The sequence below is a fragment of the Triturus cristatus genome, chromosome 10 (assembly GCF_964204655.1).
Source record: "Triturus cristatus chromosome 10, aTriCri1.1, whole genome shotgun sequence".
Classification (NCBI taxonomy): Eukaryota; Metazoa; Chordata; class Amphibia; order Caudata; family Salamandridae; genus Triturus; species Triturus cristatus.
Window position 1 is genome coordinate 1199316451 of NC_140593.1, and position 72089 is coordinate 1199388539.

Sequence of the window (72089 nt, forward strand, 5' to 3'; positions counted from 1 at the left end):
GACAGACAGGTCCTCTCTCTGCAACTGCCAGCTCTCCTCTTCCAGTCAACTCAGAACAAAGCATCCTGATTGCTGTAGAAGGAATGTTGTCATGTTGCCTGGCTACATATTAAGACACAACAGTATACAGGTGTATAATGAGCAGACATCCAACGTGACGAATGAAAAGTCACTGGTCCACTCCACATCCTCCTATTTGCTTAAGAGATCACTCATGTCCCTTATATAAGAGGGAAGATTATGTACTAGAGGCTGTAAGAAAACGTCTATGTATTCGGAGATGTGCTCTGTAGGGGAGCCAATGCCAGAGACTATAGGCCTACCTTGCGGGAAAATGCTTGGTTTGTGTATCTTAGGTAAGATATACAAACATGGTGACCTAGGAGTTGGGTTATAGAGATACTTGAACTCAATGTCTGTAATGTGACCCTGTTTTTTTCACATTGTGAGTTTAGTGTATATCAATCATGTGATATCCTTTAAAGGATTGCCATTTAATCTTATGTAGGCCTGTCCTTCCATTAGTTGTCTCTCGATTTCTCTAACGTAGTCAGAATTTCGCATAATGACTATATTTCCCACATGGTGGTGGTATCGTCCGTGAACACCTGCGCTAACTTCCCCTTGACAGAGGGAAGTATTGCTTTCAATGCTAGTCAGATCGCCCGGAGCTCCAACAAGCTGATGTGGAACCCTAATTCTGCGGAAGACCAGAGTCATCTGATCTCCACCTCTCCCAAATAACCACATCATCTCAGCAGTGACGCATCTGTCATTACTGTGAGACCTGGTTAGGGGAGGAAGAGGGGTCTGCGTCTGATCCAATCACAGTTCGTAAGCCACCACAGCTGGTCTTTTGCAGTTCCTTCTGAGATTTGGACCACATCAGAGAGATTCCATGATGCTTCGCCCACTGGAACTTCAGGCCCCACTGCAGAGCCGACATCCACCATCTGGCATGACTTACCAATAGGATGCAGGAGGCCATGAGTCCCAGCAGCCTCAGAGTCATTCTCTCCGAAATCCCGGATAGAGGCTGAAAATCAGTATCATAACCTGAATATTCAGGACTACCTGCTCAGGAGGATAACTGCGAAACTGGATTATGTCCAGAACAGCTTCGATAAAAGGCAGAGTCTAAGAAGGAGTCAAGTGTGACTTCGGCACACTTTTAGTGACTGAAGGAGGTCCGCCGTAGTCTGGAGCTGGGAAGTAACAATCTGGGGCGAGGACGCCTTTAACATCCAGTCGTCGAGGTACAGGAAACTGAAACCCTTAAACTTCGCAGATGAGCTGCAACCACCACCATGTGATGTTATTAGGTTTTTATAGAGAGCAGACAGATACCCAAAATGGGCTTCCGGCACTAACAGATGAAATAATTAGCAAATCTCTACAAAATAGGGTATCTAAAAACAGGACCTAATGATTTATCTAAAAAGATGTGTTTTTAGTTGTTTCCTAAAACTTAACAGATTGTTATTTGAGTTCCATAACTGGGCAGCGAGGAAAACAATTGATCTACCTCCTCCTCTCGTTTTTTTTTATCTTGGAACTGTTAGGAGGGAAAATTGGTGTGATCTTAGTGCTCTTGTGGCTGTATATGAAGTAATAAGATGTTGTAGTGCAGGCAGCCTGGATGTGTATTTCAGCTTGTGGGCCATGCATAGGGTCTTGAATTCTATACGTCTCTTGATGGGTAGCCAATGCAGTTGCACACTCTTGGGCATGCCCAGAATTACTCGGGCTGATGCATTTTGTATTACCTGTAATTTCTTTATGACATAAATTGGGCTTCCCAAGTATAGGGAGTTGCCGTAGTAAAGGCATGAGAGTAATAGGCCTTGAACCACTGTCCTATGACAGGCCATATAAGCGTCTTCCTAAGGGATCTGAGCAGGCCAAAGCAAGTACCCGCAATCTTCTTGGCTCGGGTGTTCATTGTCAAATCCTTGGCTAGGATGACACCCAGGTTCTTTACCTCATATTTGGAACTAGAGGATCCACCCAGACATGGGGCCATGTAAGTTGTTCCGAAAGCAATGGGTTATTGCCCACCACCACCACTTCCGATTTGTCCCCATTCAACTTGAGGCAACTTGCCGCCATGCAGTTAGCCACCTTTTCTAAACATGAGTTGAATCTTGTATAGGTAAAATTAATATCTGGAGACACAGAGAAGACTATTTGGATGTCGTCGGCATGTGACACCATGGTAAAACCATGCGCGTCAATTATGTCAGAGAGTGGTTTGAGATAAATATTAACGAGCGTAGGGCTCAACGTAGAGCCCTGTTGCACTCCACATTCCAATTTCATTATTTCTGACATGAAAGGACCTTCAATGACTTGAAAGCTTCTATTGGCTAAAAAAGCAGCTAACCACTTTAAAGCAGACCTTGTAATTCCCATTCCTTTCACCCTTTCTCTCAGGACTGAATGGGAAGCAGTGTTCACTGCTGAGCTCAAATCTAGAAGGATGAGCGCAGCCAACCCTCCTTGATCTAGGGTCACTCTCATGTCTTCAGTAGCCAAAAAAAGTGCTGTCTCCATCCTACATGCGATGCGGACGCCCGTTTGCGTTGATGCAGCAAGTTATTAGTATCCTTGAACTTCGAGAGAGAACCATTCAGCCATATCTCCAAGATCTTCCAATTTATCTGGGTCCAAAGAGCCCTTTTTTAGGAGAGGCCTAATAATCGCTTACTTCCATTATTCGAAACATAACCCTCCTCCAAGGAGGTGTTGTATATGATCTTGAAGGCAGATAGTATGACATCTCCTCCTTTTAACAAGATGTAAACAGGGGCTGGGTCTAGCAGGGATCCTGATTTGATAGTGCTTTCTACCCCTAAAATGTCACTAGTACACAGCCTTGGGAAAGATGAAAAATCTACTGATTGGCTAGCTGTTATTGCGGTTTTTGGGGTGTCTAAGAAGTCTGGCAGCATCACTAGGGGGTCATAGCTCTTCTTAACTTTCTCAAGAAAGAAGTGGGCAAGCTTTTCACATCACTCTCTCAAGAGAGAGGAATCAGAACCTGGCGCATTGGGTTTTAGGAATGACTTCATGATGTTATATTTTTCTCCTGAGGGATGTGCTTGATCTTATCCACAAAATCCTTCAGTTTGACACTGCGTATTGCCTGATGGTACTTTTTATAATTAGTTCATAGGCATGTTTGCTTTGCTTATCATATTGGCGCTTACATTTTCTTTCTCATCTCTGACATTCTTTCTTTAAACATTTTAGCTCTGATGAGAACCAGCCTACACTTACTCTTGCACGGGGGGATCTACAGGTATGTCTAAATACCATCTCTACTAATGTGGATTCTACCCATTCACTTAAAGCTAGATAAGAGACGCACACCTCTCCATCCAGTCTGGGGGGAGGCCTTGCTCAGAACTGTTTGTCAACCAGAAATGTCGAGTTTTGACCATTGCTTAGATTGATGAACAGGGGTTCTGTTCTGTTTGGTCAGACCATTTTGGGGATAGTGAATTGAATTAACAAGTGATTGGACAGCAATATTGGTATTGGGGCACATATTTTCATAGACAGAATGTTTGAAAAAAAATAGGGTCCAATATATGGCCCTTTACATGGGTAGGCTGCTCTACTCGTTGTGTCAGCTGTATTGCTGCTAGGTCATGCTTAAATTTGTTAGCCTGTGTGACCACCCAAGGGGTGCTGATAAGGCCAAAGGGTAGCACAGTGAACTGAAAGTGCTTGTGGCCTACCTTGAACAGCAGGTAACGCCTGTGGGCAGGCAGGATGAGGATGTGAAAATACGCATCCTGCATGTCCAACACTACCAGCCAGTTTCCTTGGTTTAGGGCAGACAAGACCTGAGCCAGCGTGAGCATCTTGAATTTCTCCATTTTGAGGAAGAGATTTATGGTTCGAAGGTCTAGAATAGGACAAAGGCCTTTGTTCTTTTTGGGTACCAGTAGGTAGCGGTAATAATAACCACTGCCTACTTCTGATATCGGAAACCTTTCTGTAGCCATCTTGGCCAAGATACCTGTCACTTCCTCTTGGAGCAAAATAAGATGATCCTCCGCCAGTCATTCTTGAGATGGCGGTAGAGGGGGAGGGAAGGACTGGAAAGGGAGGCAGTAACCTCTTTGAATGATCGGCAAGACCCATTCATCCGATGTTAGGGATTATGGACTGTCAAGGGTGGAGATGATGTTGGTTTCTCCCTCCAACTGGACACCCATGATCTTGCAGAACCAAACTAGGAGGACTTACAGCCTGCAGCTTTCGGGGGGTGGGGGGTGAGAGTGGTCAAAGACATACGGCTACTTTTCCCGCAAGGTTGTAATGCACTGCATTCACTTCCTCGCACAACTTGGGAAGTCTGTGCAGGACGGTGGCTAGGGTATGGCTAGTGCAGTTAAAAGCCCCTTCCATTGCCACAAAAAGGGCAAGAAGCAGACTGGGGGCGAGGTGTCACTGACATGCCCAAGGACCGGGCTGTAGCCCGCGAGTCTTTGAAGCTATCCAGCCCTGAGTCTGTCTTCTCTCTGAAAAGATGAGTCCCATCAAAGGGTATGTCTAGTAGGTTGGCCTGGATATCACACGAAAAGTTAGTTGTTCTCAGCCAGGCTTGGCACCGCAAGGCCACTGTCGACGAAACCGTTCTGCTCAACGAGTCAGTCCTATCCAGACCACACTTAATGGTGAATTTGGCTGCATCCCTCCCATCTCTCACTGCTTGGAAGAGCACAGCCCGGGCCTCCTCCTGGACTTGAGGCAGCACTTGTGCAGCCGTTTACCATAAGCAATGTTAAAAACGGCCCAATAGGGATGCACTGTTCACTGACCGCAATGCTAGTCTGGCAGAATAAAACATCTCCTTCCCAAGTGCATCCAGTCTCTTGAATTTCCTGTCTGGGGGAGCAGAAGGGAACGCGATATGGTATGTTGAGGTTTGAACTACCAAGCTCTCCAGGGTAGAATATTTGGCTGAGGAAACTTGGATCACCGGGGGCAGGGCGATGGCAGCGTGCTATTTTCCTGTTCACAGGGGCCCCTGTGCTAGGCTTGGACCAAGTGCCTACATGAACATCCGTCAGTGTTTTACTGAAGGCAAAAGGGGTTTTGATGAGAAAGCCCCAGGCTGAAGCATTTCTGTCAAGAGGTTAGTCTTGACCTGCACCAAGGGCGGCTCCAGGTCAAGGACCTCTGGTGCCCACTTCACCACCATAGTATAAGACGCTCCCTCCTCCATAGCCACAGTAGGTGGAGAGAGCATAGCAGCATCTGGAGAGGTGTCCAGTCCACTGGCTTCCACAAGCTCCTCATACCAGTCCAACTTCTCAGCATGAGTGCCTAACTGGTGTTCTATAGGGTTCAGTGACCCCTTCCACTCTTCTCCCATGCCTGTAACTTCCCCCAAAACGTTCAGGCAACAACCTGGAGCCCTTGGGCTCCATCGGCATTGTTATTGGTGTTGCAAGATGCCGTTCTGACTCCGAGTCATCGGGAATCAGAATGAGGCTGGCGCCAGGGAAGGTCACGTTGGTATGACCGGCCTTCATCTATGTGGAACATGGTGGGGCGTCTTACGACCCCGCAGGGCACGAAGGTGCACCAGAGGGGTTGGCCCGCTCATATACTTGGTGCATGGCCTCGTAAAACTCTTTTATTTAAGCTGGGGTCGCTCTGGATCCCCGGAAATGGGGGAGGCGCAGAGTTGGACCAGGCAACAGCTCTGAAAAACCATGCCACGAACTTCGATGTTCCTCACTCATCTCGTCAGTTCTCGACGGACAAGGTGAAGTTGAAGTCCGTCTAGACTTCTTTTACTACTTGTGCTACTTCCCTGATTGTCCCGAGGACCTCAACTGCACTGAAGACGACTAGGGGCTCCTGAAGCAGTCCTGCAGACCTGTGACGCAGGCGTAAGGATTTGACACTGTGATCTCGTATAAGTGGTGCAGTGAAATCTCATAGATTTCACTGCACCACTTCTATGAGCCCTTTTTATGGGGGAACGCCCACACTGCATACATTATACATGATGCAGGTATAAAGTAGAGCAGGGGTTTACAAAGTGATGCCTCTGCCTCGATGTGTCACTTTGTAAATATGGCGCAGTGTGGTGCATTGTTTGTGCCACCACAGTGTCATAAAAAAGTGATGCAATGCCGGCGTAAGGCCACATAAATAAGGCACAAAGTTCTAAGCTGTACTATCAGTAGCTCTTTAATGGCAGTTTATAGGTTAGCGTGCTATATTAGGATTGTAACTTATGAACTGAAAGTAAAAATAAAATCTCCATGACAAAAGCCATGAATCGCTGAGCTATCCACATAAAAAAAAGGTTTGGGATCTGCATGGTACATATTCTTTGCAGCAGATATATTAACCCTTTGCACTACTTTATGGTGAGCCAAAATTGCCACAAGACAAAACTCCCGACCTCTCTCCCTTAGAGGTATCTTGACATTTTTGCTGTTCACTGACAACTGCTAGACACACAAGGAACTCTGCAGTAGGTGATTTTAAACCCATAAGTTTTGATCCCAATCAGGGGGAAAAGAACTGATGAAAGGCCTGGTAGGACGATCGAGAAGAAGTGATGGGGAAGGCTACGATGAGAACATACGAGGGGTCCTAGAGAAAGGCTTTCCAGCTGCCCCACAGTCACCCTGACCGAAGATTCAGACAGAGGAAAGCTTGTAGTGTCCTGCGAGACACGTTCTAGTGTCCCGCAGGAAGTTGCACTTCCAGCCACTCCCTTGAGGGCTGGACACACTGCACCCGACACCCATCCATCACGGGTGTCACGAGTGACGTGCCCCGCTAATAAAAAAGGCCCGGGTGCACGTGCTCGTGGCCAGTTACGATACTGCAGATCCTGGTGTCCGTCTCTGTCATTGTCACAATGCGGGCCTGAGGCCCGACTTTACATTGGCGACGAGGTGGGTGGCTGACCCCGCATGCCCGCTGTTTCCTCGCCCCATGAGGAGATAATGAGCCGCCGCCGTGACGGTGGTATTTGTCGAGTCTGGCATCGCGACGCGGCCCTGCATTGGAGGAAGATGACACAGAGACTGGCTGTCTCCCTCTGACATCGCCCGGCGGATGGAGAAGTGGACGAGCACCCCACAGCGGCAGCATGAACGCAAAGGACAGCAAAAGTCTCCCCATCGCGCCGTGGTGTGGCCGCCGCCACACTCAAGCAGTCGCCGCCACAAGTAAAGCACTCTGCGATCCATACTGCACAGCGCCCGAGAGCGGACCTGCCACCCCCGAGCCGATTGCGCTCCCTGCTTCCACAGCTGGAAAGTAAGAAAGAGGAGGCGCCGCAGCGACAATAGTGTGCGTACCCCCATGTTACTGCCCACAGCCACGGACAGCACGACAGCACCGTCACAGGGCACGATGAGGCCCGGCCTGCTAAGGTGACGCACGCGGCCGGCACCTGCCCCACGGCACGCTACGGCGCAATCTTTTACACAGCTAGCACCGAAAAGAGAGTGGCGAGTGCCCCCAGGCCCCTCCGTGTATGAAGCTCAAGCAACCGCACTGGCGCGGAGCTGAATCCAATACACGGGTGCGCGGAAGCACGAAGGTCGTCACCCGCCAGCTTTGCCATTGAGAAAGAAAACTGTGGCTGTTTCTCACCCCGGGTGAAACCTGCACCGAGGTGAGCCGGGACAGTGAAGCACACGCCCGCGGGACCCGTACTGGAGGCACCTCCGTCGCGGCCAGCAAGCCGTCCAGCCCAGATGCACCGCTCCCAGCAATCAGGTGAGCCCGGGGAGAGCGCCAACCCCCTCAATGCCCTCAATGTGCCTGCCGCTGTACCCATAGGCCGCCCCCACGAGCGCAAGGTCATGCGACCTCTATGGGCAGGAAATAAGTCGGATGCCCCCACCCGCTCCTTCTTACCGCCGAAGCACCAGGAAGCTCCTGCACGCGGACAGCTGCCCAGCATAGACGCGCCACAGAGGGAAGGGGCATTGGCGCGGCGAGAAGCCCGAGGCTGGACGCTGGCGACGCGCTCCACCGCCTGCACACAAGAAGGAGGCCGCAGCAGCCAGAACAAAACCAGCACACAGCGCCATCTAGCGGCCGGCTGTCGCGGAATGGAATTACTTGCTCAAAGGTGAAGGCACGGCCACGACGACGCTCCAAGGCACCAAGCAGTAAAACGGAGAGATGCTACCCCCGGTAGAAACACGCCCAGCGCCCGAGTCGCCCGCGGTGGGCTGAGCTGAAGCACAGGCGGCAATTCGCAGACACACCAGCGCGGGAGGGCACTCAACAGGACGGCGTCTCAGGTAGAGGTGAGCCTATGATTAAAGGAGTGACAGCGCCCCCACAGCCGGCCCCACGCCAAGGCTCGGGTGACACAGTCCCCTACATCTCCAGAACTGCTGACGCCAAAACCATCCCTGCATTGCACGGCCAATTGCCCGCAGACGAAAGGAAGCACAGAGCACCGCGCAGAGAGAGCGGTGCGTGCAACAGTAGTGCCCTAGCACAACACAGCATCGGAGGTCAGCAGCAGGCCATGCCTCACACAGCGGGACTCCCATAAGACACTGCCGCCATCTGAGCCAGTGGGTTTTCCTCTTCATTGTGCTGGTCCCAAAGAGCCCTGTTTGTCGCCAGGCTGTCTGCTAGTACAGTGGCCTGAATGGCAAGCTACCGCAGCCAGCATCCGGCCGATGAGGGGCTACTTCACACCGGGTAAGGGAACCAAACGAGGACAGTTGAGAGCACCGAGACTACGCTACAACCCCACACTGGCATCTACCGGAGGCTGCAGTGTTGGCAACCACAGCGCCACCTGGTGGCCCCTACCACAGTGCCTCCCACGAGCTTCAGCAGGAACTGTGTAACAACGTCGGCTAAAAGAGCCCAGTGGCTACAAGGAGCACCGAGGAGAAACTACTAACCCTGCAAAGGAGGGCAGCGCATGCTCAACTACAAGCAAGGCACGCGCCTGAGCCCTGCTCCCAGTGCCACTGCGGAGATCAGCGGAAGGGTGGCCTCAGCTGGTCAAGGAAGAAGAGCACCAACCCGCACCCAGCAAAGGAAAACCAGGAGGCCAAGACCACCCCAGCACAGGAACCTGTTGGTTAGCAAAAGACAGCAAGCCCCAAGAGGAACACACAAAGGCGGGGTGAGGTGCACGCCACCCCAATAAGTCACTTTGACCTTCTAAGGGACAAGACTGCTGCATAGAACTGAGCGCTCCCAGAAAAGCCTGACAATTCTCCAGCCCTAGCAACACCGACCAAGCTCAAGCACCGACACCAAGGGGCCTGCAACACACGCCCCATCACCACAAGTGGAAGGCCAGCCGCACCCAAAGCCACCACCAGTGAAGAGGCCGCATCACCCGCCCTTTCTGGTGAACGGGCACAACCGCCAACCACACTGCAGACACACCAGTTGCCGGAGGAGAACGCCAACGGCAAAGACGGATCACCCGTGGTCCGAAGCACGCAGAAGACCACGCCAGTGAATCCGACTGCACGGGCAGGCGCCTGGGAGATAGAGACATCCCTACAAAGAAACACAGCTGAATGCAGCACAGAGAGCGACCACGTCCCCACTGCACCAGCGAAGCCCCGCAGTGGGCTGAAAGCAACACAGGGTCCTCCTCAACACAGCCTCAAGATGGAGTCGGCGGTGACCCACGACAGGCAAGAGAGGAGTCGCACCCGCAGCGGCCCGAAAACGTCACAGTGTCCGTGACACAGTGTCCTCCTCAACACAGCCTCAAGATGGAGTCGGCGGTGACCCACAACAGGCAAGGAAGGAGTCGCACACTCCACGTGGCCGGCCGCCACAGCAACAGGCGCTCCAACGCCAGCGACACGCGACTGGACGTCGCGTCGCCCAGCAAGCAAGGAGCGCGCCGGAGCGAAGGCAGAAGCCGGCGCCATGACAGCGCCGCCTCGAGGTCCAAGCGCAACGCCCTCAAAGAAAGAAGAGTGACAGCCCTGTCACCCTGAAAAAGCGGAAAACACAGGTAGACTGAACAGACCGAAAAAAGGAGAAGACCAGGGACTCACAGCAAGCCAAGAGCTCACCCTGACACATCTGGCAGCCACCAAGGCGGACAACCGTCCCTGGACACAGCCTCACAAGAGAACCGAACGTAAGCCGCAGCAGTCGCAAACCGCGTCCCTCCACAACGCGTCTTCAGGTGAACGGTCACTCCCCAAGCGTCGGCTGTCCAAGTCAAGTGGCATCCCTGCTCCTGTCCGCAGGTGCCATCGGTGAAGATCTGCCCTGAGTGTCCGTCCTCACACCGCCTCAAGATGGAGTCGGCAGTGGCCCCCAAGCCAGGCAAGAGAGGATCAACACACTCTACGTGTTAAGCCGCCATGGACACTCAACATCAGCAAGGCGGAGGCACGTGGCTGCCCATGTCCATCCTAACATCCGAACCCTCCCAGCAAGCCACCAACACCTGTCATTCCGATCACCACATAGCTGGTAGCCATCACCACGCCAGTCATCAGCACATGCGTCAAACACCACCTCCCGAGTACCGATGGACTGGAGTCTGAAACCGTTGCCACACAAGCCGACTAAAGGGAACCAGCAACCACCTGTGAACTGGGCCTACACCGGAACCGCGGCAGCGAGTGCAAGTCTTGACCAACAATCATCCACCTGTGAGGGTTGTGCGTGCGACCAAGCAACGGCTCCTCGGCGGTCCTGCAGCTGCCACCAGATGGCACCCAAGCAGCGGCTCCAGTGCAGCCTTCCTATAGTCCCGCAGCAACCCCGATGACGGGCCTCCCCAGGCGGGAGAGCGAGAAGAGACATTGCCCCACCAACAGGGTACCGGTCACAGCCACGTGGTTCCACAGGGACAGTCGGTCCAGCAACACCTCTGTGAACTCTCACGTTAGACTCCATCCATTGTCATGACGCAGCCCACCAAAAGAACTGTTAGATCTCACCACAGACCATCACCGACGTCAGCCAAGAGGAAGCCATGCAAGACACTTCATTGTCAGCGAACGGACGGTATGCAGCGGACATCTCCAAGCCAGCGGTCGTGCCCTGAGTCCCTCAGGTTAAATTACGAGTGCCCGCGGAGAAGGTTCTGCTGCAAGCCAAGGTCACCAGCCCTCGTCTGATGTCATCCTGCCACCTGACTCGAGGAAGCTGATGGACCCTGTGGTATTTCATCAACTGTGTTTTTCCCCACAGGTTGGACTTGACTTCTTGTTTTGTCCTTCAATAAAGTTGGGGAGGAATGTAGTGTCCTGCGAGACACGTTCTAGTGTCCCGCAGGAAGTTGCACTTCCAGCCACTCCCTTGAGGGCTGGACACACTGCACCCGACACCCATCCATCACGGGTGTCACGAGTGACGTGCCCCGCTAATAAAAAAGGCCCGGGTGCACGTGCTCGTGGCCAGTTACGATACTGCAGATCCTGGTGTCCGTCTCTGTCATTGTCACAATGCGGGCCTGAGGCCCGACTTTACAAAGCTGTGCTTCTGGTTAAGGAGTTTGGCTTTCGACATGAAGAAATCAAAACCTTATAAAAGAGGTTATTTAATATTGCTTGGATGGATTTGTTTCCCTCAGTGCTTAATTTGATCCAGTGGTTTCCGGTGCTCGGCACCAGCACTTAATTGTTGGCACAGACACTAAACTGTAGACACCAGCACTTATGACAGCTGCCTCATGGTGCCCCTGTTTGTATAATTCAGAGATGGGAGGAACAGCAATTGTTTATTTATTCAGTATGCTTTGGGGCCTGAAATAGGCTGAATTGTCACACTCGTAGCATTGTGCTGGTTAGTAGTTGTGCAGGTAATGCCACTAGCAACGCTAGCAGTGACGATGGGTAGTGGAAGCTGCAGTGGCCTCCTGATTAGAGCCCTGGCACTTTACAAATGAAGCCCTGGTTTCCCTCCAGCGTACAGCAGCGGTCCTGGGTGGCCGCCTCCTCCATCAGTGGTAGGCTGCATTACGAGGGATGCTGTAGACGCCTCAGATTCCTGGCATAGGCAGGCGCCGGAGCCCCATACGTGCACACATAGCTCCGGCATCACTAATGTTCTATCTATATTATAGCCGCCGCCACTTGGCATCCACGATCATGTTTAATTGCCGCAGTTATTTATAGGTTTAAGTGTAGATTTTGTCGCATTCGGTTTCTGATTTCCACCAGTAGAAGGTCACCCGTGCTGAATCAGCAGATGGGCCTGTATATAAGAAGGGATGGCGTCCCACTGCTGCAGCTTCAGACTTTCCGGTAAGTGCAGCAGCTCTGGGCGTAGATTTAAGTCGTTTTACAGCTCGTTTGAGGATGTGCAGGAAAGGTACCTCTCAAGAACTCCCACAGTTAAGGCTCCCTTCATACCCTCAGGCACCCTTTTCCCCTCACACCGAGTCCTGACAAAACTAAGCATTGTGACAAAAATGAAGCATTCCTAATTTAAAGTGGAAAAGCATGCACGTAGCTCAAGTTGCAAACAAGCAAACTGTGATGTGATGTTTGATCTGAATGACTTATGTGCTGTGCTTTCTTACAGGGGCTCCGTGAAGGTTTTGGTTTCTGAAGCTAAAGGCATTGGGAGGTAAGACTCGAGTCCACTGAGGAGGACATGAAAGCAAGAATCAACAGGGTGTCATCGCCGGCTTCTGCACCTTTGGTTGCACACCCCTGTGGTCCTTGCACGGGTACTCAGTGCTGAGCTGGATTAGTCCGAGTCCAACGGGAACTCCTACAAGTGAGCGAGGTGGTGGGCAGAGAAGCCTCCCTAGAGCCAGTGTGCGGGTGCACTCCCCCCAGGAGGTTGCACTCCCCCCCCCCCCCCCGATGCTGCACCCTAAATAAACAGGGGAACACCGACACGGGCTCCAGACTCAGGTGAGGCCTCCCATCCACAGGCACTGCCTGGGACCGGCAAGGTTCTGGTGAGAGGAGGCGCAACAGATAACTTAGCAGTGTTCCCACCAAGAAAAGATCTTTGTAGCTTCGCCGTCGTTCATTTGAAGGAAGCACCCACAATGTCAAAGGCACAGTAAAGTCCAAGATCTAACTTTACGACTTTTGGTATTCAGAAAGGGCATTTACCAGTAGTACATGCAAAGGGCATTTACGAATAGTAAATGCCCTTTGTGAATACCGAAAGTCGTAAAGTTAGACTTTCGTCTTATTTTTCCTTTGTGAATCGGGCCCCAGGCTTGCTGCGCTTCTGGCCAAGAGGCCATTCCCGTGAGTCTGGGATGTAGTCACTCCCGCAAAACTCCACTATTTCCAAACCTCTGACGTTCAGACTTTAATAGCAGAAGGTAAATGGGGGTTGCAAAGAAGTTTAATTCAGAAAAACTGGGCAGCACATGTCACCCTTATAATGCACTCTTGGACAAAATAGAACACCCCCACGACTAGCTCTGAGATCCGTGGATACCTTTTCTTCGCTTTCTGAACTGGTGGAAGAGCTGCAAAGTGTAGAATATACTCTACCATTACATTAGAGTAAGGATGGCTTTAGACTGCTGTGCATGTACCAAATCATATCCAGGAAACGCAAATAACTCATATTAAGAGGCCAACTTCTGAGACCGACCTGGAACACCTTATTTATTTATTTATGCAATTTATATAGCGCACAAATACCCTGGGGTGTCTCGGCGCTGAATTTCAAAAATTCAACAAGTCTCTGTATGGCACGAATAACAAAATCCGTGTTTATTTTAATTGAAAAAAAACTTCCGTATGAAGGTAAGGGTTATTCCTTGTTTCCTCCCACTGGAATGGCACATTTCTCAAGAGCTGTAGATGAAGTAAAACTAACACGGTCAAACCAGGGAGGGGCACATAGTCCCATCTAACAAGCTACTGTAGTGCACCTTCCAGCAGTCTGGCCTGGGGTTACCCCCTTCCTGGCACCTGTTCAGTGTGAGACAAATTGTCATTTGCTTCCCAGTTGGGTCTCTGAGGCTGGATCGCCAGTCAGCCCTCCAGGGGACTGAAGTCGACTCTCACTTTATGAAGAGGGTTTTATTACAGCGCTTAGATGCCACTGCTAGTTAAATAGCTGCTTGTGGGTCGTTAACTATGTATTTATGGAGCCTGACTGACTTTCATGGGGCCATAACTTTGAGCCTTTAATGGCCTCAGTTGGGATTCCCTACATTGTGAGGCAGATTGGTGTAACTCTTAGGCGGTGGTCAGTCATTGCTTGGTGCCGCTGTCCCATATTTAACAGAATGCGCTTAAAGAAACTCTTCCTTCGAACAGATGCACCGTTAAGAGAGCCTTCTCTGCAGCTTTTAGACAGCCCCCCCACCCGAGCAGTGAAACACAGAATTGGAACACTGCACTGGGGATTCAGCCCCATCCAGGTGGAGGCTGCACTGACACTCGCCTGTAGTGAGAGATCATTTCCCCAGGCACTCAGTACTCCAGCCTGGACCTCAGGCAGGGCGAGTGACTGCCAACAACAGCACGCTCGGCCCTGCTTCATCACCTGGGAGATCAAAATGCAATATCTCCCATTCCATAATGCGTGAACTTCTAGGACCATCTGGTCCCAGATGATGAACACCTTCTGTGAGGGGCTGCCAAGGCCACCCAGCCAAACCCTTCATGGAACTCCTCAGCACGGTGGGCATCACCCTCTGTAGTCCATGGGGGAACCGGGCACCTCCTGGGGCATAAACCCAGCTTCAATGGCACATTCTGCAAAGCTGCATTTGACTTGAAACTGTGAAAGTTATCAATAAAGGGGATGGAAATTGTAGACAGGTGCATTTTATGTATAGTCTACAAAATCACATGGTGTTTTTGGGGTCGCGAGCAGCCCTTCTCTGCCTAGAGGCACTTACCATAAAAGATATGGCACACACCAACTTGTTGTAGGACACTACTGAACAGTCAATCACCAGGGACAGTACATTACCCTACAAAATGCATGCATAAGTGAAGGAATGACGTGAACACATGTTTAATGTGCAACATTCAACTGAGGGATAGGTCTGCTTTCTAAAGCTAAGATTCTGACACCTGTGTCATTTTTTCATTGAGCCCCTTTCAATGTATAGAATGTATGATAATCCACCTGGTAGGAGCGGGGTGAGAGAAGGAAATGAGTTAGATATGTGTGGCTGAAATGGCCGAAGAGGGTATTTATGTTTCGCAATATTACAGGAGTTTCTTTGAGAGAGCACATCCAAATGAATTAAACTCCCTCTACAATCTATAGTTTTTCGTCCATTTATGTAAAGATTCTTGCACCTAATGCACATTTCAGTCTGTTTTCCTTGGAAGATTAGTTTGCTTAGTGTGCTGGCTAGTGACAATAAGGCCAACCTTTCCCAAAGTTCACCAGCCGCCACTGAGTCAACACACAGTGAGGACTGAACCCTTTCTGCGACAGTGTGAGCTGGCAGTGTGCTGAAGGCGCAGGCTGGAGAGCGCTGGAAACGCATCAGGTCTTTCAAGCACAGCAGGCTTCACGCATGATGCAGCACAGCAAAGGGGATGATTGCTCTGCAGAGCCCCAGTCAGGCTCCAGCTACATAAATGCTGGCCTCTCTGCACCGACTACCATAGGGCTCCAATCCGAGGGAATTGTGCGGTGGCTTTGGTGACTTGGACTCCTATCCACAGAAGAGTGGACAGAGACCATGAGCTCATCCCACGCAGGCCTCTGAACAGACTGGAAATGACGACAAGCGTTTATCTTTACCTGATCAGAGTCAACCACCGACCCAGAAGTGCAACTCTGCACTGAGCTGCCCGACTGAACTGGTGTGGTTATGGGTGATATTTCGAGCTCCATCCAATATACATAATTAGCAACGGCTGAAAGGCCATTCGTATTTCCCACTCACCACATTTAAAGATACGCAGAGGTATGTTTGCAGGAGTAACATGTATTCTTTATAACTGACTTGTTTTTTTAACCCTAGTGACTGTCGGCAGTCATGTCGTCGGACTCGGAAATGGCGGTGTTTGGGGCGGCTGCGCAGTACTTGCGTAAGTCTGAAAAGGAAAGGTTGGAAGCCCAAAACAGGCCATTTGATGCCAAGAACACCTGCTTCGTAGATGACGAAAAAGAGCTCTTCGTCAAAGGAACCATCACGGCCCGAGAGAGTGGCAAAGTCACCGTGAAGACCGACGATGGAAGGGTAAAAATAATCTTATACCAAGAATGGCGTAAACAAGCCTAGCATCAGAATGCAGCCAGACATCTCTGCTCAACTCCAACTTTATCTTTGCCTGTCTTTCCTTCTTTCTAGACTGTAACAGTCAAAGACACTCAAGTCTACCCCCAGAATCCTCCCAAGTACGACAAGATTGAAGACATGGTCATAATGACCCATCTGAATGAAGCCTCCGTGCTGTTTAACCTCGCCGAGCGCTACGCAGCCTGGATGATCTACGTGAGTACGAATGGGGAAGTTCGAAAGGTCACTAGACATATCTCAGACACCCCCAAAGAATGTCCAGCCAATGAGCGCAGCCTGTGCTTTGCCGCCCGAAAAGCAAACCTATGTACACCTTTGAGACTTATCACACTGACTTGAGGAGTGCCGAGGGGCCCCTCTTAATTCAGTCCATTTAGCTCCACAAACTAAATGAAGCAGCCATTTGCTCGTCACAGGTTAAGGTTATGTTTACCCAGAGGGGGTTTACACCCATAAAACAGTTTACATAAATTAGCCTACTGAATATTAGCAACACACACAATAGCTTCAAATTGCAGAGAACGTTGTTAGTATTTACATAAGACATATAGGCAAACGAAGCTTTATGTAAAAGAGTATCTCCCATACATTCCATGAAGCCAAGCAGAGAATATCACACTCTTACTTATGTACATGACTTCTCTGGAGGGAAGAGACCCACCATTAGTACCAGAAGCAGACGCTAAATACAGAGAGTGGACCTCTGCCACCAATCCCAACCACCAACCACTGACTCCCCAGTAGGTATGATGCCTGCCCCAAGCAGAGGCTAAATACAGAGAGTAGACCGCTGACCAATCTCAACCATCAACCACTGAGTCCCCAGTAGGTATGATGCCTGCCCCAAGCAGAGGCTAAATACAGAGAGTCGACCTCTGCGACCAATCTCAACCACCAACCACTGAGTCCCCAGTAGGTATGATGCCTGCCTCAAGCAGAGGCTAAATACAGAGAGTGGACCTCTGACCAATCCCAACCACCAACCACTGAGTCCCCAGTAGGCACGATGCCTTCCCCAAGCAGAAGCTAAATTCAGAGAGTGGACCTCTGCGACCAATCCCAACCACTGAGTCCCCAGTAGGTATGATGCCTGCCCCAAGCAGATGCTAAATACAGAGAGTGGACCTCTACGACCAATCCCAACTACTGAGTCCCCAGTAGGTATGATGCCTGCCCCAAGCAGAGGCTAAATACAGAGAGTGGACCTCTGCGACCAATCCCAACCACTGATTCCCCAGTAGGTATGATGCCTGCCCCAAGCAGAGGCTAAATACAGAGAGCGGAACTCTGACCAATCCCAACCACCAACCACTGAGTCCCCAGTAGGTATGATGCCTGCCACAAGCAGAGGCTAAATACAGAGAGTGGACCTCTGTGACCAATCCCAACCACTGATTCCCCAGTAGGTATGATGCCTGCCCCAAGCAGGAGCCTGTGCAAAACAATGGTTCTGGTAAAGATAAAAGGTCAGCAGATGGCAAAAATAAGCATTGATAAACTCAACAGACCTGGCACTGGTCTAGTGCATACACACAGTCACGCACGCACACACACACAAACACATACACATGCGCACACAAACACATACACACACACACACTCATGCACATCAAGTTGAAGTGCAAATGCATAGCAAAGACATGCAGGTATCCACAAATTCCAACAAATTCTGCATTCATATAGGCACAAATCCATTTATAACTACACACATAACGACGCACATGTATACCTAACAGCACTCATGCAGGTTTAGTATCAAGTATTTATCTATGCACTGTTTTAACAATGCATGGCAGAGCAGATCTGGGCATGGGCTGTGAGGAAGAGATTAGCCTAATAATAGCTTTTCATTGGTGCCTGACTTTAACAGGGCCGCCATCAGTAAAGCGGCTGCACTCACAAGTCTTTAACTTGTGCAACGCGTCACAGAGATAAATGAAGGACTTGGAATGCATTATATGTCCTAGTAGGTGCTGGAAATTCTGCACCTGTAGTTTGTGATATTTATTCAACACTATCCCACAGCTTTATGAAGGCTGGGCCAGGGGCGTGGCGATGTCGTGAAATGTCCTATTCTTTGTCTGGGTGTGTTAGAGCTGGGGAGGGGGAGACGAGATGTCTTCAGAGAAGGTAATTCTTCCCCTATTGATACTTACCCCAGGCCCATTGAAAAATGTAAACAGACATTATACCTTAACTCACACTGTCTCACAAGCCAATCACAGAATGGCTTTTCGTTGCACTCATACAAAATGTGACTGGCATTGCCTAGTAGATGAAGGGTTCAGGACCAGTCTCCAACTCTACACATACTGTCGTTTGGAATGAAGCAAAGTGAGAATGACAAATGGCTGAAGCAGACATACCAAAAGCCACTTTCTATAGTTAGTATCACTAAGACTATGATGCGTTCATCTTTGAGTTTATAACAGACTGGAGAACCAGCCAAAGCTGTCCCTAGTCCACACTCAAAGAGTAACTCAGTGCACTCCTTTACACTAAGCAACAAACATACAAATATTGACTATCTGGGAACTATATACTGATTGATACTATACAATAGCTTGTGCAAAGCTACAGTTTAACAAACCTACGAGAATGCAGCAAACATGGTAGGAGACAAGAAAGCACTGAGAGGGCAAGCAGGTTAGTGGGAGCTTAAGAAGGCCAGACACAGCGGCGGCTCCTCCATTAAGGCGGAGGAGCGCAACCCCACTGCTTTCTGAGCAGTGAATTAAGGAATCATAAAATGATAATAAAGCATGTTAGTATCATTTAAGTTAACCACCACCCCTGTGCTCCCCTCCCGTGCTCCACCCACGCTTCCTCCACCCACCCTACCACTTTTTACTTGTATCGGCCACCACTGCTAGACATCCCTTTGTGCATCACCACCCTGTTCCACCAATTCAAGAGACTAAACCTGTGCTCCCAAAGCACACCAGCAAACTCAGCCCAAAATGGAAAGATCCACATATCTGGGCAGTAGATGCATGCCACGTTTAGGGTCTATCACAATACAAAAGATAACTTATCTCCACAATGCAGAGAAGCACCCAAAATGATTTACGTAGATTAAAACCTGTGGTCATAACAGCGTGGCAGTCACCACTTTGTAGTTATGGTTCAGGACAGTCTGCCTTTGAAAAGGCATTTTTTGAGATGCTGATAGCTTTTAACCCCATAAACATATATGCATCGAATTTGGCCATTGCATGCGTAGTCTAGTGAGTCCCGGCATGACAATTTTCATGCAGATCCTTGCAGGGGAAACATTCTGCTTGCACGTAGTCAATAGTGCTTAACAGATTTACATCAAACTTCACCTGGACCTAGAACCCTACTCAGAAAGTGCTTCCTTTGGTGTAGTATCATTCCCTTTAGTATTTTTGGAGATATAAGCCTGTAGAAATGGTGCAGAGCAGTCTCGAAAGTTTAGCACTTTTTTATTCTGTGCTCTTTTAAGTCATGATTCAGTCATTTGAGCCTCCTGTCAATCACATTTGGAGTTTTTGACAAATGTCATTGGCTGGTGAAGGCCTCTGGAAATAATTTTTTTGCCATCTTGAATACATAAGTCAAGTTTGATTCAGGACGTCTGAGCTGTGGGGGGGGGGGAATGCACAATAATGGGCAGACCTCAGTTCCACCCCAGGGGAGTGCTAAGGGGCACCCAGTGACGTGCAAAAACTCAAGTACCACAAGAATAAAACGCGAACAGAGTAAGTCGCCATTTCAAGTAGTGGATTTGATTTTCATTTTGGGAATAAATTGCGAACTGGATTCGGTTTATAATTTTTAAGACGGTAAAAAAAGACAGAAAGCGCATGGCTCAGGGAGACGAAGAGAGATAGAGAGGGAGCAAACAAAGAAAGAGGTGGCAGGTGAGGTGGAGACCTTGGGTGTGGGCCAACCCCGCTGCGCACTATCAAAGACCATGCACAGTGGGAGCTGGTGTTGGTAAAGTGTATTATGAAAAAAAAACTTACAATTCACTGACAAAGTTGAAAATAGATTTATTCCTTAAATTATTTTGCTTTGGCCGGCCATTAATTTTTACATTTAATAAAAATCCCTTTCTTTAATTTCAGACTTACTCTGGTCTTTTCTGTGCCACTGTGAACCCCTACAAGTGGTTGCCAGTGTACAACCCCGAGGTAGTGGCTGCTTACAGAGGCAAGAAGCGCCAGGAAGCCCCACCTCACATCTTCTCCATCTCTGATAACGCCTATCAGTTCATGTTGACAGGTAATGGTTTACTTGATTTAACAGTTATGATTTCTACTGAAATATAGCATTGCTTAACGCAATCTTTTCTGACATTCCTTGAACAGATCGTGAAAATCAGTCTGTCCTGATCACGTAAGTAATACATCATTAGTAGAAAATTGATGAGCTTAATTTACATCACCAGCTTTATGTGGCTGAGGCACTTAAATGAATTGTTCTGAATTTCCTATTTCTCTACAGAGGAGAATCTGGTGCAGGAAAGACTGTGAACACCAAGCGCGTCATCCAGTACTTTGCAACAATTGCTGTTGGTGGTGGCGACAAGAAAAAAGAGGCCGCCGGCACAGGCAACAAGATGCAGGTTTGTTTCTCTGTTCAATTCATTTTAACACCACACACTATATGTATGTCAGACAACGTAATTGATGATGAAACCTTGGTTCTCTAATAGGGAACGCTGGAAGATCAAATCATCCAGGCTAACCCTCTGCTGGAAGCCTTTGGTAACGCCAAGACTGTGAGGAACGACAACTCATCCCGTTTTGTAAGACTTCCAATTACTTCCAATTCAGGGGTTTGAAGAACCATTTGCTGTCTCTTAATAAACACCCGAAATAATTCTACCCTCTATTTATTTTGTAGGGTAAATTTATCAGAATTCACTTTGGAACCACAGGAAAGCTGGCTTCTGCAGATATTGAAACATGTAAGACATACACACACATATATATGTATACATATATATATATATATATATATATACACACACACACACACACATATCCCAAACGAAAAAGATATATATATATTGAGCAATTTATCATAAATTATGCTTGCATTACAGACCTGCTGGAAAAGTCCAGAGTCACATTCCAGCTGTCAGCTGAGAGGAGCTACCACATCTTCTACCAGATCATGACCAATAAGAAGCCAGAGCTGGTCGGTTAGTATCTAAAATGCTTCAAATCTCCCTTTATCTGCACTCAATAGAAGTATCTGTTAAAAGATGATATTTTAGTAGCGTAAAAAAAAAAAAGAAAAAACATTGTGGTTCACTGAGTCCTGTTTGCTAGTGTAACAGTCAAAGAGAGACAAATGTGTAACTCAGTGAATGATTAATATGATTTAATCAAATAGTCTAGGAGGCAAAATATTGCAGAATTGATATTAAATTGTAGTAAATAAAACATGTGGCCAGAAATCTAAATTCTGCATTGGTGGCTTTCACTAACAAGATCAAAATGTAAACGGATTAATCAGCAATTGCAATCATTATTGACATATTTTCCATTTTTATAATGGAAATGCAGCACCCATTGATGCCTGCAAGAGTTTTTGATAAAAGTACAGCAAACAAATGGAATTCATGAAAAGGTAATTATTTACGCGCTTGCCAAGTGTTTTACTGCATTATTTAATGCATTCTATTTTTTTCTCTCCAACAGAAATGCTGCTCATTACCACGAACCCATATGACTACCCAACCGTCAGCCAGGGTGAGATTGCGGTGAAGAGCATCGATGACGAAGAGGAGCTGCTGGCTACAGATGTAAGTGACAATGAACTGGGGCTTCCTCGCCTACTCACCCAAACCTGCTACAAGAAAGGGGTGTAAAAGTTACCATACATGGTCATCCCATTAAGTTGAGTCTCTCATTCATAAAATACTCCCCCTTATTTCACAACAGAGTGCCATCGATATCCTGGGATTCAACCAAGATGAGAAGATCGCCATCTACAAGCTGACAGGAGCAGTCATGCACCATGGAAACATGAAGTTCAAGCAGAAACAGCGTGAGGAGCAGGCTGAGCCCGATGGCACAGAAGGTAGGGCATGCTATAACCCTCATCTTCGATAATAGCATCAGACTTTAAATGCATTAATTTTAAGAGGATTAATCTCATTATTGAAAGTGAAACTGGCCTTACTGTAGAAAGGTCAACATTAGAGGGGTAAGGAGAAACAACTGCATAACTTCTGATCAGTGTGAGTTGCAGGAATACACTCCCCTAGGCTGAAAGGGTATCCTGCTAAAACATTACGCGTTCTGGGCCCGATGTACAAATCAATTTTACTGTTGTAAAAATCCCAATTCAGGGTTTGCAACCGTAAACATACTTTTTAGGTCTATCCAGACAGGGAGTGAGCTTACAGTGGGCTAACAGCGTGCCCATTTCCTACCATTTATTGGTTTTATTGTCACTCTCATCTGCTTGTTTCTTCCTCAATTGTTTTCCTTCTTCTTGTGTTTTCCTCCCGGTGGAGCATGGCCTCTTTGTGATCCTTTGGACTGGGTGACGTGTATCCTGTAACTTCTCACATATAACGAGCTACCTTTTCCTTTTTCTTTCAACACCCCATGAAAGGGCATGTGTTTACTAGCTCTCTCAGTCTTGTGCTGCTTCATTCTTCCCAACCTCCTGCACTGTGATTCTCCTCACCCCTCCCAGATTGTCTGCAAAGGCACAAAAAGAAGAGTATTTTTGCTGGGGTATAGCTGAATAGCAGACTTTAAGGATTATTTGTATTTAACCTCCTGCATTCTACATATTGCATGAAAGCACTGAAGGACAGGCTCTTTGTAGCACCCAGTGAGCAGGTGTCTGAAGCAGAAGGTGTACTTAGCATGACACTTCTCCTGGAGGCCCCTAAATCTGCTCCCAGGGCCACTGCAGAGGAGAAAATGGCTGAATCTTGTGATTAGTAAAGTCGGCCTTGACAAGCGTTTCCCTTTACATTCTCAAGGGGCCAGATGTATGACCCATTTTTGCATGCGCAAATGGGTTAGCGACCCGTTTGCGCATGCAAAAACTAATAGGGCCATCTACAAACCCTATTTAGCGAGTCGCAATTTATTTGCGACTCGCTAAATAAGGATTTGCGACTCGCAATTAGGAAGGGGCGTTCCAAGGGCGTCCCTTCCTAATTGCGACTCTCTACCCTATGTAAGAATGTTTTGCGATCGCAATTACCGTCGCAAAACCATCACAATTTACCGCCCTCTTCAAGAAGGTGGTAATGCACTTGCAAATGGGAAGGCGTCCCCAGGGGACCCCTTCCCCTTTGCAAATGCAACGCAAAATATTTTTTAGGGGCAGACAGTGGTCCCAGGGACCACAACCTGTACTTAAAAAAATGAAACAAAAACGTTTCATTTTTTTTTTTTTAAATGCATCTCGTTTTCCCTTAAGGAAAACGGGCTGTATTTAAAAAAAAATCAATCCTGCTTTATTGAAAAGCAGTCCCAGACATGGAGGTCTGCTGAGCCCAGCAGGCCACCATACATGGGAGGGCCAGCCATTCCTAATGGGGTCGCAAATTGCTAGTGCCTCATGAATATTGATGAGGCATGCAATTTGCGACCCCATTGGGAATCGCAAACAGTGTCTCCGACTCTATTGTACATGGCATTTAGCGACTCACAATTGAGCGCAATTTGCGAGTCGCTAAATGCCCCAGTCGTTCATCTGGCCCATAATTCCTTACTCTTTTTAAATTCTGTTCAAAGTTTCCGAGCGAAAAGTATTTGAAACAAGCCATGCCATTTAAAAAATGTAAAACATTAAATTCAATGTACAGTTTTGAGATACCATAAGACAATTATTTGCCTTTCTTTCAGAATTTGGAAATGTTTCTTTGCTTTTACTGTTTTTAAACAATACTTTATAGACAAATGTTGGCAAAGCCAACAGTTTGGCACACACATTTTAAAGGCGAGATTTATTGCCTTTGCCAGTGCTTGTTTAAATGTACTAATCCCATTTTAATAATCTGTAAACTTTTACTGATTCTTAAAATGGGATTGCAAACCCATACTCATTTGGTATATGAAAGGCGCTTGTTGTAGGAAGTTTCTTCCAAGTATCAAATCGTTGTGCGACGTATCAATGTTTTGTGTTTGTAGTAACATCGAAGAACTGTTGGCTACCAAATTGGGGTGGTAATATATTTGCTGATGGGAATTAAAAATATAATTTGTTGGGCAGCGGTCCTGTGGACCTCTGCCAACTCTCAAGCAAACGTTTCAAAAAACGAAATCTTTTCTTTTTAAATGCAGCAGTTTCCTTTGATGAAAACAGGTTGCATTAAAAAAAACTGTACCTCATTGAAATGCAATCACAGACATGATGGTCTTCTGACCCTACTAGACTACCATACTTATGATGGCCACCAATTGGAGTGAGTCGCCTAGCTTAATAAAACATCCGGTCCACTCTGATTTGGAATGTAGCAAGCGGGCCTATTAGTACATAGATCGATACATTAAATTATTCCCCGGTTGCAAAAATACTGGTTGCAGATTCTGACTAGATTTTTGCGACCAGCAATTATTACATCTGGTCTACTGTGCCCTTAGTATGCACAATATTAACATACTCACCCGCCCCTAAATAGTATGATTCTAAATGTATGAGAGCATATAGTCAATTGAGCCTTAATGGCGTTTGCCACGGTTCCTGCTGAGGTAGCGCATGCGCATAGATTTTATAAGGTAATATTGGATAATAGGAGGCAAGAGGTTAATGTAGCAAAAGGAGAATGATTGGTAGCAGTGGCTGAACTAAGGGATTCACAGGAATTTTAGACTATTGTCAAGATGAGTAAGCTAGGCTTTTGTCAAGAAATCCTAATTAGCTGTCACATAAACACTGCAACGTGGGTTAACCATTTCTCAGATGTTTATAGTACGATGGAGCGTGGATCATCAGCTATCCTGTCTGAGCCTAGAACATCTCATCCATTTAAGTTGGACTTAAAATTAGAGGAGGTTAAGGAAGCCATCAAACTTAGACCAGGCCATAAGGTTCCCGGACCAGATGGACTGCCGATAGATTTAAAGAAGTGTTAATGTGGAATTATGGGCACCCTTATTGACTAACGCTTACAATAACCTGGTTAGCAATAACCCCCCCAAGCTGTTGTTCTTTCTCGATAATAGTACCAGATTTTGAAAAAGGTAATCAAATCAGGAAATCCCAAGTGCTACTGCCTGCTATCACTCATTGGTACCACAGTCAAGGTAATCAATTTTCAATTGGGTGTGTGCCTTGGCTCGTAGTAATAAGATTTTACATCCCGCTCAATACGGATTTAGAAAGTGACTTTATACAGTCGAGCAGTGCCTTAAACTCCACCTTATTTTGAGCCAATACACCATCGACAAGAGCTGTCCACTGTACCGAGCTTTTATGGATTTGTTGACAGCCTTTGATTCAGTTAAGCACTCTAAACTGTGTCAGATCTCACTGAAACGGGGCTATGACCATACATTGGTTCATTTTTTGCACTTGGTCCATGCAAACCTCATAGCAACGTTTAGATATGGGGCCGGAGGGGAGCTCATAGAGCCTTTTTCATTGGGTAGAGGGGGATACTAGGGCTGTGTGCTTTCCTCATTGATATTTATTTTATATATTAACAATGTAACCCTGTCCTTGGCAAATTCCTTGTGTGATTTCTCCATTGCCAATAACATACCACCACCGCCTCTGCTGTATGCAGATGAGGCTGTGTTTATAGCATTAACACCTAATGCTTTACATTTGTTAGTTGACGCATTTGTGGAATTCATGTCCAGTTTAGATCTCTTGATGAATTTTGGGAAGTCACACATTTTGGTCTGCGGCCACAAACGAAAAAGTATTTCAGCCATCATTCATGGTTCCAGCCATTGAAATTTTGTTAATAATTTTTCATATTTAGGCATTTGTTCTGATTCATCAGAGTCATGGGCTAGTCACGTCACCCTTACCTGGCTAAAGTCCACCAGAAACATATGCAAGTAATTAAGGGCCTGATTACGAGTTTGGCAGTCTTGGAGTGGACCGACACCCCAGCGCCCCGCTCCAAGACTCCAAACCTCTAGTTAGTCCGCCTGCCGGATTACGAGTTGTAATCCTGGCATGCGGTCCTGCAGCGGTGCCTTTCTATGGCTCATAGGAGAGCCTTAGTAATTCACCGCCATAGGAGCGCCACAGCCCGTTCCTGCCCAGATAGAAATGCACAATGTTGTGCATTTTTGTCCTTGCAAGAACAGGGGGTGCAAAAATACATGGAGACCCAACATGTTCACCCCTGCATGCCCCCCACATGCACAGAGAAAATAGGGGGCCCTGTAGGGCCCCAATAGATTCCTCACCCCAGCAGGATTAGGATTCCCAGACGGTTGCAGTGGTCCTGTGGTGGTCCCAAAGCCTTAGTTGTAATGTGACGGTTGGCCGCCAATCTGGCAGTCCAGGGACGGCCACCACAGGTTCAGCAGTCCGATGGACCGCCAAACTCGTAATTCGGCCCTAAATCTACCACGCCTTTCTAAGCATATGGGACTTATCCCACATTTTGAGATCGATAAATGACAGAGAGTTCCAACTGTAGCCTATGGCAATGGGGTGTGGAGATTTGCAAACTGTACACATTTATTGATCGAGGAGAACCATTTTTGTAAGAGGATGTTAGATATCCTCTTCAGATATTTCCCATGAGGAATTAGGTCTCAGCTACATGGAAGATCACATTAAATTGGCACCTTTGGCTTTGTGGTTTCAGTATAGAGTAATCCAGAGCAAACCCGTAATCATATCATCCAAAAGAACTGCCTAAGCCTAGATAAAGCTTCTAGTATTCTCTGGTTGGTTGATGCATCAGACCTTAAGTAGAATAGACTTTTCCCATCTATTTGACAATCCATCTTTAATACTTGCACAAGATAAGAAGGCAGTGGAAGCATGGTATATAGTGAGGAATCACCCCAGGAGGAAAAAGGCTGAAATCATGAAACCAGCATTGAAAGAATGAATTTCCCTGAAGCTGGACATGGAAATGGCTTTTTAACAGTGTTTGGTGCTTGGTAGACGGGATAGGTCATTACTGGGTTTTTTTCAGGTAATGGACGATTGTTTATCCACTTTGTTTTCCTTTTGGCTATCAACATTCTCTGTCTACTCAAATGTGCCAATGTGATGTGGTCGGTACTGAATTCCTCCTACATTTAATGTTTTTCTCAACTCTATGTAGTCTTTAATACGTTTTTATATTTCATATTTAAAACAATGTAATTATGTACAATGTAGAGCAACCTATCAGCATCTTCAATTATTAAATAATGCAGAGATTTGTTTTAGAGGTAATATATATGTTAAACCTGCAGTTTTTTCTTGGAAAAGTGTGCTATGGTAATTTTATAGCTTTTATATTTTTAATCTTTATTTCATTACATTCTCTAAATTTCAATGAATCGACTTTTAATTCTATATTTTCTTTTATGTGTGTGTTTAACATGCAAATATAGTTTGTTTGCCTGACCCACTAAACATACCCATCCAATGAAAATGTCATATTAACAGTGAGAAAACACTCATATAGATGATCAAATTAGACAAATATGCACTTAACCAGCCTAATAACACCGATGCAACTACTACACAGACAGAGCCACAGACACATTAATGTCACAGAATCTTATTCACTATGAGGGAGCAGGAATGTAACAGAAGTGAAGAACCAAATTAAAAAAACAAATTTAAGTGGGGCTGGAAATAATATGTGTAGCTGAAAATCATATCAATTATTATGTGAAACACTTTAAAAGGTCAACCAAAAAAATGTAGCAGAAGTGACATAGAAAATTTGAAATATACAGAGCAGAAAAATAATACCCATCTGTTCTACCTTTAGTTGCTGACAAAATTGCTTACCTGATGGGTTTGAATTCAGCGGATTTGCTCAAAGCACTGTGCTACCCAAGAGTCAAGGTCGGCAATGAATTTGTCACCAAGGGGCAGACGGTTAATCAGGTAAATATGTTTTTTTTGCATGTGTTTATCAAGAATACTGATTGCTTTTTATGAAGAAAAATATCAGCAAATATTTTATTGAGTACATTGTTTCAAGGTCAAATCTTTCCTTTATCAGGTCTATAACTCCATTGGTGCACTCTCTAAGTCTGTCTATGAGAAACTCTTCTTGTGGATGGTGATCCGTATCAACCAGCAGCTGGACACCAAGCAAGCAAGGCAGTACTTCATTGGAGTCCTGGATATTGCAGGGTTTGAGATTTTTGATGTGAGTTTAACATATTTAGCTGTAGAATCATTTTGATACTATAATCGTAATGAATATCTACTCACTGAATGACTGTTCTGGTTTAGTTCAACACCTTGGAACAGCTGTGTATCAACTTCACCAATGAGAAACTGCAACAGTTCTTCAACCACCACATGTTCGTCTTGGAACAAGAGGAATACAAGAAGGAAGGCATTGACTGGGAGTTCATTGACTTTGGTATGGATCTCGCTGCCTGCATAGAACTTATTGAGAAGGTGGGTAATTTTATGAATAATGTTTTAGTAATACTGGTTACAAATATGTAAGTGCTCACCCATAAATTCTATTCCTTTCAGCCCATGGGAATTTTCTCCATCCTTGAAGAGGAGTGCATGTTCCCCAAGTCTACAGACACCTCCTTCAAGAACAAGCTATACGACCAGCATCTCGGCAAGTGCAAGAACTTTGAGAAACCCAAGCCAGGCAAAGGAAAGGCTGAAGCTCACTTCTCCCTGGTACATTATGCTGGTACTGTGGATTACAACATCACTGGCTGGCTGGAGAAGAACAAGGATCCATTGAATGAATCTGTTATCCAGCTGTACCAAAAGTCATCCCTTAAAGTTCTGTCCATGCTTTACAGCGCTACTGCAGCAGAAATCGGTAAATATCATGCTACATTGTATGAAAATAGTAAAAAATGCAACAACAATAAAACTAAGTCATCTTGACAGAATGCCTGATGCATGTAATATTTTGTTACTTTCAAATCTTAGAAGCTGCAGCTGCTGCTGGTGGAAAAGGAGGAAAGAAGAAGAAGGGCGGGTCCTTCCAGACCGTGTCTGCTTTGTTCAGAGTAAGTGTAACAGAAAACCTACGTCACTGAGGTACAATTAGTCCTGTGACACAATATATCCGACAATACTGCTTGAGAGGTGTTTGTTTCACCCGATATTTCAACAGTGGGCTTTTATGTTTTTAGTGTGTTAAACACTTGTATTTCCCCTATTACAGGAAAACTTGGGCAAGCTGATGACTAACCTGAGGAGCACTCATCCCCACTTTGTGCGTTGCCTGATTCCCAATGAGACAAAAACTCCAGGTAGAGTGTCATTTTGATGATTACCCATTCATATAGTATTGGAGTATCACTGTTATGTGAACTGATATGGTCTCTACTCTCTGTCTGTAGGTGTAATGGACAATCATCTGCTGATCCATCAGTTGAGATGTAATGGAGTCTTAGAAGGCATCAGAATTTGTAGAAAGGGATTTCCAAGCAGGATCCTCTATGGTGACTTTAAGCAGAGGTAAAACGATTGCAAGTAACACCTGCGTGAAATATAGTTGAATATATCCTGTCGTATAGATAAAACATGATCTTATGCTAAAGCTGCAAAAAAAGCAAGGTATCACTGGTTCTGAATTTCTTACTATTCATAATATTCTTTTGATTGTAAATCATGTATTAACATTATCCTATAGATCAGTTACATACAATTGTATTATAACAGTAACATTAATCCCAGAACTATGTTAAGTAAAACAATGTAGCAACACATTTTTCATTTGTGAACTGACTGTAAAACTAAGTTTAATCCTAATTTATTTAAGGTACAAAGTGCTAAATGCAAGTGCTATCCCTGACGGTGCCTTCATTGACAGCAAGAAGGCTAGTGAGAAACTGTTAGGTTCAATTGATGTTGACCATACTCAGTACAAGTTTGGCCACACAAAGGTAGGAAATTATACATATATATATATATCTATTTGATTATTAAAATAAGGAACATTAAGAATGCTAGTAAGTGCTCATCATCCACTTCTTCATTGAAGGTGTTCTTCAAAGCCGGCCTCCTGGGTACCCTAGAAGAGATGAGAGATGAAAAGCTGGCAGAGCTCATCACCCGAACCCAGGCTGCCTGCAGGGGATTCCTCATGAGAGTAGAATTCAGGAAGATGATGGAAAGAAGGTATTTATTACAATTCACAGTTCACTGAAATCTATAATAATGACTCAAACTGAACCTTTCATAATATATTTGTTGTTTTTACCCTGAACAGAGAATCCATAATGACCATCCAATACAACATCAGGTCATTCATGAATGTCAAAACCTGGCCGTGGATGAAGCTTTACTTTAAGATAAAGCCTCTTCTGCAGAGCGCGGAGACAGAAAAGGAAATGGCAAACATGAAAGAAGAGTTTGAAAAGACAAAAGAAGCTCTGGTAAAATCTGAAGCAAGAAAGAAGGAACTGGAGGAGAAAATGGTTGTCCTTCTTCAGGAGAAAAATGATCTTGCATTACAGGTTCAAGCGGTAGGTGACAGTTCATAAGTCAAAGGCAACTAATTATACTTTTACAAAATAAATATTAAACATATTTTGTATTCAATATTTCATTAGGAAAGTGAAAACATGGCAGATGCAGAAGAAAGATGCGAAGGACTCATTAAAAATAAGATCCAAATGGAAGCTAAAGTGAAAGAGCTGACAGAAAGACTTGAAGATGAGGAGGAAAGTAATGCAGAGTTGACAGCAAAGAAGAGGAAACTGGAGGATGAATGCTCTGAGCTCAAGAAAGATATTGATGACCTTGAGCTCACTCTTGCCAAAGTAGAGAAGGAAAAGCATGCCACAGAAAATAAGGTAACTGTACACAGATTGTTTACATTAACAAAAATATAAAAAGTAACTGCATCCTAAATTATTTGTATTCATCTGAATGTTTTAGGTGAAGAATCTCACAGAGGAAATGGCAGTACTTGATGAAAACATTGCAAAAGTTTCAAAAGAGAAGAAATCTCTCCAGGAGGCCCATCAGCAAACCCTGGATGACCTACAGGCAGAGGAAGATAAAGTCAGCACTCTGACCAAAGCCAAAACCAAGCTGGAACAGCAAGTGGATGATGTAAGTATACATTTAAAAGGAAAGTGTTTCAAAGAGCATGAAAGGAAACCTTAGGTTGAAGTTTCACATTATTTAATGGCATACGGTCCTTTACAAAGACTTTCTTTAATACTATTTACCACTATTTGCAATAAGATTCTGTCACATTGTTACATGTACTACTTTAAGTTACATAAAAGACACATAATTCTACAAATGCTTTTCATACCACTTGTGCAACATTGAGAGAGTCTATTTGTGCAGCAGCCCACATATTATTTCAGGGAGAAATAGCTAAGCGCAAAACAATTAATTTAGGTCATTGTGTGTTAGAGTAAAATATAGTTAAAACTCCTACATATGGATTCCAATTACAGGCAGCCAGAAGAAGCAGCTGTAGGTTTTCCGTGTTGTCCTTTGTTACTCCTGCTACTGTCCTTGCTACTCCTAGTCTCCATGAAAGGAGCAGCATGAAATTAAGGCAAACAAGGCTCTAGGAGACTTCTATTCTATGATCTTTCCACACCGACTCAATAGGAGGCGCTGAGGAGCTTTGTTTCGGAAAGTGGGTCAATTCTTGATGGCAGAGAGGACCAAATAGTGTGTGAAACCTGTACATATTGCTTAAAATTTGGTGAACAGAAGATCATGCGCTCACACAACGTTGAATTTGTTCTAAAAATTGTACGGTACTAAAAGAAAGATTTCTCCCACAGTGGGCACCTCTTTCGAGGTTGAAAGAGCATCTGACTTAGTACTAACTGATAAGAAAAAATCGTCTATTAGTATGGTATATAGCAGGACCCATACAAATCTGTACACTTGAAGGTTCTGCTGTGTTGTCAAACAGATTTAGTGAGAAGTGTTCAATTATTTAATTGGTCATGAGAATGAATCAAAAGTAATCCTTTACAAGCTTCATAAATAATTTATTTATTGAACAGACTCTACATTAATGAATGAAATATAATGAAAATAAAACACCTTTCTCCTCAGTTAGGTAAAAATATCTTTAAGTTGTACAATACCTCTGGGTAACTTATTACCACCTAATGAGCAAAGTATTATTGAATCCACGACAGGCAGAGTAAGTCCGACACCCGGGTAACCTGAAGCCATTATTTCAATTTACTATTACATATGAGACAGTCTAATTTTGGCCTCTACTATGCTCAAAACTTCAACAATGGATATTTGAGAAAAATTTAACATTTTTACAGCGATTGAGCTAAATCATTTGTGCTCATGCTTACACACATGTACACACCCACCCACATAGAAACAAACCTCTACCACCTTCCACAAATCTAACAGATAGTTTCTCTCATTTTGGGTGATTTAGCAATGCCTTTATAATCTCCTGGTTGAAACATTTTAGCCAAAAATAGTCTATTTCTGACAGGGTTCATTAGATTATGGATCCTGACATCACATAAAAGAGCTAAACCTATCACATTCACACAATATTAAGCCTGCTCAATCAGTGTACATGGGATTACTGCATTCCAGATAAGCCTGATATCACAGATGTTAATAAGCAGATGTTAAAAATAGAGCGCAAAACATTGGATTAAGCAAACTCTTTCTGTGAGCACCGATGAAGATGAAAACAACTAAATTTTTCAAAAGCACGTCTGCCAAAATAGTACACAATGTACTTTTGGCCAATATAGCAGTATGCCATCACTTTGTAATGTTCATGAAAAACTGAACCCTATTCATCATCATGGCATTTAAGATATGAATTTAAATACTCAGCTTGAAGGATCTTTGGAACAAGAGAAGAAACTTCGCATGGACCTTGAGAGGGCCAAGAGGAAGCTTGAAGGTGACCTGAAGCTATCCCAGGAAACTGTGATGGATCTTGAGAATGATAAACAGCAAAGCGATGAAAAACTGAAGAAGTAAGTACATGTAAGGGGGATATAAATCTATATAATTTCAATGTGTCAATAGCTTTCTAATAACATTTTTGGAAAATTCCTTTACTGCAAAATGCTTAATTCAAAGATAGACATCACTGTCAAAGGATAGTAACATTGTGAAGGTTGATATTGACAATGATTTCTGTTTTTCCTCTTCTCTGTCTTCAACCTTTTCTCGCATAAAATGTTTTTTTAATAGAATTTGTTATTTTATAAAGAAAATCAGTCACATTTAATTTATGTATGAATTTGTCTATTGTAACCTTTTATTGTGTGATTCGTATTAAAGTTTTAATATCGCTAAACTAGCAACTCTGAAGCAGGTCAGCATAACATGCAGACTAGAGCCTTAAATATACTAACATGCATTTATTTGTGAAATTCAGGAAAGACTTTGAATTAAGCCAAGTTCAGAGCAAGATTGAGGATGAACAATCACTGGCAGCCCAGCTTCAGAAAAAAATCAAAGAACTCCAGGTACTGACTTTAATATATAAATTGTCAGATTAGTTAGCGTAGTGAGTATAGCAGAAGTGGGGAATGTTATCATTAGAATGTCATTCTTAGAATGTGATATTTCATTCATCAGGCACGCATTGAAGAGCTTGAGGAGGAAATTGAAGCTGAGCGTGCAGCTCGAGCAAAGGTTGAGAAACAAAGGGCTGATCTCTCCAGGGAACTTGAAGAAATCAGTGAAAGACTGGAAGAAGCTGGTGGAGCCACTTCAGCACAGATTGAAATGAACAAGAAACGTGAAGCAGAGTTCCAGAAACTAAGGCGAGACCTGGAAGAGTCCACTCTTCAGCATGAAGCTACTGCTGCTGCCCTTCGTAAGAAGCATGCAGACAGTGTTGCAGAACTTGGGGAACAGATCGACAATCTGCAGCGTGTCAAGCAAAAGCTGGAGAAAGAAAAGAGTGAATACAAAATGGAAATAGATGACCTTGCCAGCAACATGGAGAATGTATCCAAATCCAAGGTAAGCCAATGACAAGCAATCTTCTGATCAGTAAATATTGTTCTCTAAAGACTTCTAATTCAATTCCTCTTATTCTAAAGGCAAACCTGGAGAAGGTGAGCCGTGTACTTGAAGATCAGCTCAGCGAGATTAAGGCCAAAAATGATGAGCATCAACGTCTTATTAATGACCTCACTACACAGAAGGCACGCTTTCAGACAGAAAACGGTAGGAATTTCAGTTATAACTTGTGTAGGAGATTCCAGTTGGTTCAAGTACAGCACACACATGTTCATATTTACACCAAGACTGTACTTACTAAGAACAATTCAGAGCTGTGTAGAGTCACTCTGTTTAGAGGAAAACCCCTGTCTGTAACCACAAGTGACACTAAAGACTAGCCACTGGACCACAGTCAAGTAATGCATTGTCTCACTAGCATTCAACAAGGGACACATGCCCAACCTTTGTAACAGATTCCATATATAAACCAAGATGTGCCACTCTACTATCAGTCACCATCAGACTCATCAGAAAATGGCCACAAGTGCATGTACACTCTATAGGTGCAGTTTTGGAATTAATCTAAAATCCTGAAAGGTCCCAATAGGTTAATAATATTCTATGCACAAGACATGCAAGGTCGGCACCCCCCAAGTACCTCACAATGCCAGGAGTTGATTTGGTCCACGGAATGCACAGTGTAAATACCTTAACTAATTAATCAACAGATAAGTAGCATGCACCTACAACAGGTTTACATATGAGTATGTCATACATATTAATGAGTATGGTATCAGAATATCAAGGGATAACTAATGTCTTAGAAAAATAGTGCATTCTAAATATTATCTGTAAAAATATCTCCACATTGGACGTAATAATAGTAAATCAACATTCAACAGAGCAATACTAATAAAAATGTTTTTTATAAGCCAGACAATATTTTTGCTTTTAGTAGTCTGATCTACAAGCTATTACTGTTCTATTTCAAGAATGAGAGTATGCAATGGGATAAGGGGTGAAGTTCAGGTATATGTAACAGTACTGAAGCTAATTGGGCAAAAGTTGATTTTCTGTCACACCACAGAGTTCCTATCTAAAGGTCTCTCAAAAATATTAAACACAGCATTCAAGAGGCCATTTTATTACTAAGGATATACATTAATTTACAGCTTATACTCTGAAGTGATTAAAAAAATAAAGAATTGCGCACAAATCAGTCAAATATTCAAATGCACTATAAAGTTACTTACATGGTTAACTATTTTTGATAAAAGGTGAACTCTCTCGCCAAGTGGAAGAAAAAGAATCTTTGGTCTCTCAGCTCACAAGAGGCAAGCAAGCCTTTACTCAGCAGACAGAAGAACTGAAGAGGCAGCTGGAAGAAGAGACAAAGGTATCTTACTTTCCAACTTTATTATTAACTGTGTTCCATGAAAATATTACTGCTATAGTTAACATCTTACATGTCACAAAAACATCCACTTGGGCACAATTGGGCATAACTGTCAAAAACAGCACAGCACATCCATACAAATCTTCCCTTCTGGCAGGGTGCTTCTATAGGAAGCCTAAAAACAGAGAGCAGCAGACACTCTTAGATTCATCTTAAACCTACATCCATTGGAGCATTCCAGAAGTGTAAAAGAAAAGATTTGACCTTGAACTGCTGTCTATAGGTCTGAGATAGGATATACGTACAAGATGCTAATGTCATCATTAAACCTGGGTTCCAGGTTAGAGTTGGTTCATCAATTTCCAAGCTCCCAGAATGAATGGTGCGTTATTCAAAACAGCTGGAAACATATGCAGCACACAATTGTAATTTTTTCATTTTCACAATAACAATCCATGAAGAATATTTAATGTTCGAATAGTGAAATCCCTTTTCTTCAGATGTGCCAGAAGAAGGGGAGCCCAAATTGAACGCTAGGGATAGATAACTACTTCTTGTGGAGTAGCTTTGCTTAGTTGGGTGTCTGTGGTCTTGTCAGAAAGAGAGCAGTGTTACCCAGGAAGTCTTAAAGGATGCCATAGATTACAAAATCACATGTGTACAACAGAATCAATGCTTAAGTCCAGGATCAAAACAGAGCTAAGCGTGGTATTAAGGGTCATTTGCAGTTTAGTGTGGGTAAGCTTTCTGATATCCTGGTACATGGAAACAGGATAGGGACCATTCCTACACAAGCAAGGATTCCCTAGGAATTTTCATGAAACACCTCACTGTGGATTACTATTTGATTTTCTGCACAATCACAAGTGTAGGCGGCCTGCCGTAAAACAGCAGATCTCCTGCACTGCAAAACATGCAGTTTCCCCACCTCATTTAGAGGATTGAGAAGCTCCAGGTTTACACCGGCAGAGCCCCAGCAGTTTTGATTAGCATGAACCTCTGACTTGGCAGCACATCTAACCTCGGACCGCAAGTTCATAGTGACAGGTACCCTGCCCAATTTAGGGTGGGGCAATCATCTTTAGACTTCCCTGTCTACGACAGCCGTGCATGACAGGGCTGTTAAATCAAAAAATGACCCCAACACACTTTGTTTTTGGCAAAGTTCAGTGGCTTTAGTAGAGCTGCAACTCTAGTGGCTTCACTGAATAACAGAGATCAGTGCCTCTCTGGGAGGGATCTTCAAATTATGTGAGCGGTCCTCCTCCAGTGGAGCGTAAACTACAGCTTGAGCTGTACTGATGGAACAAATGCCCCTGACAACCATTTAAAAATGATGTCTGGGGAACATATCTTTGGCTAGTATCTTACTTATCCAGACTCCCTATTACAAAATAAAGGGTAGCACTTGTGTTGATGATAACGTAAAGAACCTCAAGATGACTTGATTTCTAGATAGAACCAGCATAATGTACCCCCTAAGAAGAAATAGAATATGGACACATTGCTTCCCCAGTCTGGCTTTGCAGGCTAGATCTGTGGATGTACTGAAGAGTTTTGTGTGGGCAAACCCTGTGGTTTGCAAAGGCAGATTTGCAGGCAAGAACCATTCTCAAAGCATTCATGTTACCTTCTTGAAGACCACTAGGTAAAATTGGGAGGCTCTTTGACAGTGTCGACTGAACCGCGGTATGTGTGAATGAGTGTTTACCTTTTTTATCTTATTAAAGGCAAAGAACGCTCTGGCACACGCCTTGCAATCTGCTCGACATGACTGTGATCTGCTCCGTGAACAATATGAGGAGGAACAAGAAGCCAAGGCTGAGCTCCAGCGCGCTCTGTCCAAAGCCAATGGGGAAGTTGCCCAATGGAGGACCAAGTATGAAACCGATGCCATTCAGCGCACAGAAGAACTGGAAGAGGCCAAGTATGTTCATTTCGGTGAGAGGGTGCATGAATGTGATTCGCTGTTTTTTTTTATGATCCATAATATTCTTGTTTTCTTCCAAAACTACAGAAAGAAGCTTGCTCAGAGACTACAGGATGCAGAGGAGCAGGTTGAGGCTGTGAACTCCAAGTGTGCCTCTCTAGAAAAGACCAAGCAGAGACTGCAGTCTGAAGTGGAGGACCTCATGGTTGATGTTGAGAGAGCCAACGGTGCTGCCGCAGCCCTTGACAAGAAACAGAGGAACTTTGATAAGGTAACATCTGACACAAACCTTCAGAGAAAGCCTTAAGGGTCCCCTGCAATTCAGATTTGTAATATGCACTATAAAACTTCTTTTACCAGGTCCTAGCAGACTGGAAACAGAAGTATGAGGAAGGTCAGGCTGAATTAGAAGCGGCGCTAAAGGATACCCGATCCTTGAGCACTGAGGTGTTTAAAATGAAGAACGCCTATGAAGAGTCTCTGGATCACCTTGAAACCCTAAAACGTGAAAACAAGAACCTGCAACGTAAGATTCGCCATTTTGTATAATGGCAGCTTAAATAACACTATTCTTGATGATTATAAAGATAAGACAATGCAATGAAGTCGTACTGAAAGTAAGGACCTGTTAATCAGGCCCATTATTTCAATAAATGTTTCTATGTCTCTTAGGCATGAAGACAGAAACCATAAACCTTTCCAACCAGTAATGTTTTCTCAGATTGTACATACAATTCTGTCATTTATAGGTTGCATAAAAAACATTCTCGCTGCATTAGCACTCTATGATTGTTAAATCTATTTCTCTTGTAGAGGAGATCTCAGATCTTACTGAACAAATTGGGGAAACCGGAAAGTGCATCCATGAATTGGAAAAATCCAAGAAGCAAGTTGAACAAGAAAAGAGTGAATTCCAGGCTGCCCTAGAAGAAGCGGAAGTGAGTGAAGGCTATCTTTTTGGCAGTAACTAGACAACTCTAGTGACCTATTGTTTAATACAAATATAAAAATATAAATGTTCTTTGCTTCACTCATTTTTATTTTCATGTTCTAAAAGGGATCATTGGAGCACGAAGAGGCCAAGATCCTGCGAATTCAGCTTGAGCTGAACCAGATAAAGGGTGAGGTCGACAGGAAGGTGGCAGAGAAAGATGAGGAGATTGAACAGCTGAAGAGGAACAACCAGAGAGCTGTAGATTCTCTGCAGGGTACATTAGACTCTGAGATCAGAAGCAGGAATGATGCTCTGAGGCTAAAGAAGAAGATGGAAGGAGATCTGAATGAAATAGAAATTCAGCTCAGCCATGCCAACCGCCAAGCTGCTGAATCGCAGAAGCAACTTAGGAATGTACAGGGTCAACTCAAGGTGAACTAGCTCACGTTGTATTTCTGCATCTTTAGCTTTCCATTATTGTACTGTACACATTTTCAGCAAAATACATATATTACTAATCAGGCTTTCAACTACAGATTGGTCTTCAATATTAATCACATTATATTTTATTAAAGGGGGGCTCGACTTGCCAAGTGTTTTTGTGAATAGATGTGGTTTACTCCTTACATATGTCACTTACTCCCTAATTTCTGTTAAGTTAAACATACTGATAAAAAATAGTTGTGTGAGCCGGGCCATATGTTTTTACTAACATCTTACTCCTACTGTTATTTAATGTACTATTTCATATAAACTCTGTGCGCATGTTTGCTGCAGTCAGCCATGAACTGTACATCAAACATAAGGAATACATATCATGCAGGCAGAGGGATAAATACAGCCCGAAAATGTCCATTACGCAAGAACTTGCTATTGCATCACTTAGAAGTGTACATTTGTAACATGCACAGGATAATTAATATCCCCAGACTATAATATTAAAATATTGCTACTCACTCAAAAGTTATTTCACTATATAAAGATGCACGACCTCTGGGCAAATTCAGTTTGAGTCCAAGATGTCTTGCAATATTCTTTGTAGGTATTTTAGAGTATATTATATTTCTTACAAGAAAGAGTGAACCTCGGACAAGCAACGAGACACTTCATAAATTCATTCACTCATTCAACATTTATTGCTATCATTGATACAAGAATATTTTGCCAGTAGGCAGATAGAAGGACTATTGAAATCCATTCTGTGGAAATTATATTAACAAACACACAGCCCCCAGTTTTTGACAATTGTTTAAAGAACTTGATGGTTCCACGCATGCCACCTACAAAGATGGCTAGCTTTCTGAGTTAACATTTATAGTCACTGGTTGATAAATGTATTCTCTTCTGCACTGACTTTCAACAATACACTTTAATCAACAAAGGATCATACATGTTTTGGTATCTGCTAATGGGTGTGGACTTAGAGACAGACTTTTTACAGTAAGGAGTATTATAAAGAAGGCTATCAGAATGAAGTTTCTGGGTGGTGGTCTAGCAAAAGGTATTGTGAAGTTAAAACTTAACTTTTATAAGTTCATTCGAAAAAGATATGCCATTTATTTTACTAGGTGTGGTCAGTGATGTCAGAACTGGAGTAATTGGGAAATGATGTACATTTTATGTAGATTGTTCTATAGGTTACGAGATATTTCATGCCACAGAGGTGAATCCAGTATTTTCCACACTATTGAAGTTACATTTTGAAAGTGCTTCAGTGTAAAATCCTTTCTATTACCACACAGTTGTTCACTTCACGAAGCCAATATATTCATTGCTACCTTTGCTTTGAGTTCCATATACTTCCAATTATTATTTGCCATATCAATCTTTCACTCAAGAATACTTGTAATTTATTTGAAGTGTGTTTATTTTCTGGAAGGATGCCCAACTTCATCTTGATGATGCTGTTAGAGGACAGGAGGACCTGAAGGAACAGGTGGCTGTCATTGAACGCAGAAACAACCTGCAGCAGGCGGAAATCGAAGAGATGAGGGCTGCTCTGGAACAGACAGAACGATCTCGCAAAGTCGCTGAACAAGAACTTCTTGATGCAAGTGAACGTTTGCAGCTCCTCCATTCTCAGGTACAACCTATATTTTACATTAGCTACATGATATACCAACATAAGGTGTTACTTGTAATAGTAACAGTAAATTAATGGATGAATTTGTTTTTAGAACACAAGTCTCATCAACAGCAAGAAAAAGCTTGAGAGTGACAGTTCTCAGCTCCAAAGTGAAGTAGAGGAAGCCATCCAGGAAGCCAGGAATGCTGAGGAAAAAGCCAAGAAGGCCATCACTGATGTAGGTTTCTTCTTAAAGCTCTTGATAAATAAAGCCTTGAGTATGTTTTATTAGGGGTTTCAAATATCATAAAAACAATAGGGTTCTGATTACGAGCGTAGGTGGCATTTATCGTATATGATAAATAACGATACCACAGGGCATATTAGTGATTGATTTTAATAAATAATACCTATTACAAGTTGGTGGGGAATAACGTGGATTCTGGTGTTTAACACAACATAATGTGCATGATACAGCAAATTCCACATACTTTTCCCCAATTACATTTCAGCAGGTTTGACGTGCTGAAAATTAATGAAGGTTGAGGTATTTAATGCATTTAATAATTATTTGGTATGTTAAATAACTTTCAACTCTCAATTCCAACCCCTGCTTAAACATGGGTTTATCTACAGTTCGGAATACACTCATAATCAGGGCATAGATGTCTAATATGTTGGTGATTTAAAACACAAATACTAGCATTATTGGGACAGTACAATCAAGCTTTATTACCACAGCACCTTTATTATATTTCACAACCCAATGTAGCTGGCATGATTCGTCACTCACCATAGAGAATCAAAACCCTTATACTTGATTTTAGTTAGAATGATAAACTTGAAAGCACACCAGACTATGGACTTCATTGGGAAAAGGTTGGTAAGAGAGAATATGTGTGAAAATGTCAGATTAAAGGTCTGAGTCTCCTGTAACAAGTCTACTCTATTTAATATCAGGCGCATGGTAGATGCATCATTAGTAGAAATTTCCTCGGCTCTGCCATCTTCTCTGCTAATATGCAGCACAACCTCTGCCAGAAATGGTTCTGGGTCAACCTTATGAACTAAACTTGGTGCTCTACCAATATATTTGTTGAACTTGTCTCTGTGAAAGACAAACATTGAGAGAGCGGTAGAACTTGCCATGCTATAATCCCTCGCCTCTCCCCAAAGACTGTTATATAAAATTGATATGTTGGCACTGACAACAGATGCACCACATTGAGGGTGTATTTTGAGAACTCACATTTGGTGTAAGAAATTCCACTAAATGACATGGAAGATGGCACATATTCCATAGAGGTTGCGCGTAAACTGCAGCGTTCCCTGGAGGATATAGCTATGTGAAAATACTCTTTCAACCTGGTAAAGAACTAAATGTGATAGGTTTTTCTCCATTTCCTTGAGGGATGTGGAAACTTTGCCTCAATAGTGAATGGAATGTCAGCCTTCTAAATTACATATCAAGCCCTATATCTCTATTCTGAATGATCACGTTCCCCAACCTTAACACCATTATATAAGGCCACAGCTTGTAACACAGTGGTGGTTTGTGAGTAATTTCCCTTGAGTGTTTGAAGTTATAGATCATTGATGTTCTACATTTTCTGGTCACTAACTCATGCTTGCGGGTAATGCGGGTGAATGTCACTTGCAGTTAACATAGTTTTATTATGAGATATTTTAATTACTGATTGAACCAAATATCACTTCCAATACTATTGCCTTTTTGAGTTACACAATAGATTGTTTTAATTGCGATCAATTTCCACACCCACTAACTAAGCTGGCCATAGCCTATATCAGGCCTTTCCTTGTGTTCAGGAAAATACATTCCACCTACTCCCATGTCAAAACTTGGACATTCACTCTGTCATCCGGTTTCACTCTTCACTGATATTCTGCAAAAAACCTACCAAGATCACCCAATCCAGAAAGAAAGATGAGATCATCCCCTCCTTTTGGCACTCTGTAAATTTCACAAAAGCATTTATATTGGTTGATGTTCTAGCTGACTAGTGTCAATAGGGAGGTTTGTCACATGAAAACTCTGGAGGTTAGTCTATGCTCAACCATCTGAACCAACTTTCATGTGCAATTTCACACTGTTTAAAAACCTATTTTAACAAATGTTGTATACTTATGGCCCAAAAAGTATATTGGAAATTTTCGTATCCTGCCTAATGTAGTAGTAATGCCACTTTTTCTGATGTCTTGTGTTTCGAGTCACCCAACCTGTTTTCCTTCAGTGTACAAAACTCCACAGCAATAATGAAGTAGAGGGTGTCCCTCATTCGTCTGATATCCAGAATCTCAGACACCATTTCTTATCATTCCCATTTTTCAGACTTTAACATCTACCAAATGTTATTTTTATGAATCTGCTGTCTTCTATTTATCAAGCGAGATCATCAGGAAAGAAAACTTATAGGATTAACACTATTGCTGAAAAAGGCCTTTCTTTATCCAACTTTTTAAATTCAGTCCAGTTTTCCAGTTGCTATTTCTGTTTAAGTCTTCTAAGCATGCTGCTACAGCTTTAAGCAGATTCCTGTAATATCCTGGACCCATTATAAGTGTGTTTGGATCCAGGCAGGAATATGAAAGTAATGGTGGTGTAGGTAGCAGATGAACGACTCAAGTAGGCAAGTAATTATGGAGATTTCTAGTAGTTGTGCAGCTGACTGCCTCTTGTGTCACCATTGAGACAATCTATACCAAGATCTGTTGGAGTGAAAGTACACACTTGCAATTCATTCAGGAAAGCTCTCAAGACCTGGTTTTATCTTCAGTAGTTTGATAAATACATAATCCTGCCACAATAGTTTGGGTGTTAATGGACTAAAAAGTGTTTTAACTAAAAACAAAACTGTGCTTGGAAGAAACACATGTCCACTTCAATACTAAGCACAACCTTATGCTTCTATGTAGGCTGCTTTGATGGCAGAGGAGCTCAAGAAGGAGCAGGACACAAGCGCCCATCTTGAGAGAATGAAGAAGAACCTGGAGCAGACCGTGAAGGACCTGCAGCATCGCCTGGATGAGGCCGAGCAGCTCGCAATGAAGGGTGGGAAGAAGCAGCTCCAGAAACTGGAGAGCAGAGTGAGTTGTACAGCAAAGATTAAAAATTGAATGTGGAGCTCAATGACAGAAGACTATAATCATATCAAATCCCTTATCAGGTCCATGAACTGGAGAACGAGCTGGAAGCTGAACAGAAACGTGGAGTGGAAGCCATCAAAGGTGTCCGCAAGTACGAGAGGAGAGTTAAAGAACTGACATACCAGGTATGTAAAATTAATCACGATGGAGTTAAACCGTATTCATGGGTAAACAGAACTCCAAATAATGTATTTCTCTTTTATCATAACAGAATCAACATCATTTAGAAGTATTTTATTATGAAAAATAAAATGACTTACAAATGTAAAGCGTTTTCCATTTCACCAATGCGACTATGATAAGAATGGATCCTACTAATGAATCCAACACATTTTGTGATTATAGTCTGAGGAAGATAAGAAGAATGTCCTGAGACTGCAGGACCTGGCAGACAAGCTGCAGTTAAAGGTTAAAGCCTACAAGAGACAGGCTGAGGAAACGGTAAGTTTTGCAGTATTTGATTCTTACTCTTTTATACAGATATTTTCCAATCATACATTTCAATTCTTTGGAGAATGGCGCCATAGCCAGAAATGTACTCGGCTTTTATTATTCTACACATTAGTCATTATGCTGACAATCTAATGCACCTGACAAATAATGAACAAGAGATACGAGTGTCACTGGTTTCCAATAACAACATGTTAGCATTAAAAGATTTACCTTTCCTAACCCACTACTGCCTGGATATTGGTGCAGTCTCAAGGCCCTCTACGACAATTTCAGCAAACCAGCACCACCCCCCTACCCACCGCCACCGATAAGCCGACCATCACGTACTGGGAGTGCGCTACCATAAAACTCATCACAGCGGCCATGAAGAAAACCCACTCAGGAGCCCCAACGGACTCCTGCCCACCGCACATATTCCACAGAGCCATCATCGCACCCGAACTAGGACGCACCATCAACGCCTCCCTCACATCAGGCATCTGCCCAGATGGCTGGAAACGGGCGGAGGTAAAACCCCTCCTCAAGAAACCATCGGCCGACCCAACGGCCCTGAAAAACTACCGGCCCATCTCTCTCCTCCCCTTCGCAGCCAAAGTCACAGAGAGACTCATAAACACCCAGCTGACTGCCTTCTTAGAAGAGAACTCCATCCTGGACGCCTCTCAGTCTGGATTCCGTAGCAACCACAGCACCGAGACCGCCCTCCTCGCTGCCACTGACGACATCCGCATGCTACTCGACCAGGGACACACCACGGCCCTCATCCTTCTGGACCACTCCGCAGCATTCGACACCGTCTCACATCGCATGCTCGCAGCCAGACTTCATGACGCGGGAATACGAGGAGCGGCCCTCAACTGGATCCAATCCTTCCTCTCCGGCAGAACCCAGAGGATTCAACTCCCTCCCTTCCTTTCCAAGCCCATGGAAATGAACTGCGGAGTACCCCAGGGATCCTCACTCAGCCCCACGCTCTTCAACATCTACATGGCCCCCCTCGCCGCCATCGTCAGACAACATGGGCTCAAGCATCGTATCCTATGACGACGACACCCAGCTCCTCCTCTCGCTCACTAAGAATCCCGATAACACCAGACTATGTTTCCAGGAAGGTATGAAGGATGTGTCAGGCTGGATGTAGGACAGCTGTGTGAAGCTAAACTCAGAGAAGAAAACAAGTTACTTACCTGTAACTACAGTTATCCAGTATTGGTATCTTTCATAGATTCACATGCCTGAATCATTCCCCGTCGCCGAGGCGGGAGTTCCCGCCTCGGCGACGGGGAATGATTCAGGCATGTGAATCTATGAAAGATACCCCAATACTGGATAAGAAAACAAGTTACTTACCTGTAACTACAGTTATCCAGTATTGGTATCTTTCATAGATTCACATGCCTGAATCATTCCCCGTCGCCGAGGCGGGAACTCCCGCCTCGGCGACGGGGAATGATTCAGGCATGTGAATCTATGAAAGATACCCCAATACTGGATAAGACCGAGGTCCTCATCCTCGGACCCTGCACCTCCGCCTGGAACAACACCTGGTGGCCCTCCGCCCTCGAGAGCCCACCCTCCGCTACGGACCATGTCCGGAACCTAGCAAAACACACAAGATGATGGACGGAATGTTGCACATTGGCAAAACTTTCACCCCCAGTCACAGATCTGGGTTTAATCCATCGTTATTTTGCTCACCACGCCACCCCAGTTCAGACATGGCCATATGCAAATCAGTCTTGACCCTGTGCCTCATGGGCACAGTCCAGCCCGAACTGCCAAGCCATGTCTTCCCTGGACCGGAATCAAGCATCCTAGGACTAGACAGTGTAACATCTTTCCTCCGATGGCCCCTACTCCTGGGCTGTTGGAGGAAGTATTCCATAGACAAGCTAATGGAGGATCGGTCAACAGAATACTTAAGGTCCTCCTGTTTCCAAATAAGGTTGGCGGCCCGAGTGTTTGCCAGGTAGGGTACCCTGTTGCATTTGCGATAGAGTAACCTGCCTGCCAAACTCTAGATCAATCAATTGGCGTCTGCTATAGTATGTCTATTCACAAATGTAGTTCCCATTTGTAGAAAAGTAGCATCTTTCTGGCTGGATACCCTCACTTTTTACTTGGTCTCAGTGTATTCTGACTGCAGTTCACTGGGATGCTGCTAACCAGTACCACAGTGTTCTCTCGCCTCTAAATTCTCTGGTAAGTACCTTGTACACCCCACAATTAGCCTACTAGGGTACAATTGTAAGTCCCTAGTATATGATACTGATGTACCCAGGGCATTGGTACACCAGGGATCTCCGATGGACTGCAGCATGTATTATGCCACCCATGGAAGCCCATACAAACTGAGCCTGCAGAGCTGTCATTGCAGTCTTCGTGAAATGGGGTTTGCACCTTTTCACTTTTGATATAAGGTTTCCCTTTAATCCCGGTCCCTGAACTTTTAACCTATAAGTCAGCCCTAAGGTAGGCCTTTCAGTCCAAGAGCAGAGTGCTTAGTTCTAAGTGTGTGGGTACCCCTACATGAGATGAGGTACCCCTACAAACGCCAGACTCGATTTTCTGGGGTTTGTAAGTGTGGGACAGCCATTACAGGGTATGTAGTGGAGGCTGTCAAGCAGAGATGTCTAACTACATAATCGCTGCCTCAAACTTGGTCATTTTTGTTATCAAACATGTTGGAATCATGCAACTACACCGATTCTATTGTTAGTTACATGATACCATGTATGGTTGCTCCTTAGAGGACCCACAGTACCTACCTGTGTAGCCTTACAGGGTTTGACAGCCAGCCCGTGCTGCTGCCGACCCTAGACAATGTTCTGCCTCCATGCTGATGAGCTTCACTTGGGCAGGGGAAGCTGAACAAAGGATGTGACCACCTCTCCTTTAGAATTAGGTAGGGTGGGGCACTTCCGAGCGCCAACAGACTGTATTGAAGGGCACATTTGGTGCCCTCTTTGCATAAACCAGTTTTGCCCAGTTCAGTAGCCTATGGCTCCTCCTCTGGTGTGAAACAACACAAAGTACAAGGGAGTGTCCACCAAGCTCCTTCCTAGGGAGGTGCCGCAGAGCTTCTCCATGTGGCCTCTTGATTCTGCCATGTTTAATCTTGGCCCTTGGGAGCATCTGACTGGCTAGGACAGCTGAATACCGTCCCTGACCCCCTCTAATAGGTGGGTCACCAGAGAAGAGATCCTTCACCTTTTTAGGGTTACTTAAGGGCCACCCTGAGGGCAGGTCCCGAGATTCATCCCAACAACAACTTCTGGAACTGACTGCCTGTCGCTGATGATCTTTTAAAGACTCTTCTGCTGGTGGACACTGGAACTCTGCTGCACTTCAGTCCAGGACCCATACTAATACTGCTCCCAGTATGAAGAATCCTGCTGCTTGATCATCCCTGTGCTTTTCTGAAGCTCTGCAATTCCGTGGCAGTGCATCCACTGAGTCACCAATGACTCAGCCTGCATCTAAGCCTGAAGCAATTTCCCTTGATGTGAAAGAGTCATTTTCCAGCATCTGCAGGCACCTCAACATCGACGACTGGTTTGCTGATCCTGTTGTCCCATGGACATCGCCCGGCTCTGGAACACAGGTGGTGGTTTGTTGGTTCTCTATAGGCCTTGCCAATCTTCCCTGCAAGTTGGGAGACTGTAATCCCTCCCTAGCCTATGTGGACCATCACTGGTGCACTGCGTCTGTTTGGCATTACCAAGGCCTGTTGGCTCTTCTCATTGAAGATCTTCAAGCTCCAAGTAGCCCCTTCCTCCAGCACTGCACAGCTCTAAGCATGTCATCCTGCCTGCACAGGTGGGGTGACTCTCCAAACTTTCTTGATCCAAGTGGTGTCTTTGGGGTGCTTTGGGAAGGGTTCTAGAACTCTAATTTTCCAACCCTGACTTATCCTGTGATGTCCTATGGACGGCTGACCTGATGTAACCACTCTGTACCTGGGGTCTTGGGGTCCCTGGCTACAGACTTTGGGCAGTTCCTTGCTTCCCCTGGGGTCCTCCAACCTTGAGTACTAGTCCCATTTTGGTACTCACGTTGCATCCAACTGTTTTATTATATGGTTTGGTCCCCCCGGTTGGGCCCTATGTGTTTTTATATCCTACTTACCTCTTTTCTAAGTATTCTTTATCTGTAATTGATATCTATGAGTAGAAGATATACCAAGTTAATGTATAGTGTGTAGTAATGAATATAAAGCATTTTTCATGCAACTGCCTTACACCCTTCAGGATAAGCCTTAGCTGCTCTCCACAGCTACACCTTGAGAGCTTTGGTTTTCAGGGACCTAAACACTTTCACTAAGGGTTGCCTGGACTCAGTGCACAGTGCCAAACCATAGGTGGACAGTATATACTGAGCCAGCCTACTACATCATTTAAGTCCAAGAAGGTTGATTTTAATGTCTATTCAGATGATTTAACAACATTTTATCAGTGATCAATGCTGCACACTGACCTGGTTTGCCTTTTTGTAATGAAGAATGTCAAACATGAGCCACCTATATTTATAGTATCGAGAAAAGGAGAATAGGCGCATAGAGAGAGTCCTAATCAAATGTTGAAACCATAGCATATGTACAAAAGTTCTTTCTTTCCCAAACCAAAGGCAGAAGGATTAGGCATGTGTCAATGTCCATCATCTCCATTTTAACAAATGTAAACATGTGGCTGTTGGGTGGCTCCATTAAATATTTAACTTTGTAATTTCTGTGAAATATTCCATACTATATGCAAGTAAATTAATGATTTTTTTCATTAGGAGGAACAAGCCAATGCTCATCTAACCAGATTCAGAAAGGTGCAGCACGAGCTTGAAGAAGCTGAGGAACGGGCTGACATTGCAGAATCCCAAGTCAATAAACTCAGGACCAAGAGTCGTGATGCTGGAAGCAAGGTAATATATATGAAGCATAAGGCATGTTGTTCTGATCTCAAACTTGTCTTTATTTCAAGGGTTATTCTATCAGTTTTACCTAAACTTAAATGTTGCCAAGACTAAGCATGATCAATCCCTAACTGCAAAGCTCCAGAATTAGCAACACTTTTTTCTGACATCAAATGTAACACTGAAAGCCTTCAGTAATAAAGGGGTGGGGGTACATAAAAGGGTTATACAAGGAGTAGTCAAATCTTGATTATTCCATGAAGGTATACGAAAGGGTTATACCATCAACAATCAAATCCCACTATAGCAAAAAAAAGCAAACCTTAATTAATATATAGGAACCCATGTGCCCTAAGTGTCGGTTTTCCTTGCTATACATGTGAGGATGTTGGTGCATTAGTGACTGAGAACATGATAATATCTATCTTTGATCATTTCTGATAAAAACACTTGAATCATAAAAGAGCACCAAACTGAATAAAGTGGGTTTTATTCATTAAAATGAAGATAAATATGCGCCACCATATTGTTTGAAGCTTCTCAATTTATTCCTACTTGAGGTGTTTGACTTGTTTCCCAGTATCAATAGGTTTAGTAATGTAATCACAAATCCTGCAGATTGCAATACTCTTTCTATGTGACTTTCACATAACTCTTTTAATAAACAATTTATCTTCCCCTAGAAAACAGAGAGTGAAGAGTGATCATGCTTCCCTCAACAAGCAAAGAAACTGAAATTTGCAAAATGTAAATTCCTCTGTTCTTTGAAGACTTCTATGTATTTTTTGTATCTTTATGTCTACCTCTGTCACAATAAAAAGCATTACCAAGCTGTCTGGCTGATTTATCTCTGCATCACCATTTTCGACATTATAATCTCATGAGCACTTCTTTTGAGAGTTTTTTTTATCATTTAGCAACAATTAAGTTTGGTCAACAAACACCTCTGACGTTCCCAAGGAAATACACTAAGGATCTAAAGTATATACACATACAAAGGCTATACATTCAAATTTAAGAGAGTGAGTGAGTGTGTGTGTGTATGAGTGATATTTGTATTACATCTGAAGGCATTTGTTTTGGAACGTTGAATACCCGGGTCCTATGCAATGAATAAAGCAAGCCATTGTTAGTCCTCAGTAGTCAATTGGGCAAAAGGGTAAGTTGCATGTGTCATGTTGGCTCAACGATTAGATGTCTATCTCTAAGTATCCAGTGTTTGTGTTTGATTACAATAGATATTTGCAGTTTACTACATTTTCAAAAGCAATCTGTTTATTTATTTGTGTAATAACCGCATGTATAAGGTACTTTTCTCTAAACGTATATTGAAAAAAATATAGGGCCTCATTTTGATGAAGGTCGGACCGCACACCAACAGGCAGTTCAACTGCCGACAGCCTATAGCTCTGACTGCCGAATTACAACCCACAGCGGTCAGGGGGAAGACCGCCGCCGCCGCCACAATCACTGATCTCAACAGGGCGGAGGTCAGTATCATATTTCCATATGGTGGCAGTGCCGAGCCAGGCACCGCCATCAGGATTACGATAACCCTTTCCGACAGCCTTTTCATGTGGGGAAGACCGCCACGAAAAGGCTGTTGGACATGGAATTTAGGGCCCCCTTAAAGGGCCCTCATCCCTCGTGGGTCACTGTAAAGTAGCCCTGTAGGCAAATGTAGTGCCCCCACTCACCTTGATGCACTGTGTGCCATGCACGACATGGTGCATGGCACACGGTGCATGGACATGCAGGAGGTGCTCCATACCAAAGCGGCTTGTCCTGCGGCCGTTTTTCTTGGCACAGCACAAGCCGCCGTGGTATGGAGCACTTTCCGACTGCCAGCACGGCGGTCATATCATCATGCGGTGGTCGGACCGCTGCATGCTTGACAAACTGCCTTTAAAACGAGGCCCAGAGTTCACTTAGGGGTCGATTACAATGGCGATGAGATCGCCATCGGCAGCCCGTCAGTGGCGGTCTCACCTCCATCAGAGGCAAGTTTCCCATCCGCCATATTACAATGGTGTGCGGTGTGTTGGCGGTCGGAAAAACCAACTGCCATGCATCCGACGGGCTCCTAGACACTGCCGGTGTGTAGGAGGCAGCCATAATACCTACAATGATGGCAGTGCCTGCCAGGCACCGCTGTAGGAATTATGATGTCCCTCCCTGTCAGCCCTTTTATGGCGGTTTACACGCCATGCAAAGGCTGGCAGAAAGGGACATTGGGGCCCGTAGCGGGCCCCCCTTCTCTCTGGCCCTTGATTTTGGGAGTTGGGGGGCACCCCTACATAGCCCTGAACCATGTGGCAGGCACTGCATGATACCTGCCGCATAGTGCAGGGATATGTTATATGTCTGTTTTGCACTGCGACGTGTGCTGCAGCAGGCAGCACCCGCCACAATAGTGACTGCCTTGGAGGCAGTCGCATTGTGATTTCATTGGCGGGCCCGCCGACATCCTATCAGGCGTTCCCACCTCTGATAGGGTGTCCGACCGCCATCCAAATCAGCCCCATAGTTACAAAGATCCAGCTGGTTATAGACTAGGTGGGTGCCAGAATGAAGCCCAACATCTTAACTTGTCAATGTACTTGAACAGGCTCAATGAACAGATGGGATGTTTGAAGAGGTAGACTAAATCACAGCCTCGGATGAGGTTGAAGAATTACCAACTCCTTTTAACATATATACAATGATACAACTGGAAATCTTCAAGGTAGAAGAAAAGTGAAATCTAGTTGTCTCAGCTGTGTATGTAAATAAATTATGTAAAATCATGTATTTCATTCATAACGAATGAAGCCAATACAAGCTAATACAACCAGCGCCGGATATGCTGCCGGTTTTATGCCAGTTATCTCCAGTCCGAACCCAAGAATACAATACAGCCAAGACGCTCTTATCCAACTACAACGGGCAGGTAAAACATGTTCCGGACCACGCATTGACCCCCACTAGCTCAAGGCAGATTTTGGTGCATAAATCGCAGCCTAAGTATGCAGCATACCCCAATAGCTACACAAACCGACACCACTATTAAGGCACACGCCAGAGGAATATCTTGCGCTCTTATTAATGTGAAGTCGCTAATCAAGAACGCTGTTGCATCCTGAGAATTCATGGAGGGTAACCAGATAGAAATAGCCTTTCTTACAGAGACTTGGGCAGACGCCTCCTCGGACCTGGAACTATTGTTGGCCTTACCTATAGGGTACAAAATTCTTAAAATAGACCGGGCGGGGAAGAAAGGCGGGGGCTTTGCCCTTATTCTCAAATCCAGATTAAAATCCTATATTAAAGTGAATACGGACAATAATGACTGTGAAGCCTTTGATTATAAAATCGAACTGTACTGCCAACACTCCTTTAATGGAATTTTAATCTATCCCCCACCTAAATCCAAGGTCACTTTTTTAGATAATCTAGGTACCTTTTTAGCTCATAAAGTTGATCACCCCAATTTCATGGTGCGAGGTAATTTTAATTTCCACATGGAAAAATTTGCTGATCCAGACACAAAAGCACTTTTAGATCAAATGGATAGAGTTGACATAAGACAACTTGTGTTGGATTCAACCCACATTGCGAGACACTGTTTAGACGGTATTTTTACAGACAATCCCCTTTTGAGCAGGACCAGAGCTCTGCCCAGGGTCTGGTCCAATCATAAGGCTGCCCTATTCTATATTCAATTGGCGCATAAAAACCTAAAGCACCCAGAGAACTTTGTGTCAGGCGTCCTTGGAAGAAAGTTGAGGCTAGTTCTTCAAACACTACTCTTCTAAAAACACTTCCTAATCTGTCCTCTGATTCCAACCAAGCGGCCGCTCAATACTACTCTTGGCTTGACTCAGCTATGATACAATTAGCGTCCCATAAACAGTGTCATCGATCCAGAAAAACACCATCAGAACCACGGTTCAATGACATCCTGAGAGCCCAGAAACAACTATGTCGCAAATTAGAGACAAAGTGGCGACTTGAAGATAACCTAATTACTCCAACGGATTATAAATCGTCCCTTCAAACCTATAAAATATATATTCTCAGGGAAAAGGCTTTACATTTTTCTAAGGAAATTACAGCACCCAATAGATGTCCTAAAGCCTTGTTTGCTACAATAAAGAAACTTGCAAAGTTGCCACCTGCGCCTGATATTAGTATTAGTCAAGAATTCTGAAACTCATTAGCAGAATCCTTCCAGCATAAAGTCAAGTCTGTCTTTGACCTGTTTGTATAGCAGGATAATCATCCGGATCAAACACTGGCAGAACTCAAAAAGTTTCTATCAACCTCCCCAGTCATAATGCAGGATACCTCGGAATCACCCCCCAGTCGAACAAACCATCAAACTTATTGCTACTACTAAATCTGGCTGTCCTTCCGACCCATGCCCTCCTAAAATTTTGCACATCTTGCCAGAAATTATAGCTATTCCATTAACGGTGATTTTTAACTCCATGTTCACCACAGGGCACTTTCCAACGGATTTGAAGAAGGCCTCTATACTTCCTTTGCTACAGAAACCCAACTTGGATGCTAAGGAGCCCCTCAACTATAGACCGATATCACAACTTCTTTTTCCTGCAATGTAATTGAAAGTGCGATAAATACTGAACTATCAATTTGGATTCCGCACTCCGCATAGCACAGAACTCTTTTAACCGCCACGGAGTAGCTCAGTCAGATCTTAGACAGTCAGGGGAAAGCAGCTCTGAACCTCCTAGACCTGTCAGCGGCCTTTGATACTGTTAATCATGGGCTGCTGCAGGACCGGCTAAGTTCCATCGGGATCGGGGGCAAGGAGCTGTCCCTACTAAAGTCTGAGCGATCTCAGGAAGTTGCTTTGGGGAACATAGTGTCATCCCCCTTCACGCTGCCCTGTGGGATTCCCCAGGGCTCTTCTTTGAGTCCAACACTTTTTAACCTCTACTTCACCCCTCTTGCCATCCTAGTAAGAAGCTATGGCTTTTCCATAGTGTCGTACATGGACTCACTTAGATCATTGTCTCGGTGAGCAGTTCTGCCAGCCAGCCCGCATCCAGGTTCCGCAGTTCTGTGAGCCATATAGCAAAATGGATGACAAACAACTATCTGAAATTGAACTCTTCCAAGACTTATGTCTTGCTGCTGGGGAACAATCCATCTTTTTGGACAGACAACTGGTGGCGGGTCTAACTTGGCTCCCTACCCAATCCAGTGTACAAAGCCAAAAACCTAGGAGTCATCTTTGACACCAAGCTGTCCTTTCAGGCACAAATCAACTTGGTCACTTCAGCTTGTTTTTTTATCATGAAAATGTTGAGGAAAATCCTTCCTGCAATACCTGTGGATCTAAGGAAGACGGTGGCGTCAGTGCTGATATCCTCAAGACTGGACTACTGCAACGCCCTCTTCTCCAGTGCTCCGAGGTGTAGCGTTAACAAACTTCATACGGGTCAGAATGCAGCAGTAAGAATACTGTTGGGCATTTCTAAATTTGATTCAGTCTCCACAGCTTTAGTCTACCTCCACTGGCTACCTGTAGCCAAGAGGATTCATTTTAAATCACTATGTATTGCTTTTAAATCTCTTAAAAACATGGGGCCTACACAGCTGAAGAAATTTCTAAAACCATACACTCCAGCCAGAGCCCTTAGATCTGCAGAACTGGGACATGTAATTGTTTCTACAGTCAACAAGGTTAGATGGGGAGGCAAGAGTTTCTCAGCTACAACTGCTAGCCTATGGAACTCTCTGCCTACCAGGCTGAAGAAAGAATCCAGTCTCCCCAAATTTAGAAAAGCACCTAAAACGTGGATGTTTACAGTGTAATTTTACTCTTCTGTTCCACTCTGTTCAGTATTTATCAAAGGCAGTGTTTAGACACCCCGTGGTCACACTTTATACATTTTTCATCATTTCATTATCATCATCATCATCAAGCTGTAGGAGGATTAACACACTCTAGAATTGGAGTACATGTTGAAGTAAGATTTTTTAAAAAGCCAAAAATGCAAAAAAAGGATAGTTTTTAATATTATCTTGGGGGTTCAATCTGGGTGCTGACTATATACAAGAAACAAATGTACTGACGCAGTGAACTAGTGCAAAAAGTTCATAAAATGAAATCTGCAAAATACATGCAATTAAAAACAATGAATCACATTTATAGAGGAGTCACAGCTGTGGATACATATCTAGAATTTAAACTTCAATCTGGTAGGCATTTCAACCCCAAAGCAAAATAGAGGGTGCCTTCCTCAGAAGAAGGATCAATTTATAGAAGTCACCAACATAATTTCAATAACTCAACGTCTTACTGAGGAAAATTAGAGGTACAATTAGTGTCTGATTTTTGTGGTTCCATTTGACCGGGTCTGCAGCATGTAGTCACCATCCCTTCCTTACTAATTTGTCCCTCAACTTATCTTGTTGAATATTCTTACCTCTGATTGGAATTAGAGCCAGAAACGACAGGGAAAACAGCAGACACAATGATCAACTGCAATTACATATAAGCAATTTATTTTTGACTCAAGGTAGGCAGATGGCAGACAGGACATCAGCAATTGGGTGAGGTACGCCAAGAGCAGATTTGGTGACGTCAATGCTCTCAAGTTTGGCTTTCTTCTCTACCCTTGCGGTCTTGCCCACAGTTCTTCTTCAACTACTGCAAGCGTCTGACTACCCTAGTGCTATGGGACAAGGATGTCAACTGTCACCTTGATACTAGACATCTAACAAATGATGGATGCAGCCGAGTCTGGTGGCTTAGTGGACTAATGCGTCCACTGTGAGGGAGTCCACTCAGCCTTTCATCCTACTGAGGTTGATAAAAAGAGTACCATTGACTTGGGTAACAATAAACATCTATTATTCAGCACCAAGATACCCTTTGTGGTCCACGTGTACTTTAGAAATACGCGTTATGCTATGTTAATAGGGTTCAGTCGCATCGTACTTGCAGGGCCGTAACTGATGACAGTAGGTCGGTCGGTTACGGTTCCTGACCAATGTCCGTTCGACATAAGAATCAGCCCCTTAGTAGTAAAAGTGAGAGGACCAGGGGCTCAGTGGTTGAAAAAACATACTTAGTACTACATGGGAGGAGTAAAATAGCATTCAGGGAGTGTTAGTGAAGGCTTTAGAGATAGATATACATCCTTCCACAACGGAGGAAGCCCATTGCTATTCACAAACTGCACTTATAAAGTCAGTACTTGTAAGAAATTGGGTTACTGAATGACTGGGGGGTGAGCCCTGATAAAGCAGCAACTAAAATCCTAGTTAGGGTAAGGCACAAGCAAACCCCAACTTAACCTGATCTCATCCCCCTGGATGCTTGGCACAGAGATATTAGGCTTAGCTTAAAGGCAAGGTGTAAAATATTTGTGCAACACTTCAAACATTAAAACAGTGGAAACTCCACACAAAAAGATCCCACACCAAGTTAGAAAATTTGATAAATAAAACAAGACCAAAATGACCAAAATCCAATCAGTAGAACCGAAGTCAAGAATTTTTAAAGAACAAAGTGTAAAGTAGTGCCTAGAAACAGAAAGCGGCTATCGCGGCTATCTAGTCGTACTAGACCGGGTCAAAGTCAAACGTTGAGGCTGACAGCAATGAAGCCCGGGTCAGACACTGAAGGTTTAGCTTCTCAAGTTTTGTGTCAAGAGTCCCATTCACATTGGAGAGGGTCGCCAGAGCAAGCAGAGGGTCATGGGACGGGCTGCAGTCAGCATGGTGCAAAGAGCAGGCCAGGTGTCACGGAAGGGTGAGCTGGAGCTTCGCATTGGCAGTCCTCTGTGGGCTGACGGTGCTCCTGTGCAAAGAGACAGGCTTGGGGCAGTTCGTGCTGATTTCTATGTGAGCAGCGCAGTTCTGGTGCAAACATGCCAGTTCGCGAAGAGCCCAACAGTTTGATTGTACGAGCGTCACTAAAGGTACAGAAACTAAGGGGCGCCTCTTGCATATCAGGAACTCACTGAAGATGGGTCCAGGAGCTGTTGGGCAGCCTGTTAAGTCCCTGAGGCTCAGATTAGGAAGCCTGCAGACTAGCCCTTTGAGTCACTCTGGGGTCTTAGGTTCAAGATAGAGTTGCAGGTCCATTCTTCTTCCTCAGGCAAGAGGGCAGCAGGCAAAAGGTCAGCACAGCAGGTCCTTGTAGAACAGCAGTTCATCAGATTGGCAGTCCTTGTAGAGGCACAGCAGTCCTTCTTCCTGGCAGAGTATCCACATGTCCAGAAATGTACTGAAGAGTTTGTGTCTGAGGTCTTTCTTTTATACACTGGTGCCCTGGTTCTGGAAGGTGGGAGAAGCTTGTAGACAGTGGCTTTGAAGTGCAGTGAATTCCTTGCCTCCCCTTGCCCGGCTCCAAGCTAGGTGAACTGACAATGCAGGGTTGTTAGTCCTCTTGTGATTAGACAGGACACAGCCTATTCAGGTGTAAGTGAGGGTGGGCCCGGATCCATCCTCCCATCCTGCCAGTGATGGCCCATCCAGTCACAGCTTAAGCTCCCATTGTGTGTGGTTGTCATGATAGAATACAAAAAGCCCAACTGCCAGCTACACACAGTCAAGTGACCAGAGACAGGCTGCAGGCACCAAATGGCTAGGGCAATAATGCCAACTTTCCAAAAGGGCGTTTTTAGAGTTATAATTTAAAAACCGACTTTACCATCAATTAGGATTTTAAATTAGGATTCCAGAGACACCAAACATGAACCAGTTATCTCTTCCCATTTGGAAATTACACTTGTAAAATGTAATAAGGCAACTCCAATGTTGCCTTTAGGTAGAGATAGGCCTTGAGTTTTTCACTACCAGGAAAAATACATGTCCTACTTTTTAAATACACTGCACCCTACCCTTGGGCTGTCCAGGGCATACCCTACGGTTAAATTATATGTATTAAAAAGGAAGGTTTGGGCCTGGCAAAATATTTATTTTTGCAGGTCGATATGGCAGGTTAAAACTGCACACACAGGCTCTGCAATGACAGGCCCGAGACATGTTTAAATGACTATTCAGTTAGGTGGCACAATCAGTGCCACAGGAACCACTAGTAGCATTTCATTTACAGGCTCTGGGTGCATGTAGTACCACTTTATTAGGGAATAATAAGGCTTGCATAACCCCCTTTGGTGAGCCTGTAGCCAGTGCAGGAAGGGCAGAGACTGTGTACTTCAAAGGCCTCTCTTTTAAGTCTCCCCCACTTCAAAGGCACAACTGGGTATAAGTAGTGGATCCCTGACACCAGCAACACAGTACAATTCTGGGCTTGTGAATACTCTGCCAGGAAGAAGGACAGCTGTGATGCTGAAAGGGCTGTCACTCAGCTGTACTGCTACTCTGAAGAAGCTGCTGCCTTGCTGTGCTGACTTGCTGCCTGCTGCCTCCTGCCTGGGGAATAACAATTGAAATTGGAACCCATCTTGAACCCAGGACACCAAAGAGGCTCAAATGGCTAATCTGCTGGCCTCCTGATCTGATCCTCAGGGATATAACAGGCTCCCCACAGCTCCTGAACCCGTATTCGACAAGCTCTTGACCCCTATGAGGTACCACTCAGGTCCTGGCCTTGGAAGTGTTTCTGGCTCCTGAAATCAAACTTTTGGGCTCTTACCGAACGGGCTTGTTTGCTCCAGAACTGCGCTACTCACACAAAGGATCAGCGCGAGCGGGCACAAGTTGTCTCTTCGAACAGCAAACATCGTTGCTCATGAGCGCAAGGCTCCATCCCGTACATCTGCGAAGCCCAATGGCTCTATGAACCCCGCGGACCACCATTAGTGACACTCTTCTTGCTCCTGGTGAACTTCTTCCCCATGAACGGGACTCTTGGCACAATTCTTAAGAAGGTACAACTTCACTGAGAGTTATCTGGGACTGTATCTGGCCCGCATTTTCATCACGGCTGGCCTAAACTTTTAGATTTGACCTAGCGCGACCAGATAGCTCTGGTTGCCGCTTTATGCTTGTAATACATTTAATCTTTACAAATTCATAACTGCTGTTGTATTTATCGGATATTTGGTCTTCTTTTGTTCATTACATTATGCTCTATTTACCTAACCAGGTGTGGTATTTTTGTGTGGTGTTTTCACTGATTTACTGTTTGGACAGAGTGCATACCTTTGCCAACCAGAAACACAATTTCTTACAATTAGTATGCCAATTGGAGATAAGCAGAGATATTACCATGTTTTAAGGAGACAGCACATGCACTTTAGTACTGGCTATCAGTGGTAACAAGCGTAGAGTTCTAATGCCAGCAAAAACAACCTCAGAAAAAATGGAGGAAGGCAAAAAGTTGGAGGGAAGAACTCCCTAAAGTTCGCAAGTCTAATAGTACTATGAAAAAGGGAGCCCAAAAAAATTAGTACATTTCTCCAGCTCAGAGCTTGAGTAAGTCTAGCACCACAAATGGGCGGACACTGATACTGCAACACACTCCCATAGAAACGAGCTGAGACAGGGAGTTAAAATAATACCCCATGTGAATAATGTTAAATTAAATTAAACTATTAAAAATATTTTAAAATAGAAATAAATATATTTTAACGTTTAAAAAAACTCCAATGAGAAAACATATTTCCTATTTAACTATAAAATATTTTAAAAACCATCTTTGAATTCATAACTTAATATCACATTAATGTTTATTAAAACAAAATTCAATTATTTTTAGTTAATTCTATCAAACACTGTTAATAATTATTAACACAAAATAAAAATAAAAATTAAAAATATATGTATTTACTTTAGGTGAGAAATTATTTTTACATTTAAACTTCAGAAAAATATTTTTATTTAACCTAATATATTTAAATTGATTAATGATTTCATTAATAGGTAACTTAATAGTGCAGTAGCATTTTCTGTTCTAAATGTGAAATAAATACATAAACTTAATTTACATTCATGTTTAACAAGAACACTTTATACTAACTGTTTTTGAGTTAAGTAAACTTTTTACTTTCCAATAGGGAGACTCCACAGTCAGAGTGGAGATCCCCCAATACTAGGGAAATATAAAAAGAATTATTAAACAATATACTAAATTAGTGAAAATATGTTTATGTTAAATAATAAGGTTTATCAATTTTATATATGTATTTCAGATACAGAATAAAAGACAAAATGCTTCAGCACAATTAACTTCACTGACAATAATTTAAATATATTAAAATAACATTAGTTTCCTGAAGTTAAGATTAACAAAAATAAATTCCTACATAACGAAAAAGAAAACTTATTTTTATTATGCATTAATATATATTAAAAGTGATGCATAGAATTAAATCAAAATAATTTAATTTGTTTAAGAAAATTAATCATTGATTTATAAATTCAAACACGGTTATAATATTTAATAATTGACTAATAAGTATGTATTACTATTATTTTAAAATATTAAATTATTTGCATTTATGATATTAATTTAAACAATTTTAAATAAATTAATTGAAAATTATTTCATACAGGTTTTCATTTTAAGTCCCTTTCTTCATAAGTTTTTATGGGAGGGTGTTGCAGTACCAGTATTTGTCCATGTGTAGTGCTTGACTTACTACTGTTGGCAGTAGTAACGTTCAGTTGGAAATGTGGCTAAAACCCCCATTTTCAGAGAGTGGCAACGTATAAGTCTACACTTTTGACCAGCATTACACTTGGTTTTGTGACTAGCTCAAAGTAGTAAAGTTACTTAAAAGTGTAGGAGTAATCACATGTAGAAAGTACTCACAAGTGTAGGTTACCTTTGTGAATAGCCCCAAGAGTCTGGCTTACATGCTGGGGCATTCTGTGTACTTATGTGGGCATATTTATTTATTTATTGTGAGATTGGTATTTCGCTACCTGTCACCTCTAGGTTACTACTGTGTTGCTGTATACATTTGGAAATTCACTTGATAGCGAAGGGACACATGTAAATAGGTATTCAGGAAAGAGGAACAGGATGACCATTGGAATCCTGTAGGGCACAAGACAAGTGAAAGATTCAAATGACATTATGACTTTTTGGATATTGACAGAAAGAAAGTCTGCTTGTGCTCCTTCGACCTCTCTGCTGAGATTGACACACTCAACCACTAGACTTAGTTAGACACCCTGAAACATCAAATGGGTATTTGATGGTGTGGGTCTTATATGGTTCACCTTATATCTAACAAACCGCTCTCAACTAGTAAAAATTGGGAACGCCATCTCAGATCCAGTCAGCCTACAACAAGGGGTCCCTCAGGATTCTATTCTCTCCCTAAATGCTTTCAACCTCTACCTTGAATCCCTCTGCACTGACGACACCCAAATTTACCTCAAGGTATTGAGCCTGAAAGACTCACCTGCTTATCCCATTCCCTGAACAGAATTAAAACTTTGATGGCAAGCAATCACCTCAAACTAAACCTAGAGCAAACAGAATTAATCAATGAATGAATGGCCACTTATGCACAGCTACCTGAGAAGAGGTGTCCCAGCGCTAGCAGACCGGTCAAACTGAGAGGTTCCAGATACTACTGTCCCTGCCTGAAATGCCAGGTTTTTAAAGCCTTTCTGAAATCCTGTTCTGTATCCAACCAACGCAGGTGCATGGGCAAGGAATTTCACAGTTTGGAAGTCCTAACTCTCAAGGACCTACCTCCTTGTTGCATTATTGCCAAACGGGGGACAGTGAGAAGGCGCCGCTGATTGGATCTCAAAGTCCGCTCCTGACAATATGGAATGAGCTTTGACCTAGATGGCCAGGTCTGTTGCCTTGGTAGGCTCAAAAAGCCAGGGTGAGTGCCTTAAACTCTATCATCCTGGTCACCAGGAGCCAGTGTCACAGTCTCAGATGTGGCGAAATGTGCTGGCGAAAAGGGACCTTACGGATTAGCCTTGGATGCATTCCGCACTGTCAGTAACCTGTGGGTCAAATAAAGTGGCAACCCAGGGTAGAGACTGTTGGCATAATCTAGTTGGAAAGGTACCAGAGCATGGACTGTGATCCTATGACAGGAAGCGTAGTAACTTCCTAATAGTTCTCATGTTTCCAAAGCACGCCGCGGAAATGTGCCTGACTTGTGCCACAAGGGTAAGCTCCATCTCCCATCTAACTCCGAGGTTTTAACTGAATCCTTGGGGGTGGGCAGGGGAACCAACTCCTCCAGCCACCAGAGGCAAGGCAGCAGAGGAGATACATGGTTAAAAGACAAGACCTCGGTTTTATCTGCATTTAACTTCAAACAATTTTTGTTCATCCAGCCAGCAATGTTCTTCAGGCAGTCCTTCAATTTATCAAAGGCTGCAGCGGAATGTTCCTTATAAGAAAACACCAGCTGAGTGTCATCCGCATAAGAGACTACTTTCACCCCTCTCGAAGAGATGATGGCCGCCAACGGGGCAAGATGAATATTAAACAGCAGTGAGCTTAAAGCTGAGCCTTGGGGGACTCCGCAGGTGAGTTGTTTGACTGGAGAAGAGAAAGGGTGCAGAAAAACCCTCTGAATGCGGTCTTCAAGATAAGACCGGATCTAGTCATGTGCCAGTCCCTTAATGCCCATCTGTTCCAATCTTTCCAGCAGGATTGAGTGGGACACCATATCGAAAGCAGCTGAAAGATCAACCAGCACTAACATGGCAGCCGAGCAGCTGTCCACGGACATTCTCACCGAATCAGCTACTTCTACCAGCGCTGTCTCTGTGCTATAGCCAGCCCGGAAGCCGGAGTGGGAGTCATGTAGAAGTCCATGCACTCTTACAAAGTAAGATAGTTGTTACTGGGCCTCTTTCTCCAGTATTTTGGCCGGAGCTGCTAGGAGAGAGATTGGTCTGAAGTTATTAAGAACTTCGGGATCAGCTTTGGGCTGTTTTAACAAAGGTAGCAAATAGGCTTGCTTCCATGCGGCTGGAAGAATTCCTGTCTCGAAAGACACATTCCAAATGTGGTTAAGTGCAAGATTAAGCTGCAAGGCCTGAAACTTGAACCATTTCTCTGGGCAGGGGTCTCCTGGAGAGCCCGATTTACATTTCATAAGTTCTGTCAGTGTATTTTCGGCTGGGACAAGGAGGATGTCCAAGAAAACCTGAGATCCGTTATAAGAGATTAGATGGTCCTTGTAACTAAGGGTATTCTACAATGGTTTGAATGACAGCAGAAAGGTACTTCTCAAATCCAAGACAGGATGGAACTCTTCCTGGACATTGACTGCTGCCCTTTCATAATTTAGAATGCCAAATCTTTTGGATTCACCCTAGACAAGTATCTTAACCTTGAGAGACATTTCTCCTCCATGCCTCAAAATGCCCGGTTCCAGCTAAGGCTGCTTTGGGGAATCAGGAACCTCATCCAAGCACAAGACCTCTGTTGTCTAGGCACTGATGCTCTCTAACACCCAAAGCCCACTTAGGTCCACTCAGAGCAGTCCTACATGCAACACTACGCTTCATGTCAGGACAGAGCCCTCCCATTCTTCGTTCCATTCAGTGGTTGCCCATAGAGGGAGGGCTCAATTTAACACTGCCTATACCACTTATAAAGTTCTTCACCCCTGCGTACTTAAGAAACTGAAAATTTCAGGCACTGGCAGAGATTCATGAAATGCTCCATTGCTCTTCCTCGAACCTTCCATCTTCAAGCATGAAGGAGCCGGATTTTCCACATTCTAAATCGGCTCTAGAACCACGAGTCGATTGTATATTTTCTCTGCATGAAAGCGTTGGGTGAGAGGATTCTTTAGCGGGTCAATCTTTTAAATTTCAATTCACTATGACTCTTAAGAATCACAGACTACCAAATGGAGTAAGTTGATTTATTACAAATCCAAAAATAACTAAACATACAGTCACCTCAAGATGAGGGTGTAGAAATATATTGTGACTAATATAAAGCCAAATCTACGAATGAAATTAAGGCGGTGCAACATGCACAAGATAATTAGTTCAAGGATCAGGATTCAAAAGACTAGTGAAAAAACTTCCAAGTTCCCCTGCATCGAGGAATTGTGGGAATAAAGCATTAATCTGTCCCTACACTAGCACTAATGTGACATCCCATATTAAGCACTCTCGGGGGTCAGGATCACTTAAGGTGTCAGCATGTGGAGTCTTCCTTAGAAGCCTCCCCACATTAGTTGGGTCAAGCAGTATAAAGCTACTAAGACAGAGCTCGTCCTAAGATGCTCTCTCTCTTGCGGCAAGGATGAAGTCCCGGGGCTCTTTCCCTAGTTACGATACATCAATAGGGCAGGTGGCGTTCCAGGATCCTTCATGAGTCACGCCATCTGGTCAGGCCGCCTCCTCATTGGTACGTTTCCATTGGGCAACGATGCTCCCTAGCTTGGTTAGATAACCTTGCTTTCCAGGGTCTTTCTGGTTAGAAAGTTCTCCATTATCAGCATCAACACTCAAAGTATCCCCGTCTCTCCTGGCCTAACTCCTAAAAAAATACATTATTCTAACTAACAAGGATGATTTTTCCACCTGCAACAGAAACATAAGAAAGAACAGATTCCAACGTGCACATGAAATTCACCTAATAGTTCTAATGTGAGAGCTTCCAAGGGAAATGCATTTCAGGCCTGTAGGATTCAGCGAACATAAGAAAGATGGAACATAGACGTTATGTGATGGCATATAAAATAAACATTCTTTCTCAGTACTACTGCGTACATCTAAGTTAACAAGTTACATAAGAATATTGAATACATGAATAATTGTCAGCAGTATACGCGAATCCTGCACGTTAAAGATTTCAGCTGGTTACATCTGAGCTCTACATTGATTTCTTCACGTTTACATTGAAATACCGTAAAATACGTCACGATTCACATAATTACAATTCACATTCTAATTTCTCATGTTAATACCACGAAAGAATATATGTGGAAGCAGACTACTCATGATTATTATGCACCCCAACAAATGAAAAACAGATTTTGCGCTACATCAAGTATTAGGGATTCATGAAACAATCCTTTTCCAAAAGCCCCACAAGGCTCTCCTCTTTGAATGGCATCTAGCCTAAACCTGCTCCTCCCCCCTCACGGTTTCATGAATAGCACGCCAGCTCAAAATACACAAACTATTGCTGATCCTCGCGTGATGCTGTACCACATGCTTTTCATAACCATGTTTTTGCTGTGAATATGTTTGAAGCCCTCTACCTCCTCGGACAGGCTAACCAGGCGATCATGCTAACTTAAATGAACATGTATATTTTTTACATTTGTTACTGATATGTTCTGGTTTTATTGTGAAGTGCTCTGATGCTTCCAGGCAATGTTTGTGCTATATCAATTACTCCCCCGTCCCCCCAAAAAATCCAGGAAGGAGCAAACCTGATATTGCTGTCCATTGTATGAACATTTTCACAGTGTGCACTCTGGATTTTCAAAATTTAACTCCAAATATAGTTACCTGCGTGGCACATATATTTTTAAGGTATGTATGTGTAGAGTTAGGAATAGTAAATGTATAATTCCCAATATGCACTTACCTTTTGATATTTTGTCCGTCAATATTCTGTATTTGAAATTCATGCAGAATATTATTGGTGTTAATATTCAGTAGTACAACCATTTTCACACATACTGCAACATTGACCGCACTGAAGGCTGCTGAGAGGCTGAGGAGTTTAACAGCTGACTTCTTCTCTTTTCCCATGGGGCAGAGGTCCTCTTTTAGGTTGGCTAATGCTAATTCATTGCCACTAACGGGTCTAAACCCAGGCTGTTGGTCAAGTAGCCAGTACTCAATAGCAAGTTCTGATGAAATTGGGAGATTGGAGTTTGGAGAATAGTTTGACAAGATGTCTGTATCGGATATCAACTTTGTCAGGAAGGGGTGATGATAGCATGCTTGAGTGGGCTGGACACAACTCATATGCTGAGTGAGATGTTTAAAAGGTAGGTGGGCTTGATGTGAGAGATGGCAGGAATTGTTTGAAGCTGATGGCTGAGCAGAGGACCAAAGGTGATGTTGAACCTTTAGTGCTGCTGTAAAGCTCCTCAACTCTGTGCTCTCTTGCATTTTGAATAAGGATATTGTACTCCCTCCTGTTAAATTAGGACCTCGATAGTGTTATTTTGTAGGGGTGGGTGAAGAATTCCTCTCTGCCGGTAAAGTCCACAGAGGTTTCGCCCATTCCGTGCAGAGTGTGGAGTTTCGGAAAACTCCAAAGTGACGCGGAGTACAGTTTTTTCCTCGAACGGCTTGCCATCGGTAAGTTAGCGAGCGCTAATGAGAAAAAAATCACGCTCTAGACCTCCTCCCGGCTTAATTTCTCATCACAGGCGGTTGTGGCAAGTCGCGACTGACCGTATTGAGGAATCTGCCATCCGCGTTGAGGAAGCTGCGGCTTGATATGTCTACTCAAGCTGGCAGAAAGCAGCAGCATCCTCTGGCGTGATGCACAGTGCTGTTCTTGCTAATTTTAAAGTGCGAGACAAACTCCCAGCACTAAAAATCAGTGCGTGCAACGCAACTTAACAGACTCCGTAGCTGGCAGAACTCCGTGGAGCGTGGATGAGTTTCTCAGGCACGTCACAAAGTTTCACAGAGTAAAACTCAGCGAACTCCAAACAGGCTGACTATTTTGCAGCTGGCCACTACTCTTACACCTACATTAAATGAAAGAAATAAGTTAGGTACCTGGAACTGTAGTTCTCCAGTAGTGGAATTTTCCATAGATTCACATTCTTGAATCCTTCCTGTCCTTGAGATGGGAGTTTGCTGGTGCCTTAATAAAGCAATGCACTGATAGGTATAGACTAGAAAAGGCTTTGGCCTCTTAGTTCAGTAACCTAGCATAGTATTTTTTTTTTAAAGAAACCAAACTTAGGTTTTAACCAATCAGGATGAATCATCTTTTAGAACACTCCTGTGAGAAGCTCTAGTCCCTCAGATTTTAGAGCACAAGTGCCAAAAATAAGACTACTGAGAAAGAAAGGTGAGCTTCCAGGGGAGGGGGCTGGGTTGCATGTGAATCTATGAAATATTCCAATACTGGAGAAGTATAGTTACAGGTAAGTAACTTAATTCTTACTCCAGTATTGGAACTTTCATAGATTCACATGCTTGAATCAGATTAAACAGCAGTTGAACAGTATATTTGTAGGAGAAACCAATGCGCAGCAAATATAAGCAAATAATATACATATAGGTAAGAGACAGTGAGAACAAGGGTATGAAGAACAGTGAGAACAAGGGTATGAAGAACAGTGAGAAGAAGGGTATGAAGAACATAGCAGTATAATAAGGAAAATACATTTGTCTTTCTTTCAATAAACATAGAAAACAATAGAACATTTGCGTAAACAAATAAGAGGATCGAGGGAAGACATGGATAGCTCACCTTCATTGGAAAAGTGTTGAAGCACTGCTTGGCCTACCGTCATGTCATTGTGAACAGCCAGGTCCAAGCAGTAATGTTGAGTGAAGGTTTGTCTGTTCTTCCATGTTGCTGCCCGGCAGATTTCAGGAACAGCATCCAGTAAACAATGCCATTGATGAAGAAATAGTCTTTGTTGAATGGGCAAAAGACTGCCAGCTTTCTGGTGACAAGATTAAATGGCGTAGGAAATCCATGTAGAATTGCTTTGCTTTGAGAGTGGAAGGCACTTCCTTGGAGCGCTGTAAGTGACAAATAGTTGAGAGGATTTGCGAAACGCTGTAGTTTTATGCATTGCTTACCGCCTAAAGAATGAAGCGCTCTTTGCACTGACGTCGCAGGATTCGGAAAGAAAGTCTTGAGAGCCACTGGTTCATTTAGGTGAAAGACTGTAGGGACCATAGGAATGAAGTTAGGGTTTGTAAGGAGAATAAGTAATAGCTTCTTACCTAGAACTCCAGTTCTCTCGTAGGGGAATTTCCATGATAAGTCATAAACACTGAATAGACCAACCCATGTGACGGGACCCAGGAGCACTTTATCCAATGTATTTTCTTGAGTGCAGATGTTCGCATTTCTTCAGGAAGGCCTATAGAGTCACCTAAGAAAGAACATTTTATGTAGCCTGTAGGAGAAGGCTACAATGGCCAAATTCTTCATTTTCTAGATAAAAAATGTGTCAGAAGAACTCTCTATGCATATAAATGCATAATGCCTTTGTAAAACAATACAAATGTCTTTCGCAACCCCTTTTTAAGTAGAATATAGTAATTAAGGATCATAGGACAGTGTAGTCTCATAGGCTGCTTAAAATAGACGTGGTGCCTTAAGGCCCCAGGGACCTCCAGTATCCTATCATGCCATGCTTGGCTACAGGAAGTTACCTCAGTTTTTTTTGAGGCAATGAATGATGATATGTATAAGGCCCATGAGTATCTCTGTCAATTCCACCGGGGAGAAGGGAGGGCTGCTTATGACTTAACATGGAATTTCCCCCAAGCCAGGTCTTCCCTGAACCGGTAACAAGCATCCTGGGACGAGATGGCTACTGTCCCCTAAGGTGACTACACCCTTTGGGTGCTCCATGCATTTAGGGAGAGGGGCACATCCCTGCTCCTATTGGGCTTAATTCTCCAATTCCAAATGAATTCCAATTCAGGATGGAGAATTTCTAAGAGAGGAGTTTCTGGAAGAGGTGTGGTGCAGCGGCCAGGGTGCCTGACTCCGGACCACGGGGTTCACAGTTCGATCTATGGCGCAGGTGGCAGGTTAGCCCAGCTACATCTGACTCTGGGCAATAGCTTGCTTAATCTTCCCAACGGCCCCCAGCGCCGGGCACCTCTCCGGAAGTAGCTGTGTGCTTTACAAATGCTGGTATTTAATTTAATTTATTGAATTAGCTCAGGTCCTTGTAAACCTAGGGGTGTGCCAGGCTCAGGTGGACACTCCTACTCCACTTGCTAATTTTCCTGTCTGTCCTGCTGCCAAAAGTGGGGCCTGGACAGGGGGATTGGCATCTCCATTGGTTGGAGCTGCCCAGATCACCAAATCACAAGGTGAGAGACTTTGAGGCTCACCGCCAAGTATTGCTGTTCTTGCAATGGGGAGGTGTAAAGCACATCCACCGAGAGCAGGCTTTGTTCCTGACCTCTGAGAACACAAAGGGTCTCACCCCATGAGGTCAAAAACATGTCTGGTGGTGGCTGTCTGGCAGGGACCAGTCAGCCAATCCACTAGAAATTGGTCGTTTTTCAGGGGGCATCTCTAAGATGCCCTCTGAATGCATTTTATAATAAATTGAACACTGACATCAGTGTGGGTTTATTACGCTGAGAAGTTTGGTAACAAACTTCTCAGTTTTTAGTTAAGCCCTTATGGAGCTGCGGAGTTCGTAATGACAAACGGCCAGCCCGTGTACTCAAACTGGCTTCACTGCACTTACAATGGGGGCCTATTGCTCATGCAGCTATTCCCTCACCTGTGGTATGGGGCACCCTACCTTACGGCTGTAAGGCCTGCTAGAGGGGTGACTTACCCCTGCCACAGGCAGTGTTGGTGAGAATGGCATATAGGGGGTGTGTGCCATGTCCACTCTTCAGTTTGTTCTGCACAAGCGTGTAATGGCAGTGAGTGGGTGTTAAGGTGTGGGGTCTCTGAGGGTGGCATAATACATAATGCAGCCCTCAAATGTCCTCTCTGTTCACAAGGCCCTTGTTACCAGGGGTACTTTTTACAATGGACTAACATGTGGCCCATGGAGTGTGCTAACTGTGGAAACAGTGGTACAGTTTTAGGGAAAGAAGACAGGTGCTGGGGCCTGGTTAGCAGGATCCTGTCATGATCCTCCATAACTGAAGATGAAATGGGGAGAAACAGCATCACCATCTAGAGCAGTGAGACATGTAGGGCTGTGTGACTGCGTTTTGATTGTGGCAAACGGGAATAACCACAAGTCCCAGAAGGCATTGGTGCTGCAGCTGTGTCTTCTCCAAGGTTTAGGACTGCCTATATAAGAGCCCATACTTGTCTATCGTTTTGAGAGCCGTTGAACAAAGGTTCGTTGTTTGAGGACCGCCTCTATTTCCTGTGGATTCTTTGTTCCAACACCAAGGCAGCTTGGCGGTGTTGGAGCTCTCTTCAGCTTTTTCCATTCAGAAAGTGGCAGCCGCTCCTCTAGTTTGGAGCTCTTTACCGCTTCCCTGTGTAATCAGCTGCAGACGCTCTGCTGAGGCAGAGCGCACCCCATTATTTTCAAGGGATTACTGCATCAGCTGCTCAGCGGTGTCGGAATCATTTCCAGCGCGTTCAGTTCCCGAACACTTGTTGCCAGAGGGAAAGTAATTTCTGTCAAACTCCCTGCCGTGCCTTGTGTGCACGCTTCCGCTCCGCGGTGTCGGAGTGCTTCATCGAGTGTGAAAACCAATGCTCTCTTTCTGGATTAGATTTTCATCTTTTTCGAGCTTTTGACAAGATTGCTCAAAACTTAGTTCCAGAAATAAAGGCACATTTCTCAAACCAGCTAGGCCAGCGCGTGCTCTCCGGATGAGAGTGGGAATCGCGCTCAGGCTTTCTTTTCATTATATTGATTATTTGCATCTTTTCCTGGAGTAGCAGTTTGCTACTTTATATACCCTTTTAGATTTTGGCAGGCAAGTTTAGCCCTTGGTGGTTACTTATTATTTGGTGAATGTAATTTGTGGTTCAACCCTTCCCAGTATGAAATGCATGTAAATGTGTCTTAGAGGTGGGGGGTCTAGGAGTATTAATATCTGTGCTTTCTCTTGCATACAGGATGCCATTGTGCTTCATTGCATATCGAGAAAGAAGGATTTCCCGTATAGAGGAGAGGACCGAAGAGGCCCTTTGGTGGTGGACCACTGCCTTTTGTTATTTGATCCCTTTCCCTTTTCCCCTGTGCTTCCGTGCAGGGTAGGGTGTTATATACTCCCTGGGGGGTAGTACTAGGGGAAATGGGAAACGTACATCGCCCCTGCTGGATCTCTTCCTGAAGGTTAGTGGCTGGTGTGAGGTTAACCAATATAAACCCGACAGATCTCAGCATACACTCAGTGAAAGTGCATCAGAAATCTGCCAAAAAGTGTGTGTGGGGGGGGGGGGGTTACTGCAACAGAAACCCACTTTCCTACAGTATCTCTGAACCTGATCCTGTACACTTCACAAGTAAGTCATAACCCTTCAATAAGTTCCCCTTTCAGAACCTCATAGTTGCCTGCTTCCTCTTCTCTTACCGCCAGGAGTTTGCCTCCATCTTTGTCTGCAAAGGAGAGCCACCGGATAGCTGCTCACTACTTTTGGGGGACCTTCTGGACTTTACAGGCCCTCTCCATGGCAGTAATCTACTTGTGAATATCATCCCCAGTTTTAAAAAGGAGCACTATCCTGCAAAGATTCATGGGGTCTAACCCCAAATTCTTCCTCTCCTTCTCCACTTATAGGACTTCTCTTTCAATGGCCAACTGCTCCCTTTTCAGCTTGTGTTTGACCTTCTCAAGTTTGAGCCGACTGTACCCCCTATCTAGGATGGCCTTATCTAAATTTGAGTGAGGGGACCCAGCAACTGATGCTGAGGAAAGGGAGGATGAGGATGACGAAGACCTCCTCCTCCTCCTCGAAACCCTGTGAACCAACTCTGGGTGAGTGAAAGTGGGCCTACTGACATGACCCCCTCCAGTACCATCAGTACCCCCCTCTACAGGAATAGGATCCTCCAGGGAAACCACTTCAGATTCCACCTGGCCATGTCCATTGACAGAGCCAGTGGTACTACGCACCTCTTCCTCTTCAAGGTCATCCCCCTCACCAAGGCCATCCTTCTCCAGTGGCCTTCCAGGATTCTGGATGTCAACATGGAGAAGTAATTCCAACAGAAAATACCTCTTTGGGTTACTACCTGTCCTAAATCCTCTAGCTTTGCAGAGATTACTAAATTCCTGGAACCGAAGGGCACTGTACCTAGACTCCTGAATCTAACTAAGTTCCCCAGTAGTGGGTATGGTGCTAGTGTAGTGTAGTGTACCCTACTCTGGCAATCTAGACTTAAAAACACAGTTTGAGAAATGGATATGCTAGACCTTTGACACCTAACTAAAAAGTTTAGAAATGTC

The 72089-nt window shown here is 44.1% G+C and overlaps 1 protein-coding gene across 1 annotated transcript; it reads left to right on the forward strand.

The window, feature by feature from the left end:
- The first annotated feature begins 12443 nt into the window (after positions 1-12443).
- LOC146797040 (myosin-4-like) lies at positions 12444-49932 on the forward strand. The gene is made up of 40 exons (XM_085629637.1): positions 12444-12579; positions 15923-16141; positions 16253-16396; positions 20293-20449; positions 20536-20563; positions 20672-20792; positions 20883-20975; positions 21074-21137; positions 21276-21374; positions 21877-21980; positions 22120-22258; positions 28107-28225; positions 28344-28493; positions 28580-28750; positions 28832-29138; positions 29252-29331; positions 29490-29577; positions 29668-29785; positions 30090-30213; positions 30312-30448; positions 30540-30795; positions 30883-31125; positions 31211-31387; positions 33125-33270; positions 33678-33768; positions 33881-34270; positions 34351-34477; positions 35530-35648; positions 37379-37575; positions 37666-37849; positions 37939-38104; positions 38392-38516; positions 38636-38944; positions 40392-40595; positions 40690-40815; positions 43512-43682; positions 43763-43867; positions 44088-44183; positions 48975-49109; positions 49784-49932. The coding sequence occupies exons 2-40, from the start codon at positions 15938-15940 to the stop codon at positions 49802-49804; spliced, it is 5835 nt and encodes a 1944-aa protein (XP_085485763.1). The 5' UTR covers positions 12444-12579; positions 15923-15937; the 3' UTR covers positions 49805-49932.
- Positions 49933-72089: the final 22157 nt, after the last annotated feature.

Coding starts and splice junctions, on each gene's coding strand:
- LOC146797040 (XM_085629637.1), top strand. CDS start 15,938: ATGTCGTCGGACTCGGAAATGGCGGTGTTTGGGGCGGCTGCGCAGTAC. Junction 37,576..37,665: donor GAAGAACTGGAAGAGGCCAA/GTATGTTCATTT, acceptor CCAAAACTACAG/AAAGAAGCTTGCTCAGAGAC. Junction 38,517..38,635: donor CTGCCCTAGAAGAAGCGGAA/GTGAGTGAAGGC, acceptor ATGTTCTAAAAG/GGATCATTGGAGCACGAAGA.